The 72,089-nt window shown below is 41.8% G+C and overlaps 2 protein-coding genes across 3 annotated transcripts in view; both read right to left on the reverse strand.

Moving 5' to 3' along the window:
* Nucleotides 1–28,562: 28,562 nt before the first annotated feature.
* Nucleotides 28,563–35,318, reverse strand: tdgf1 (teratocarcinoma-derived growth factor 1). The gene is made up of 6 exons (XM_044174746.1): nucleotides 34,993–35,318; nucleotides 34,817–34,872; nucleotides 33,854–34,045; nucleotides 31,822–31,936; nucleotides 31,535–31,644; nucleotides 28,563–30,331 (listed from the first exon to the last, which is right to left on the reverse strand). Exons 1-6 carry the CDS (start codon nucleotides 35,013–35,015, stop codon nucleotides 30,234–30,236), a joined length of 594 nt encoding a protein of 197 aa, XP_044030681.1. The 5' UTR covers nucleotides 35,016–35,318; the 3' UTR covers nucleotides 28,563–30,233.
* Nucleotides 35,319–49,477: 14,159 nt separating this feature from the next.
* Nucleotides 49,478–72,089, reverse strand: part of nrg1 (neuregulin 1) — a 56,649-nt gene continuing 34,037 nt past the window's right edge. The window contains exons 9-10 of one of the 2 annotated variants that reach the window (XM_044174481.1): nucleotides 60,929–61,129; nucleotides 52,019–52,155 (exon numbers count right to left, since the gene is read on the reverse strand). In XM_044174481.1, the coding sequence (XP_044030416.1) occupies nucleotides 60,937–61,129 (193 nt within the window). In that variant the 3' untranslated portion in view covers nucleotides 52,019–52,155; nucleotides 60,929–60,936. Of the gene's footprint in view, nucleotides 52,156–60,928; nucleotides 61,130–72,089 lie in introns of both variants that reach the window. The other variant, XM_044174480.1, reaches the window with a different exon arrangement.

Raw genomic sequence — 72,089 nt, forward strand, 5'->3', positions numbered from 1 at the left:
TTCTGTTTGTCATGAATCCGAGCTGCATTCATCACCTGACAACAGGAAAACAAACTGCCGTCACACAGGGACGGAAACCCACACTGCAGACACAAAAAGGTTTGCATGTTTGAAGAATGTTACATTCTTCATCCTTAAAAGAAGAATATTCCACAAAAATCAGAGGTCATCATGAACTGTCCCATAAACAGTGATGGACTGAATCTGGTTTGGTTACTTACTGCTGTTTTCCAGCTTATGTGTACTCCTTTTCTATTCTTTCTCCTCTTGTTTTTTCTCTTGTTCTCTCTTTCCTCTCTTCTTCTTCTCTCAGTCTCCTATTTCACTTATCAGTAATTTCTTATTATTCTCCCTCTTCTCTTCTCCCCCTTTCTTTATTTACATCTCTTTGTCTTGTCTCCTCCTGTCATCTTCTCTCTCTTTTCCTTTCTCTTTTATCTCCTCTTTTAACTCCTCCCCTCCGCTGCACCTTTCTGTTTTATCATCTCCCTATTTATTCTTCTTCTCCTTTCTTCTGTTCTTCTATTTATTCATCATCTTTCCTCCTACACTCTCTCCTCTCTTGCCCCTCTTCTTTCCTCTCTTACTTCCTTTCACATTCTCTTTTCTCTCCTCTTTTTATCATTTGTTTCCTTCTCTTACACGTTCTCTCTTTTCTTTTCTCATTTAATGTTGTATTTTCTCTGTCTCTCCACTTTTTCTCTTTCCTCTCATCCTCTCTCCTTTTCTTTTCTGTCCTGATGTCTTCTGATCACTTATAAGCATATGTCCCTGTCTGACACACAAGTATTACTGTGGCTTTGTTCTGTTATTGCACCCTCCCTTTCTCTTCTTCTCCTCTTCTCTTGTTTTGCTCCTGTGTGTCAGCTTTGGGATGGTGAAGTGTTGGTTTGTTAAGTGAGATCAGAATAAGGGTCGAGGAGGATAATTAGCGACCGCTATCTTTTGTTTGTCACATGACCCTCCTCAGTTTCACCCCTGACTTGTCCCTAAAGAGATGTTTTTGATTTGTGATGTAAGTTTTAAAGGGGCATTCCACCGATTTCACACTTGAAGATTAGTTAGTCGTCAGGACAGGTACTATTCAGCTCTGAAGCTCGGCAGTGGTGGATGGCCGCCCACCTTTGAGTCTGGTTCTGTCCAATGTTTCTGCCTGTTAAAAGAAGTTTTTCCTTGCCACTGTCGCCAAATGCTTGCTCATGGTGGGATTTGTTGGGTCTCTGTGATTAACATTATAAAGAGTACGGTCTAGACCTGCTCTATAGGAAAGGTGCAATGAGATAACTTCTGTTAGGAATTGGCGCTATATAAATAAAATTGAATTAAATTGAAAAATTGAAGGGAGCTTTCCAAAGTCTGACAAAAGAACCCTGCTTATGTCATAGTGATGTCATCAGGGTTATCTGAGTTTGACATCTGTGGGCAATTACCAGGCAATGATGTCTAACAATAGATGCTACTGAGTGGCATCATGGGAAATGTAGGATCCAGTGTTTTTGGAGACTGACCCATACAAAGGAATACAATTCAGGATATCTCTACCTCTGCTGCACAGATTCTGACCATTTTTTTTTAATCTGTCTCTCCCAATTCCTCCCAATTTATGGAGTGACATATTAAATTACTGGAATACCCCTTTAAATGTAGCTGGAGAGACCTTTTACAATACTGTTGTAGTGCATCTCCCCCAGAAAGAAGGTAACAAGTTTCTGTGTTTCTTCTTCTCCTGTATGGCTGTTCAAGCTAAGTTTCAAATGGGTATCTCCAGAACAAAGCCCTCACTCTTTGATTCAGATAGTCACACCAATACCTGATGTTTACTGATGAGGTTTTAGATTCATTCACCATTTTCTGAGATGAAACATTATGGCTGCTGAAAGGTTGATGGATCTAACATCCCAACATTACCCCAGCCTGTTTTATAAATCAGCACAAGCAGCATGTTTCTGTCTAAATGAATGTCTCTTCAGGTCACAGAGTACAAGGACATTTTGATTTTTCTGTTTCTATTCATCTGTCCACAGTAGTATTATTACACACGCACACACACACAGAATTGTAGATAAAGACACAGATGTCACATGGATTACCCAAACGGCACCAGGATCTTAACCACAGCTTAGTCGTCTTTACACTTCCAGTGTATTAGAGTGTGTGTGTGTGTGTGTGTGTGTGTGTGTGTGTGTGTGTGTGTGTGTGTGTGTGTGGAAGTTTCAGAGAGCAGCAAACATTTATAATTAACATTTAAAAAAACATCTACATCTGCAATGACTCAATAAATGTGACAGAGTTCATGATGTGAACAGTAACACAAGTCACAGATCAGTACTGACAAAGCTGGAACAAAACAGGTACAATGAATGCCATTGTAGAAAGACCATTTTAATTTAAAAAACTACTTGGTTAGGTTTAGAAAGAAAGACAGAAAGCCTTTCTGCCAGAAAGCCCTGAAGACAAACTTCTCCCATGTGCGTATTTTGTGGTGTTTAGCATTACTGATGTAAAAGCAGCATCTGACAGGATCAGAAAACATGAATAATTCAGATTTAGTTTTTTTAGCTCTGTGTTGGAAGGTATGTCACTCATTTTTCTCCCCATAACATTTTATATTCAAAGTGATAATCCTTAAAGGTGCAGTAGGTAAGATTGAGAAGAGAGTGGACTATGCTTGAAAATCCCTCCCCCTCCCTCTCCGCAGCGCTTCAGTTCTGCCTCCACAGCCCCTCCCCGCAGAGGAGGCTGTCATGCACGTGCACTCACGCAGCCACAGCAACCGGTAAGAATGAAACACAAGCTATAGTTACTCCACGTAGATAGAAATAACATGTTTTACAGTGACTGTGGCCTGGCTATATTTTAACTAGATAATTGGTCATCATTTCATCACCTGTGTATTTAGAAATAAACAAGCTAACTGTGATAACGCTAACGTACTGTGTTCCTGAACGTACAGTAACGTTAGCTTGACTTGTTTACTTAGCTAACCTTAACTAGCACATTAGCTACTATGGCAGGATAAATGGTAAGCCTGTAAATTAGCATCTTATTTACGATTGTCCCTTTGCAAGATGATTGACATTTTTATCTATATTTGTTGATACCGCTAGAGTTTTGAGACCGAGACAATGGACTAAGAAGAGGAATTCACCCTCACAGCTGTTTCTACGAGCAGACAGGCGGGTAGACGAGGAAGCCGTGTACGAGGTGCCTCAGGCAGGGGCCATGGAAGATGGGGTAGAGGGTGTCGTGAGGACATCGGCACTGAGGACATGGTCACAGAGTCATACCAAGGTGCTGTGTCTGCTCAATTCATGACCGATTTCCAGATCCTCACGGACAATATAGGGGTTTCAGTCCTAGGAGGGTACAGCTGCTGTTACCCTTGTTAAATGTAAATAGTTTTAGTACTGTGCAATATACTGTGCATACATTTTGGTTTTTTTAACCAGTTATTTTTATATCTCCAAATTGTTTTATTAAATATTTATGCAACCTCATAAGTCATTAGTTTGTAATTGCATAATTGTAAAAACAAATATAACACTTTACCATTTTGTATTATCACAATACTTATACCAATTTAAAACAATATAAAGACCCTAATTTGGAGCAATGACATTCACTGAGTGAATGTCTAAGAAACCTATCAAAACATAAATAATGACGCTTTAGAAATATTAACTTTATTTTTCATAGGAATAAAATAGTACACAGTAGGTGGGTTGAAGATTAATAATACACAGTTATATTGGTGTTAATTATGTCTGAAAAATATAAAGTTTGAGTAGTGGTGGAGGATTTGATTCTTGATTCTTTTTGATGCAAAGGCAAGCCTTTATCTTTGTGGCGATGTCTGGCCTGTGGAAAGAGCAGAAAGAATTAGATGTGTGATCAGACAGTTTGCTTTATGGATGTTTACATCTTGAGGGAAAAAAGACAATAGTAGTTTTGAAATAAACTTTCAAACATGTGTAAACTGGGGGTTATTATCAGCTTATAAACAGAGGCGTACACAGACTGCTTTTGAAGAAGCTGCACCCAGCATAAGTTTAAAAAAGGCGCAGTGGTGGCGCACTGGATGTATTTTGCCATTTCACGAAGTATCAACATTGTTGGCCAACAACCGCAGCTTTTGCACTGAGAGATACACTATCAAACCAGCGGAAATAAATCTATAAAGTAATAAAGTAATCTACAGCAAATTTGTCAAATTTGTCAAAACAATTAGCACTTATTACAGTGCTTAGGTGTTTGATAACAGAAACTGTGGTAAATAATAGAGATAACTAAGCAGCAAAACACTGATGATTAGAACATTTAACCAAGAGAGCACAACCACACATAAATACCAGGACAAACTCCAAACTGGTAAGACTGCCTGGGCACTTAACAAAGATTTTAACAATAGTAACCAGTAACCTTAGCATTGGGAACAAGCTAACGTTAGCCCGATTGTAACATCACAGTAACATAAGATATGTGCCATGCTACAGTGTAACAGTAACCATAGCCATCTTAGCAAGTTGGTTACATTTTTAAAAAATCAAATCAAACAGATATCGAGCAGGGTAATTTGACCCGTCAAGCAGAAAATTGGCCTCGGTTTTGAATCCTTTCAGGTCCTGTATCTCTCTCTATTCCAGAAAAGGGGCTCCAATGTTGACTCCTGTTTTATCTCAGGCTCTGCTTGCCGTTCGTCATCTGTCTTCTTCTGTTTACTTGTCTTTGCCGTGTACACTGTTGTTGGCAAAGGAGGGATGGGCAGTTTTTTCATTGCTGGTGGTTGTTTCTCTCTTGTGTTTGTGAAGCTCCTCCTGAAGCCGCGCTCTGAAGATATTGAGCTTGACTGAGTGAGCACGCGTGGCGGAGGGGGGCTGCGCAGCATGTGCACGAGCAGTGATTGACACTGCGTTAGAGACTCCCCCTGGATCTGATTGGATGTTTTCATTCAGGCACGGTGGATTTTTACAAATGGCATTAGGAGCACTAGGTGGAGCCAGAGGAACCTGATTTTTCACAGATTATTTGTCTCCTATACTACTGTCAGGATATAGTGACAGTTTCAGCAAATATGCCAAAAAGTTATTTTTATAAAAGGTTACCTACTGAACCTTTAAGATATATTTCCTGGTTGATTTGGTGACACCCGTGGTTTCCATGGTAACAGCAATTGCAGTTTAACACCACAAAAAACACTTCTTGAGCAGCTACTTTTCAGAAATACAACAGAAGAGCAGCTAATATATCTGTTTACAGTGCAGCCAAGCAAACTCATATTGTTTTAATGAAGAAGTCAGTCACTAATTACAACCGATCAACATCGCAATCTGAATTCATGCTGCACGTGATACATGTAGTTTTCCACACAAAAGCAGGAAAGTAAAGATGATCGATCTCAGTTTGTACATGATAACAATGAGTCCTCTGTGCACACCAAGTTAATCATGGAGTTCCACAAGGTTCTGTGCTTGGACCAATTCTATTCACCGTATAAATGCTTCCTTTAGGCAATATTATTAGGAAACACTCCATAAACTTTCATTGTTATGCGGATGATACCCAGTTATATCTATCGATCAAGCCAGATAAAACTAACCAGTTAGCTAAACTTCAAGCATGCCTTAAGGACATAAAAACCTGGATGACCTGCAATTTTCTGATGTTAAACTCAGACAAAACTGAAGTTATTGTGCTTGGCCCCCAAACACCTCCGAGACACATTATCTAAACATATATTTACTCTAGATGGCATTGCCCTGGTCTCCAGCACCACCATAAGGATCCTCAGAGTTATCTTTGATCAGAATTTACACATGAAACAAACTTCAAGGACTGCCTTCTTTCACCTACATAACATTGCAAAAATCAGGCCCATCCTGTCTCAAAATGATGCTGAAAAACTAGTACATGTATTTGTTGCTTCTAGGCTGGACTATTGTAATTCCTTATTATCAGGCTGCCCGAATAAGTCCCGTAAAACTCTCCAGTTGATCCAGAATGCTGCGGCACGTGTCCTGACAAGAACTAGGAAAAGAGATCATATTTCTCCAATATTAGCTTCTCTGCACTGGCTCCCTATAAAATACAGAATAGAATTTAAAATCCTTCTCCTCACCTACAAAGCTCTTAATGGTCAGGCACCATCGTATCTTAAAGAGGTCGTAATACCTTATTACCCGACTAGAACACTGCACTCCCAGAATGCAGGATTACTTGTCCTTCCTAGAGTCTCCAAAAGTAGAACGGGAGCCAGAGCCTTCAGCCATCAAGCTCCTCTCCTGTGGAATCAGGTCCCAATTTGGGTTCGGGAGGCAGACACCATCTCCACATTTAAGAGTAGGCTTAAGACTTTCTCTTTGATAAAGCTTATATTCAGAGCTGGTTTGGGTGAGTCCTGAACCATCCCCTACTTATGCTGCTATAGGTCTAGACTGCTGGGAGACTTCCCATGATGCACCTCTTTCCTCTCTCCTCCTCTCCCTCTCCATCTGTATGCATTTTTATCCCATTACTGCATGTTACTAAGTCGACATCTTCTCTCTCCCGTAGTTCTGTCGCTTTCAGTTGGTATTTCTGCCTCCGGAGCTGCAGAGTCTGGATCTGTGGTTGTGGGCCACCTGCTGCCCCTGTGTTCCTGCTCGACAACTGCTACTACAGTTGTTGTTATTAGCTCTGTCCTTCCTATTATTATTAATTTATTAATATTAACACTACAATTACATTACTACTATTTTAAAAATTTTAGGTGGTATTTGCATTGTGCCAAAAAACTCTCTCTCTCTAAACCTCTCCCCCTCTCTCTCTCTCTCTCTCTCTAACCTAAAACGGCAGCAGCAGATGGCCGCACACCATTGAGTCTGCTTCTGTCTAAGGTTTCTGCCTGTTAAAAGGAAGTTTTTTCTAGCCACTGTCGCCAAGTGCTTGCTCATGGTGGGATCTGTTGGGTCTCTGTAAATAATATTATAAACAGGTGTGCCTAAACAGAAACATCAAAAACATTTACAATTACGGATTGTACCAGTCGTGTCGCTGCAGCTAAGATGACCTATTGAATATCTGTATATAGGCTATATAGCCTAATGCTGGGGTTAGGGGAAAAAAGACCGGCCCTCACAAGACCGGCCCACTGGGAAAATTCCCAAACTTCCTGATGACCAGTCACACACACACACCAACTGCACGTCAGCCAGACAGCCAGCCAGGGAGGCTGGGCTGCCATTGTACGGACGTGCAGACAGAGAAGCCTGAGAACCAGCATCGGAGCTGGGCAAGCGAGGCGTGGTCCGGAGAAACGGCAACTATACAGTGTAGCCATGTGTGTGTAACAAAGGAGGTAAATAAAGAAACATTACCTGTAATCGGTGTCTCAGTGTATGTCTTGGAGCCAGGAGAACTCAAGGTAGCACAAATACGCTACAAATGGAAAAGTCAAAACTGCCTTGAAGCATGAGAGGGCGGGCAATCATCGGTGATGTATTACATCCTATGGTGAATATGAGTAGTTTTTTTAACAATCAGGACAGAGGCACAGTGTGCTGCCTATGTGCTCACAGATCCTTCATACCTTCCAGTATAACTCTGTTAAACAAATCACTGTGATATGATGGTTGTGTCGCTTTCACTCCCATTTAGTTGTACTTAATTTTTGATTGTTGGTGATGTCTTTGTACCACTATTCAATTAAATTTTCCATTAAATTTTATTTATATATGTTATATATTATATATGTTATCTCATTGCACTTTACCTATAGAGCAGGTCTAGACTGTACTCTTTATAATATTATTTAGAGATCCAGCAAATCCCACCATGAGCAAGCACTTGGCGACAGTATGCTTTCTGATATCTGTCCTTAATTGCAATGTCTCTTGTTACTTTTATTCACAGATCTCAGTTCTCTTTCTCTCATTAACACCGCAGCTGCTGGAGTTAAGCTGGAGGTTAATGTCACAGTAGCTTGTGTTCCCAGAGCTACAAATATACTCTAATAGTAATATCATCTAATGTCATAGCAATGACATGATGCACAGTCGTGTTTCCATCACTTCAGAGGACATTACATTGACTTACATTCATTTCCTGGAACCTTACCCTAACCATAACAAGTCTTCACCCTAAAATGTAATGATTTACGTTATTGGCATTTTTGTCACCAAAGGGAAGGTGAGTCCCCACCATTAGACTGTGTAAACAGATTTATGTCCCCACAACATGAGTAATACATGACCACACACGTAGATTGTGTGTGTGTGTGTGTGTGTGTGTGTGTGTGTGTTCTTTTTCAGGCACTAAGAGCACTTGTTTTGTTTCAGGTGATTTTATTTTAATTTGCTTAAAATGCTTATTTTTGTAAATCCATAACTCAGCTACACAGTACATATAAATGTATTTCTCATATCTGTGATCAAAACACCACTGACTAGTCCTTTAACGTGAGAATAATAAAAATGTTTGAAGTATTTTTATATTAGTTCATTGTGTATTCTTGTGTGTGACGTTTTAATGTGCATCTTGTCACTGCTGACAAAATCCCTTGACAGGCCAGTCAGATGGAAGGAATTACAAAACTCGATCATGTTTCACACACACAAATGACTTTTATTAAAATCCATCCAAACAGCTGATCAGCACACAGAGTGAACTTGCCTGCTGGGATTAAAACAGCTGACAGTAGCATGTCTGTGTGTGTGGGTTAATAAACCAGGTTGCTATTAAAGGACCATTCCACTGGTTTTGTATGTTGTACTGGTTAGAGTGATTCTCTGCTGTCACGACCTGGCTCTGAAGTCATGACAAGAGAGGGAGACGCAGGCTGAAGGTAAATGAGTAACTTATTTAAATTAAAGAGTTTAATAGTAAACACAAAATAAACTAAGAATACGATGAGATCTTGAACACTTTATTGTATGGAGAAAATGAAAAACATTTTCTCCATACAAACAAACAGCATTAACAGCAAAAATTACAACACACAAAAAATCAAAAGATAAAACAAACAAACAAAAAAACAACCAAAAAACACAAACAGGGATAAATACAAGAAAGCTAGGCAATTGTGAAAACATAGTCCATTTTAATATTTTAATGACAAAACAAGCCTGTCATACAGCAGTGGACTGTTTCTGTCACACATGCGTAGGTGCATGAGTGCATTGGGGGGGGGACAACAACAGCTGTACAGTACAGGAAATGTATGCAAGTTATTCGCACTCAAGAAAAAAAAAGAAAGAAAAGAAATTAAATTGAAAGATTACAATCAGGTCAGAGTATGAACTCTGACCATGGAAATTTGACATCAAACTGCTGGGAAGGATAGGTTCTCCACATATTCAATAAAAGGAAACCAGGTTCTGTTATACCTTTTAAATGATCCATTCAGAGTGGATCTCAGCTTCTCCATTTGAAGACACATCATGACTTGATCCACCATATAAAAGAGGGGGGACAGCAAGCCTTCCATCTAATTAGGATTAATCGTAGTGCTAGCAGTGAAGTATATATATAGCATTTGACTGATATGAAGTGATGCTGTGTTCTATTGAAGGTACCCCAAATATCATAATATATGGATTAGAATCTGTTGTTTTGCTGCAGATATATGAGTACACTTCAATTATTGGAGGTCCAGAAATTGTTTAATGAGTTACATGACCAGAACATATGGCCCATTGTCACTGGTGACATCGCGGACAGCTGGCATCAGAGACTGAGAACATTTTTGACAATTTAGCTCTAGTAAAGTAAAGACAATGAGTAACTTTGAACTGTAGTAAACATTGACGGATGCAAATGGATGAGGAGTGAATGCGACTGATAAGATCCCAAAAGGTGTCAGGGATAGTTCCCTTAGGTCTTGTTGCGAAGCATTTTTTGTCTTGGTCAGTGTTGGAAGATTGATATGTTGGATTACATCATATAGTCTTTAAAGCGTTGGAACGTAGCTGGCATGTTCCAAAGTTCAAAAAGCATCACAGTGTAGAGACCAGTTGGCATTATAAAAGTGGCTATCTCACGTGCTCGCTGGGACAAGGGAACCTGCCAATTCCCAAATCCTTTTTAGAAGATCAAATTTGCTGACGAATTTTGCCGAGCTCACCTGATCTATACAGTCACCCATCCTGGGTAGCGGAAAGGAGTCAGGCTTAGTGACATTATTCACTTTACGAAAGTCAGAGCAGAAACGTAGCGTATTATCAGACTTTGAAAAACACAAGCATGGTGAGGACAGCAGGAAGAACAGGACTCTGCAATACCGTTTTCCATCATATCACATGGCTGGAATAGTGTTGTGTGGCTCAGTCTGAGCCACTTTGCTTATTGCTCATTCACAGAGCCAGGGTTATGTACAAACACCAGAGTTTTTGTTAATGCAGACACTGAACGGAGAGCTAGCAGACTGTGAAGAGACGATCGCTGAATTTGACAAAAAGACGTGTATTGGATTAGAATCGCATACCCCACTTTTAAGTGGGTGTGGCTAGGTGTACCACCAAATAAACATGGACCAGCTCTGTACGGTACAACTAAGTCAAATGTGCTAAGAGCTTGTCTACATTGCAGAGAGCTTCAGAGTTTTTTAAATGGTGTGCAACAAGGTTTGGTCAGATGTACCTCACTCCCCAACAGGTTGGGACTAGCTACACAAGCAGCATGAGCCTGATCAACATCTGGCTGTGCACAAATGGAGGGTTGCTCAGATGTGCACACACAATATAGCTTAAACTAATTTACATGGCAAAGCTGAGATGGCTTTCCATGACGAGGCATTGAAATAATGTAATTCTGCTCTAATATTTGTTTTACCCCAGGTGTGGATCTGTGAATTTCACCTGAAAAGGTGAACTAACAACAGGGAGCAAGGCAAGGCGTCTCCGTGGCTAAAAATGCAATGCTCGGTATGACGATCATACAAGTGTTTCATTCTGTCCTGACCTGACCCCAGCTTCTCTATAGCCAGTTCCTCAGCTGTATCGAAAACCGTTAATATTGTCAATTAAGTTTGGAGTTTGTGATTCTTTCCAGTTACCAGACAATACAGCTAAGGGACTTACTGTGTGCACAAACACAAGTTCATTTGGGCTAAACTCTGTGCTCTCTTGCATTAGCCAGGGCAAACCCTCTTCCCAGTCTTTACCCAACTCTGTGCAATAAGCACGCAGGATTGGTTTGGTGGAAGTGCTCCAACACCCCCTGACTATGAGCATGATAAGCTAAGCCCTGGTTGTGCTGGACACAAAGCTGCTTCAACACCTGTGAAAACATGTGGGAAGATGAATTTGAACCTTGTTCAGACTGAATGACTTTTGTAATGCCAACTATGGAAATGAACTGGGAGAGTGCTCGCACTACAGACCTAGCGGTTACTGTGTGCAGAGGATATGCAGCAGGATAGCAGGTACTCTGGCACATGACAGTGAGAAGATAATTTGCACCTGACCCTGATTCCTTGGATAAGGGCAGAACTCCAGCCTGAAGGAATTCAAACCTGCGGGACAAGAGTCTTTTTTAAGACTATCAGAAGTGATGACATGAGGAACGGGTGCAGCTAAAACAACCCCTTTTACATGAGAACCAAAGGCAGCATTTTTAGGCATAAGGTTCAACCAATGGCAGTCCCAGTTTGTAACAGTAATTGCAAACCTTTTCTGGATCACGTAGATTACTGCTACCTTTACCTTCAACTTGAAAAGTTTTACCATGCCTGCCAAATGATGCCACACCACCACTGTCCCTGTTACCATTACCAGCCCCTGGCTTTCCAAAACTGCCTCTGTGTGTTAACACATAATCATCAATGAGAGCTGCTGCTGCAGCCGTATGGTTTGCTTTTTGCTCACTATGTACATGGACAGGAACAGAATTTCTGGACCGTGGAACTTTTAATAACATTTAATTTTCTGATCTGAGGGGTCTCGGAGCCAAGTAAGGGGTTTAAAGTTTTGAAATGTAAAATGGAGCCAGATGTTGGGATTTAAAAGTAATCAGTAAAATCTTAAATTGAATTCTGTAACGAATGGGGAGCCAGTGTAATTCAGCCAGGACTGGGGTGATGTGTTCCATACGCTGAGTGTATGTGAGGAGTCTTGCTGCTGCATTCTGCACTAACTGTAGACGGGAAACTGCTGCATCATTTAGGCAAGTGAATAAGGAGTTACAATAGTCTAGGCGAGAGGAAGGGTGTGGTTCATTTGTTCCACTATGTTCTTGGGGAGCACTGGTTTGAGTTTGGCAATATTTCTGATAGCAGGATTGGACTAGACTGATTGGACTATGTGCTGATTGAAGTTTAGGTACTGATCAAAAACAACTCCAAAGATTCTAGCTGAATGTTTTGTGTTAGCTGTTAGTGGTCCAAGGAGGGGGGTGACACTATTAGAAATATGATCAGGACCAGTAACTAGGAGTTCAGTCTTATCTGTGTTCACTTCGCAGGAAGTTGGAAGCAATCCAGTCCTTAATGGCAGCAAGGCAGCAGTGCAGAGAACCCAGATTGTTACGATTTTCAGAGCTAAATTAGACATACAACTGGAAGTCATCGGCATAACAATGGTAGGACACAGGGATGAAATGGCGAATAACATGGCCAAGGGGCAACAGATATAAACTGAAAAAAATAGGGCCAAGGACTGAGCCCTGTGGGACCCCACATGACATGGGAGCAGTTGAAGAACAAAAGTTGATTTTGAAAACTCTGTTTGATAAGTAAGATGAAAACTACTCTAGAACTGTTTCACCTAGGACAATCCAGTTCCTGAGTCTGTTGAGTAGAATTATGTAATCAACTGTATTGAAGGCTGCACTCAAGTCCAGCTAAATGAGAATAGTGTGATTACAAGAGTCCACACTCATCAGGATATTATTTGTTACTCTAAGTAATGCTGTTTCTGTACTGTGGTTATTTCTAAAGCCAGATTGGAATTTGTCAAAATTATTGTTTCCTTCCAATATTTCTAAGAGTTGCTTAGCAACCACCTTTTCAATCATTTTGGAGATCAAGGGTAATCTGGATATGGGACGGTAGTTATGAGAGAATGTTGGATCTAAACCAGGTTTCTTAAGGAGAGGCTAGATACAGGCCTGTTTAAAATAGTCAGGGACCATGCCAGATTTAAGAGACTCATGTTAATAAGCCAGGGGGCGATGACTCCAAAAACCTTGTTAAACAGCTTGGAAGGAAGAATGTCAGAATTACAAGTAGAGAGATTGGTATTAGATACAAATCCCTAATGCTAATGGAACTTATCTAACAGCATGGTGAAGGGCGAGGGCACAGGTGAAGGGAGAAGTGACACATCAGGAGTAATTGAAGCTTGGATGTTTTCTATTTTTTCTATAAAATACTTTAAAAACTTGTCACAGTCCTCAACAGAGCTGGCACATACAATAGCTGGGGCAGGATTTATTAGACTGTTGATGGAACTGAAGAGAAATTTTGAGTTATGCTTTTGAATCAGAATCAGAAATACTTTATTGATCCCCGCAGGGAAACTCTTTTGTTACAGCAGCTCACTATCACGTCAGTGCACACAGGAATAAAAGTACTAAGCAAAAAATATAATACACTATAATACAGGTCAGAAAATAAATTAAGTACCAAGTGGGTATAAGTATAAAATAAGTGTGAAGTAGTGGGTTTACCGGTTGATGATAATAATACAGTATAAGGTAATAGTGCATCAACTGTCAAGCTTGTTGAGAGCAACAAGATTAGAGAAATAAGAGTGTCTCTCACGTTTTACCAGTGAATTAAATGACGATAACTCCCTCATATGCAGTCGATGAACTTGAAGTTTTAACTTTTTCCATTGATGTTCAGCTCTTCTGCATTTTCTTTTTAGTTTTCAAATTTTTTAATTTATCCATGGCCTTGGGTTAGAGAGAAGACATGTCAATTCAGTTCAATTCAATTCAATTTTATTTATATAGCGCCAATTCATAAGTTATCTCATTGCACTTTTCCTATAGAGCAGGTCTAGACCGTACTCTTTATAACATTATTTATACAGACCCAACAAATCCCACCATGAGCAAGCATTTGGTGACAGTGGCAAGAAAAAACTTCCTTTAAGAGGCAGAAACCTTGGACAGGACCAGACTCAAGGGAGAGAGGGAGGCACAATGCAAATACCACCTAGAATTTTTTAAATAGTAGAAATGTAATTGTAGTGTTAATATTAATAAATTAATGATAATAGGAATGACAGCTATTGAAAAAATAATGTCAGTACTAGTAACAGAGCCAATAACTACAACTGTAATAGCAGTTGTCGAGCAGGAACACAGGGGCAGCAAGTGGCCCACAACCACATGTCCAGACTCTGCAGCTCCGGAGGCAGAAACACCTGCTGAAAGTGACAGAAGGAGAGAGGAGAGAAACAAGAAAGCACAAAACTACGGGAGAGAGAAGATGTCGAGTTAGTAACATGCAGTAATGGGATAAAAATGCATACAGATGGAGAGGGAGGGAAGGAGAGAGGAAAGAGGTGCATCATGGGAAGTCTCCCGGCAGTCTAGGCCAGGAGACTTCTATAGCAGCATAACTAAGGGATGGTTCAGGGCTCACCTGAGCCAGCCTATACTATAAGCTTTATCAAAGAGGAAAGTCTTAAATGTGGAGATGGTTTCTGCCTCCCGAACCCAAATTGGGACCTGATTCCACAGGAGAGGAGCTTAATAACTGAAAGCTCTGGCTCCCATTCTACTTTTGGACACTCTAGGAACCACAAGTAATCCTGCATCCAGGGAGTGCAGCGTTCTAGTCGGGTAATAAGGTATTATGAGATCTTTAAGATACGATGGTGCCTGACCATTAAGAGCTTTGTAGGTGAGGAGAGGGATTTTAAATTCTATTCTGGATTTTACAGGGAGCCAGTGCAGAGAAGCTAATATTGGAGAAATATGATCTCTTTTTCTAGTTCTTGTTAGTACACGAGCCACAGCGTTCTGGATCAACTGGAGAGTTTTAAGGGACTTATTCGGGCAGCACTCATCAGAATGACACGTCTCGGCGGTGGTGGTGTCAGTGATGGATCGTCATGCATTAGAGGCAGCAGATTGTACATTCCAGTGGCTGTGGGGTTCAGAGAAACCATTTGGTGGCATCACATCTTTACCGTCATGCCACATGGTAGCTGCACTGACATAGTAGGAAGGTGCTTGAAGAGCTTATACCTGTGGAGGAATGTCAAGATTCTTCATCTTAATGAAAACATGAGGATCAGGCAGACTGCTGGCGACCAACAAGACAAAGCAGATTTTGCCAATTTCCTGTTGGAACTTGGCAAGGGAAAGATTTCTAGTGATTCCAGAGGAGGGTGAATTTCCTGTTGAGCTAAACGAATCGCTCACTCTCGCTCAACATCATTGAGTGTATGAGGACATGCAGACCAACATTGCCAACCCCAAGTGGCTATGTGAGAGTGTCATACTGTGCCTGACCAACTCTGAAGTTGACATGGTGAACAAGTACATGACAAAGATCTTTCCAGGAGAGGAGCATGTTTGCAGTAGCATGGACACAGCAGAGTCTGAGAGTGAACATGTGTACTCACTGTACCCGAGTTTCTACATACACTCTGCCCATTTGGTATGTCTCCCCATTTCATCACTCAAGGTGGGAATGGTGATCATGCTACTTCGAAACTTGGTCCAGCACAACAGACAGCAGGGTTGGCAGATCAAGCAGGCTTCACATTCTTCCTCAAAATGAAGAGACAAAGAAAAAGAAGCGAAAGAAGGGAAGAGAGCGAAAGAGGAGAAGAGTGAAGTGGCGTGATTGAGTTGTGGTCCTGCTCCTGAAACTCTGCTAAATAGCTTCAATTCACTAGCAAGGACCACACCATCAACAGATGTGTTTAAATGATTTATTAACAAAAACAAAAGACTATGAGCAAAGCTTGAACTCTTGTACTTCTTTGGTCTGTTGCTGTGTTGTAGGGAAGCTTCGGTGGGGAATCCGCCATAGCACCCGGGCACAATGGACCCCCAAAAGCCTCCAGTTACTTGAGACAAGATTGAGCGCATCTGAGATCTTTGAGATCTGAACGAATGTAGCAGTGATATGCTTGAGAGGACCAATGGCCCATGATTTGTATCAAGTGCTCTGGGATGCCATTTCATTTCGGGAGCTAAGGAGGCTGCAATTATGAAGTAGCGACCAGAGTACTGGATGGGAGAAATGCCAGACAAGGAGAGTACGTGCCGGAGGTGTTGGTGGAACCAGAATCAAGTAGCAACTTTTCCGGACTCAGAAATTAATAGAGGATCTGTCATGGTTATGCTGGGATTTCCTGAATTGCAAGAAGGATTTAGCAGCGATTGGACTTTGAAGTAAAAGTCGGGTGACTGGATTGATGGGTTTTGGCTACTTTAAGTAAATACCATGGTGTTGTCTGAGAAATCAGATGAGTCGGAAATGCAGGCATGACAGCATGGGTCGAAGTGAAGGGTAGAGGCGTGTGAGGAAACCGAAAAAGCAAGCAAGAACATGGCCTCTACAGTTTGAGCAACATGCGGGTGCTGTATCTGGAGTGGATGGTGTGTACCTACGCCCATTTCAGCGTAGGTAACAAAACAGGTCATGGTTATGAGATCGAAGGACAAGTGGTTATGTTGTACTGGTTGTGAAGGTAGCGAAAAACTCTTCCAAGCTGACAAGTAAGATGAAACGGTTGAGGGTGATATGCTGTTGATTTCCCCGAGATGGGGATGATCCTCTGAACCTCTGAAATGACAAACAGGAAAGAGAGTCAGTGATGGCGTTGGAATGACCGGGAACATGAACTGGCCGGACAACATATAGGTGTGTAATGGATAGGCATGTTAGGCACACATGAACGGTATGATGGATGGGGCATTGGAGCGACCTTTGTTGATTATGTCTACATCTGCGAGGTTGTTGACGTATACGAGGATGGACTTGCGGGACCATTCGTGGCCCCACGGAATAGCGGCGGCTATTATGGGGTGGGTTTTGAAGAGAGCGGAGGAAGTGCCCCAGCATTCACTTGCGAATTCCAGGGTCATTCTACTGCGAACCATCTTCCATTGTAGAAACCCCCAAAACCCGACAGAAGGAGCAGGGTCAGTGTAAATATGGATGTCGTGTGGGTGAGTCAGTTGTACCTCATAGAAGAAGGTGATCCCATTCCTATTAGCGTTAAGGTTGAACCAAACACAATGGTACAGCTTGGACTGTCCCGGTAGATGGAGCGGTTAATTTATTCACTGAAGATGGAAAGTGATTGATAGTAAGCGAGAGATAAAGGCTTGCCCTTGGAGAATGATACGTAGGCGAAGTTGAGGTGACCTAGGACGGAGAGAAGTTGGCATTTGGTGCAGTATGGGGCGAGAAGGAAATTGGCTTAGTGTGGGTGGGAATAAAGCAGGAAGAGGCTGGGTGAGACGGGGCACCACATGTGGAGCATGGTAGGGTGCACGGATGGCAAGGATGCAGCAGAAAGTTTTATTGTCAAGTGTGCCCAAGCATGTGTCCTCATTCACCTGCTGAAGACAGGCTGTAGCTTCAGAGGCAGAGTGGATGTGATACTGGTAGAAACCAGAGGGCCAGATTAAGGATGATGGCCATGTAATTGGTCATTTCCTGCCGACGGGTGGAAAATTGTGAACAAAATATGTCTCTGAAGATATGGAAAGCATAAGCGAACTCTGGGTGTGAGTTCTCTGGAACAGGTGAATTAGAACCGGAGTTAAGTATGGAAGGAACATGGTCCTGTGAGGGCTGTGGAGGAAAGCTGCGTGCCGGCATCCTGGTGCAGAAGGCTCCAGCTGACGTGAACTGCAGGGACTGGAAGACGTAAGAATGCCAGGAGCCCTGGCTAGAGTGCTGGAAGTGGGCGGCAGGGGGCTTTGACACCTCAGCGTTGAATCCCTTGACTAAAGCCTGCTGCTGTGGTTGTTTGATGTTGACCACTAGGGACGGTGCCAGGAGCCCCAGCTAGAGCAAGCTGCTGTGGTTGCTGGACATAGGCGGCAGGGGGTGCTGGCATCCCGGTGCCAGGTTCCCCTGCTAAGGCTGGCTGCTGTGGTTGTTAGAAGTATGCGGTGGGGGCGCCAGTATCCCAGTGCTGAAGGTTCGTGATTGAGGCGTGGTCCAGCTCCTGAAACTCTGCTAAATAGCTCCAATATATGAACTAAGAAACTACCAACTTTAAATACAGGCATTGATCTCTGAGCGACACAGAGAAACAAATGCACACTTATATCTAGCAGACTGGACTACTGTAATGCTCTCCTGTCTGGTCTGCCCAGAAAAGGTAGAAACTGTGCGGCCCGAGTGCTGACCAAGACCAGAAGGAGAGAACACATTACACCTGTTTTAAAGTCCTTACATTGGTTAGTTTCCATACTGATTTTAAAATTCTTTTACTTGTTTTTAAAGCCCTTCACAGTCTGGCACCGGCATATCTGTCTCACATGCTCACAGTATACGAACCAGTACAGCCCCTCAGGTCCTCTGGCACAAGTCTGTTAGTTGTTCCCATGTGCAGAACTAAAACTTTTGGTGAGGCAGTGTTACAGTCGGCCACCCTTATCCTCCCCATCCGTGTATGTCTTTTTGTGCTCTCCTCTCCTTGTGTTTCTTGTGTGTCCTCGGCTCGTCTTTAGATGTGTGTGTGTGTGTGTGTGTAGGTCTTCTGGTCTGGCTCCATGGTTTCCCGCCTGCTGCTGATCACCGGCACAAATGTCTTCAATCGATCATTAGTCTCCACAGCTCAAATACCAGGCTCTCCCACACCACCAGTGCCAGATCGTCTCCGTACACTTGTACGACCACTAAGTCAAGGAGCCCCACTTAAAGAAAGTTAAGTATGTTTTCTAGTGTTACCTGTTACCTCGTTTGTTGATCCTGCTCTTCTTCTGCCTCAGGCTTATCCTGTGCCGTTGATCGTGGCTCCTGTCCCCTTCCAGATTTCTTCCAGCCTGTCTACTTCTATATCCAGCCACTCCGCCTTGCCGCCTGACTCCATATCTCCGCAAGCCACATCTCTGAGCCAGACCTCTGGGACCTACACTACACTGCCTGCTCCTCGCCATGGGGTTTGCTGTCTGTCCGGATCCACACATCACCGCCAATTCCACACCGCAGATCAGCCAGCCCAGGCCAACACTCCACCGCCTGCTCTGCGTCACAGACCCGTCTGCCGGTGCAGATCCACAGGGCACTCGACCGGAGCCAGGCCAGTAACCGCTGTTTCAACTTCCACTCCTGTACCATCGCTGCTTCCCCCGAGCCATTGAGAACAGCGCCGAAGTCAACACTCTGGAGAACAAGCCCCCTTCCCACTGCAATTACTTATATCAAAATAAAGAGTGACTTTGTCAATTACACTTCTCCTTTCGTGTTCTGCATCTGTGGGTTCGTAGATCGTACATTACGACAGAAGGATCTGGCCAACATGAACCCAACAGACACCAACCCTGAAGTAGCGCCTTTCCATCAAGCGTTAACCAGCCAAGGAATCCTTCTTGGACAGCATGAGCAGATTCTCCGGGCTCTGTCTGACAGCAACCAGGCCATGGTCACTCAAATCACGCAGCTAACTCACCAGGTGTCCAGACTAAGCACCCAGCTCTCTGCGACAGTTCCGATGATGTCATCTCCACCAGCCGCTCCAGCTACTTTACTGTCCTTGCCACCGCTCCGAGATTCCTACGCTTCAGACCCAGACCCCTTCACCGGAGAAGTTACCAGATGTTGGGACTGTTTCAACTTCCACTCCTGTACCATCGCTGCTTCCCCGAGCCATTGAGAACAGCGCCGAAGTCAACACTCTGGAGAACAAGCCCCCTTCCCACTGCAATTACTTATATCAAAATAAAGAGTGACTTTGTCAATTACACTTCTCCTTTCGTGTTCTGCATCTGTGGGTTCGTAGATCGTACATTACGACAGAAGGATCTGGCCAACATGAACCCAACAGACACCAACCCTGAAGTAGCGCCTTTCCATCAAGCGTTAACCAGCCAAGGAATCCTTCTTGGACAGCATGAGCAGATTCTCCGGGCTCTGTCTGACAGCAACCAGGCCATGGTCACTCAAATCACGCAGCTAACTCACCAGGTGTCCAGACTAAGCACCCAGCTCTCTGCGACAGTTCCGATGATGTCATCTCCACCAGCCGCTCCAGCTACTTTACTGTCCTTGCCACCGCTCCGAGATTCCTACGCTTCAGACCCAGACCCCTTCACCGGAGAAGTTACCAGATGTTGGGAGTCACAAGAGTCAACCCTTCTCGTCACTTTCCTTGGCAGAATTCCTTGACAAAATAAAGACAGTGTTCGACCATCCCAACGCCAGTGGGACTGCAAGAGGTCGACTATTACAGATCAGCCAGGGTACCCGTAGTATGGTGGATTATTCCGTGGAGTTCCGCACACTAGCCACAGACTCGGGGTGGCGCAGCATTCTGGATCAACTGGAGAGTCTTAAGGGACTTATTCAGGCAGCCGGATAATGAGGAATTGCAGTAGAAGTAACAAATGCATGCACTTATATTTCAGTATCATTTTGAGACACGATGTGCCTGATTTCTGCAATATTACGTAGGTGAAAAAAGGCAGTCCTTGAAGTTTGTTTCATGTGGGAGTCAAAGGACAAATCCTGATCAAAGATAACTCTGAGGTTCCTTACGGTCCTGCTGGAGGCCAGGTCAATGCCATCTAGAGTAACTATATCTTTAGATAATTTGTCTCACACCCTTGGGCTATTTTGAATACTTGGTCATGCCATTCGGACTTACCAACACGGCAGCGGTCTTCCAGGCATTAGTGAATGATGTTCTCAGAGACTTTTTGAAACATTTTGTTTTTACCTTGTTGACATCCTCATCTTCTCCCAAGACCAAGCCAGTCACGTTATCCATGTCCGACAGGTGCTACAGCGACTCCTCGAGAACAGACTCTTTGTTAAAGCGGAGAAATGTGAGTTCCACACTGAGTCAGTGAGCTTTCTATCAGAGTGGCCTACGCCCACTACTCGTAAACAGTTACAGTGCTTCCTGGGATTTGCTAACTTTTACCATGGGTTCATTATGGATTATAGTCGTGTGGCAGCTCCTCTCACCAAACTCACCTCTTCCAAGATTCCCTTCTCCTGGAACGCGGAGGCAGACGCAGCCTTAACCAAACTCAAAGCCCTCTTTACCTCGGCCCCTATCGTTATCCAACCCAACAGCATGACAATTCACAGTGGAGGTGGACGCTTCGGAAGTGGGAGTCGGGGCCGTTCTCTCCCAATACTCCAGCACCGACCAAAGACTCCATCCTTGTGCCTTCTTCTCCCGACGGCTCACCCCCGTAGAACGGAATTACGATGTGGGAAACAGGGAGCTGTTGGCGGATAAAATGGCCTTGGAGGAATGGCGGCACTGGCTGGAAGGAACAGAACTATTCATAGTCTTGACGGACCATAAAAACCTGGAGTACATCCAGTCAGCCAAGAGATTAAACTCCCGAAAGGCACGCCGGGCATTGTTCTTTGTCACCCAGGTATGACTCGGACACTTTCCCTGCTTCGGCGTCACTTTTGGTGGACCACCATAGAGGCAGATACCCGGGCCTTTGTGGCCGCTTATTGCATCTGTGCTCGAGGCAAATCCTCTCATTGACCACCAGCTGGATTGCTACAACCACTCCCAGTCCCCAGTCGCCCATGGTCCCATATTGCGCTGGATTTCGTTACCGGACTGCCCCCATCTCAAGGCAACACCACCATCCTTACCATCGTGGATCAGTTTTCCAAAGAGGTGCACTTCGTTGCCTTACCCAAACTCCCCTCAGCTCTGGAGACGGCAGATGTCCTGACCCAACAAGTCTTCAGGCTCCACGGCATACCGGTGGACATCATTTCTGACCGGGGCCCCCAGTTTATCTCTCAAGTTTGGAAAACCTTCTGTCAAGCCCTGGGAGCAACCATCAGCCTTTCCTCCGGATTCCACCCTCAGTCCAACGGGCAGACGGAGAGGGCCAACCAGGACCTTGAGGCAGCCCTTCGTTGTGTAGCTGCCTCCAATCCATCCTCCTGGAGCTTCCAACTCTCCTGGGTTGAGTATGCACACAACTCACTTACCTGTGCTGCTTCTGGTCTCTCTCCCTTCGAGTCTTCACTAGGGTACCAGCCTTCTCTGTTCCTATCCCAGGATAATGAGCTTGCACCCCCGTCAGTACAACATCATCTTTGCCGTTGCCACAGGGTATGGAGGGAGACCCGAGCAGCACTTCTCCGATCAGCAGAGAAGAACCGCCAGATTGCAGACTGACACCGGATTCCAGCACCCACATACGAACCAGGTCAGAAAGTTTGGTTATCCTCCAAAAATATCCCATTACGGACCGAATCCAAGAAACTGTCCCCCCTTACATTGGTCCGTTATTCATTGATCGCATCATTAATCCCTCTGCCGTCAGACTCAAATTACCACACTCCATGAGAGTTCACCCCACATTTCATGTCTCGCAACTTAAACCAGTCTCTTCCAGCACTTTGTGCTTGATTGATTTGATTAATTGATTGATTTCAACAATTTCAATTGACAAATTATGTGTGAATGTTGTAATTTACTAACATGATAATATAACAGATTAAACTGTTCATCTGACAAAAACATAAATATTGTAAATAACTAAAACCTCATTAGATTTGTCTTGCATTACAATACCATAAATATCAGAAAGTCATAATAAATCAAAAAATAATTCCAACGCAGCAGATTTTTGATAAATTATTTCACATTTTATGGCTACAGCTCAGTCTCTCAAAATAGCATGACATTGACCACAAACTACATGTAATGCAGGTTCTGCTTTTCCTTACATTTTAGACACAAAAAGTAAAAGATAGGGGTGATAGACTCTCAGTCTAAGTAAATATAGGCATTGATTGATTTCAAAAATTTCAAGTGACAAATTATGTGTGAATGTTGTAATTTATTAACATGATATAATAGATTAAACTGTTCATCTGACAAACACATGATGTGTAAACACAACTTTTATAACTTTATTCACTAATTTTGGTGAAACTGGATGATGATGATGATGATGATACTTTGTCAGATCGAGACTAAAATGTTTCTTGCATCACAGCAGCTCCATTTGCAACATCCCAGAGATCATATTTTATGTAGAAAATATTTTCTGGTTTTCCCTACGATGTCCTCCGGCTGCTCTGCCTCAACTTTCGGTGATTTACAGAGTTTCTTGATGGACAGATAGCTTTATTTGTTGCTAAGTAACCACTAACTGCTGCTTAATTAGTTAGCGGTCCTATTAGCTGACTCTGCCCGGACTGGGAGCACAGAGCACTAGCTGAGTGATGTTGTTTACACCATTAGCACAGGAGCTTTGGACTGAACTTTGGAGAAGAGTTTTCAGGGCCGATATGGAATACAGTACCGAAGTGATTTACAGCGGCTCCGACCGGGACTGTGACTCTGACGACAACTACACGGTGGGTTTAGGCGGGGACAGGAGGGGCTGCAAGTGGTAGAAGAGCGAGAGAGAAGTCAGGCATCAGTCAGTGCTCACCTCCGGAGGTCTGAGCAGGAGTAAAACCCAGCTAGACAAGCACCTCGGTAACGTTACCGTGATTTCATCGTAAAATTATAATGCTATTGTGAAATTACATTTTCATTTCCAAGTTTAAATTACAGTTTACATGGTTCAACTCTCTGCAGTGTCCTTCTTTATATTTGTGGCTAATCCTACAGTTTCTATATGAATCATGCCAATACACCGATTGCTGCAAAGATAGGGCTTCACTTCCTGTTTGGAAGCAACACTATGTCATTTAGAACAAAATATCTTGAAAAGACTCACTACATAGCCAAGACATCACAGGTAAAGTTCTTGGCCTGAATAGGCAGGTGCTTCAAATAGACACGCCCTGAACGGGCACTGCACTAGTAATAATAATAATAGATTTGAAAACTTTAGACTTTGGTGACTTCTGGTGGTAGAAGCCAAGATTTTCTCATTTTTTTGACAAACAAAAACTATTTCAAAGATGACATAATTGCACATAAATTCTAACACATGGTGGTTTTAAATTGGATCAAGGCCAGTATGTATGAAACGTCTAAAAATGGTCCTTAACTTTGACTCATGAGTCCAAAACTGCTTAGTAAAAAGTAGGATTTAGAAGCTTTGTATAAAAATAGCCAAAAGTAACATTTAGCAAAGTCTAAGGGTGCTTCTACACCTGTAGTTTGGTTCATTTGGTCCTGGACCAAGGGAAAAAAATGTTACATTCTTGTAGTTCTGGTCCGGTTCCTGTTCACACTTTTTTACAAATGAACCAAGAGGAGTAAACATGAAGTTATACAGATTGAAAGGTAATTCGTTGATTGGACAGTTTTGTTGAATGCCTGCATCATCCGCTCATCATTCAGACCCACGTGGGGAAATCAAATTCCGGGCCCTGGGGTGCATTCAAGTTTTACACTTTAATGCTTCTGATGTGTATATTTATGTTATTTGGTGTCACAAAGAGCTCACGAGGAAATAACTGACCGTCCTTTTCAAGTGGTCTCAGTCCGGTTTGGTCCGCACCAGAGTTCGATTGACAGCTTTCACATCAGCAAACGCACCAGGGTCCATTTTAACCGAACCAAACAGGCAAAAATGCATTCCTCAAGCACTGAGTCAGCCAATAGCAGGCCACCAGAGGTGACATGTCAGAGCTGCACCAACCCATTCTCATTCCCAGGGCGTCAAATACCAACGTTTTGTTATGCCCCTCGGCGATGTATACTGACACCCATGGTACCTTTTAGCGTCTGTAGGAGACACCTTTGTACATGATAACAGTGAGTCCTCCTTGCACGCCAAAGTTAGTCACGGAGTTCCACAAGGTTCTGTGCTTGGACCAATTTTATTCACCTTGTATATGCTTCCTTTAGGCAATATTATTAGGAAACACTCCATAAACTTTAATTGTTATGCAGATGATACCCAATGATATCTATCAATCAAGCCAGATGAAACCAGTTAACTAAACTTCAAGCATGCCTTAAGGACATAAAAACCTGGATGACGTGCAATTTTCTGATGTTAAACTCTAAACTCTTATTTTGAAGTGTTCTCCGCTGTGTCTTGTTTTACTTCCTACTTACTTTTTGTTTGCTTTTCCCTCCAGTTTTGATTGTTTGCCCCGCCCTAATTAGTTGCATCTGTGTCTCGTTGTCTCCCCTACCTAAGTGTATTTAGTCAGAGTTTCTCCTTTGTTCAGTGTTAGATCATCATTGTACCCATGTCAAACATCCTGGTTTGTTGTTCTTTGTTTCCCTGCACCTTGCCTGTCTGTGGATTTTCCTGCTTACCATTGGACTTTTTTTGGTTTTTACTGCTTACCTGCTGCGAGCTACTGTTTACGCATGTGTAAGCCTTTTTTTGTTAATAAATATTGATCATCACCAGCTTTGCTTGCTCGTCTGAGTTTGGGGCCTGTTTGCTGGCATTCCCTGTTTCCCGGTTTGACTAACTACAAAACATATTATCTAAAGATATAGTGGCTCTAGATGGCATTGCCCTGGCCTACAGCACCACCATAAGGAACCTCAGAGTTATCTTTGATCAGGATTTATCCTTTAACTCCCACATGAAACAAACTTCAAGGACTGCCTTCTTTCACCTATGTAACATTGCAAAAATCAGGCACATCCTGTCTCAAAATGAGGTCGAAAAGCTAGTCCATGCATTTGTTACTTCTAGGTTGGATTCCAGAGTCTCCAAAAGTAGAATGGGAGCCAGAGCCTTCTGTTATCAAGCTCCTCGGAATCAGGTCCCAGTTTGGGTTTGGGAGGCAGACACCATCTCCACATTTAAGAGTAGGCTTAAGACTTTCCTCATTGATAAAGCTTATAGTTAGGGCTGGCTTGGGTGAGTCCTGAACCATCCCTTAGTTATGCTGCTATAGGCCTAGACTGCCGGGAGACTTCCCATGATGCACCTCTCTCCTTCTGTCGCTTTCAGCAGGTATTTCTGCCTCCGGAGCTGCAGAGACTGGATCTGTGGTTGTGGGCCACCTGCTGGCCCCATGTTCCTCCTCGACAACTGCTAATACTTATTAGGCCTTGTTACTATTATTGTCATTATTATTCCTATGACTTTATTGTATTATGTATAATTACTATTACTTTTCTGTTCTGTCCAAGGTTTCTACCTGTTAAAAGGAAGTTTTTCCTTGCCACTGTCGCCAACTGCTTGCTCGTGGTGGGATTTGTTGGGTCTCTGTAAATAATATTATAAAGAGTTCTGTCAAGACCTGCTCTATAGGAAAAGTGCAATGAGATAACTTCTGTCATGAATTGGCGCTATATAAATAAAGTTGAATTGAATTTTACTGAATACCATGCGCATCTATATACAACGCAGAGGGTCGTGACAAAATGTCAGTATTAGAAGCCCTGGGAATGAGAACGGGCTGGCAATCAGCTTCATGTGTCAAACCACTGTGTTACTACCCATCATTCATTGTATCCAATCCAATATGCCTCAATATATTCAAGCATACAATACGTGATAAAATGTATATATGTTTAAAATGTGTTTTCTTATTCATTGTTGCTATTTCAAACTCACGAGGATTCTTGTATTTCATATGGCAATAAATATGAATGCACTTTTTACAATGTAAATAAAAAGTACATTCATATTTATATTGCCAGGGATACAAATACATATTTGCTTTGCCCAACACTGAAACTAAAATCTATTTCACTTTTCACAACTGCAGCAGATGGAGTCGGACAGTCTGACATTTTGGTGTTTTGGCAACTGCTTTGTTTTCTCTCTCTGGGTTCATCAGTGGTGACAATAGTTGAGCACTGAAGCATGTAAAGATGAGGATGTTGCTAAAGTCACAAGAGGACGTGGAAACATGGGATAAAACCATTTAACATTTCTCCTCTTATTCAATCCCTTTTAATCCCTTTAAATCTGCTCCGATCTCCTGCTGCTCCTCTTCTGTTCAGACTCCAGAAGCTCCTCCGTCTCCACCTGCTGCTCCTTAAATCTCCGGTAACGTAGCTAATGCTTTGTTTTTTGCCCTTATATAAACTTGACATTTCAGAGAAAAATATTGTACTTTTTACTCCACTACATTTATTTGACAAATACAAAAAAACAGTGTCTACTTGAGACCTGGTTGCTTCAGCTTAATTTAGTTTTGTTGAATTTCCTGGGTTCCATTGTAACATCATCTGCCCTTTATATGAGGTGGCGGTGCTACAAAGACATTTACCATCTAATAATCTCACATGGTTTCATTTAAATAAAAATTTGAATCCAAAAGAGGTCAAATGATTTAATATTTCAAAAATATTAGAGAAAAGTCCAAAAATTAAAACAAATGTGTAGCAGAACTTTTCAATTTTCAGATTTATCTGGTGACCCTTTGGAGGAGCCCGAACGCTGGTTTGGGAACCACTGGAAAAAACTACATAACTGTATGTAAAGAAGTTAAAACTAGCTCCACCTGAAGCAGCTACAATACATAAAAATCCAGTTTATTACAACTTGGGTCTGATTTTTCTAGTTTTGTCGCTCATATTAACCCGTCTGATTGTCTAACTGCCCGTGTTTCTTGACCTGTCAGATTTCGTTTATTTCACCATGTTTCCAGATGCAACAGTACAGTGTTCTTATTACTGATAGAAATACTGGACAAACTATGAACATGAGATAAAAAGATGTTCAATTCAATGCAGTTTTATTTATATAGCACCAATTCATAACAGAAGTTATCTCATTGAGAATTATCCTTTAAGGCTAATTTATTTTAACTTTAAGTTATACATTATTATTATTATTATTGTGCCAGTTAATTTTAGAGCTGTCAGCTGTAGTAGCTGACAGGCCGACAGACTGCAGCAGAACAACAACTGATGTGTTTGTTTAAGATAAGAGAGCAGCTGATAATCAATAACAACCTCACCAATAAACTCTGGAGATAAGAGACAGGGAGCACTCCCACTGATAATACCTACAGATAACAGAGAGAGACAGAAAGGAAGAAAGATTCTGTTTGAAAACTAAAACGTATTTGTTTTTAATACTTTGAAACATTATTTGTTCATGTTTTCATATCCAAAAGTTTAACTGTGTTACTTCCAGTGTTGTTTTAATGATGTAAATATGTGTTTTGTGTGTATGTCATATATATATATATATATATATATATATATATATATATATATATATATATATATATATATATGTCATTTCTCACAACACAAACACAAAATTCTGCAGCAGAACAATTTCATAAACATAATCAATACAGTACGTTTATATTCAAAAGGACAAAATGTCACATGAGCTCACAGTTTGTGCAAACAGACAGAAGACACAAAGTTAAAAACAAACTATATCTTCTTTTACAAAGAAAAAAACATCACATCAAAGGGACAATATGTAAGATTTGGCCAGAATTTTAGTTTAAAACTTCTTTCTTTTTTTTTTTAAAGGAACTAACCTTATCAACAGAATATGAAGAAGTAACAGTTCTGATGTCATGTCAAAGACGTCTATGTATTGTGTTGCAGAAATATCTACTGAAGTTAGCATGCTAACCTGCTAGGTCCGGCCCGTCCTGTGTAATACCACTTGTGCCTCAAGAGACGATAGTGAGTCACTGTACCGTCCAGTCTGCGGTTTGATGCTGAACTTGCAACGTTTTTTTAGATTGGTAAGTAACATTTAACATTGGCTATTTAGAGAAACATATCTTTAGTGCAACTAATAACACAAACTGTACGGAAAAACATTCCAAATGGCGCCGATATATGGTTTTGATGTGACTGTCTACTATGACTGGCTACTATGGTCTTGGTAAAACTGAGCTAAGCAAGCTGTAAAGTATAGGCCGATGCCTATAAGATAGCAGTGTTATTTTGACCGGCTCTCAGACTTTCAGCAGTTTGGTCGAATTTTGCGTATTCTTGCCCTGCTGTAATTTAGTAGTTGGCTTTTTTAAATAACTGATAACTGTAAATTGAGATTGTATGGACCCAGTAGTAGACAGACTGAAAAAATGTTGATCAGTTCACTATATTGTAACCACTTGGCATTGCTGTTATGAGAAGAGGCAAGACTGGAAGTTTGGAAAGTTTGCTATACATTTGAGGACATTGCAAAGTTTATTACGCATGTCTAATTGTACAAAATCTTGTACAAAAACAGTGTCATCACTGCAATTAGTAAATCATGCAATTCTTGCACAATGCTGCCCCCTATTTGTTTGGAGCACGTGGCCAGCAATTACACATTGTACCTTTGAAGCTACACATCCCAAAATTACAAAAACATACTTTTCATAAAAATCTTATGTACAGCTTCCTTCACATACATTTTACTCTTCAAGACATCATAGGCACACAGATGACCTTCCACTGGAAGGAAAAGTTTTAAGAAGCAGAGTTTGGACAAGATGAACTTCAGACGCTGCTGTGCTCACTGCTGATTCGCTTTAGAGGTTTTAAACACAGACTGAACATGATATATATATTGTTATATTTTGGGTCTGTTGACTTCCACGGTTTTTATTACAATTAACACTAATAAGTTCTGTTTTAACCATTCAGTACTGAATCCCAAAATGTTCATTTGTCAGTGATCTAATTAGAAGATATTTACACTCATTTCTAAAAATTTCTTGAAACAAGTGGAACTGCATTGGGCAAAACTGGAATTAATTCAGGTGCACTAGTTGAATTGTTTTCCTTGTTTGAAGAAACTGACTGGTCAACTTAGAGTTAACTAAATTCTTGAAAATTGGTCCAGTAGTATAGCAGTAGGCTCAAGTCCATTCAACCCTGTCCTCAAAAAGATCCCCACACATTTCATACTGTAGGCTCATCCTTCAAAAAAGGAGCCTGAAATAGGATGCAGGAATGAACAGCTCAGCGTGGAAGACCTCTGGTGCGTCCCGATAAACCACAACATCGCAGAAGGTTCCCATAAACCAAAGATACTTGAAAGCGACATGTCCTCACTTATGAAGGAACAACTCCTGATTTCCCCTTTTCAAACAATCTTTTACTCCTCCACTACTGTACCATTTGGACAAAATACAATAAATATTTTCTAAAAGCATATGAAACTCCAATTGGGTTTGGAAACTGAGTTAGTTCTGAAGAAGCAGCTTGAGTCCACAGCTCACTGTTTCACATAAATCCTGGTGTTTGTGTCCAGCATTAAGTTTTTAAAAACCATCAGAGGAGGAGAAGCAGGGGAAGAAACAGCGTCAGATACAGGAGGCAGCCGGTCCGAACAGCTGACGAACGATACCAACGCACCTCTTCTGACTCATCTGGGAAGTAGAGAAAGACAGAAAACTAATTAAGAACTGGATTCATCATTTAGTACAGAACTGATAACTAATATCAATATAAATATCAGAGGAAGGACAGTAGCTGATAGTGTGGACGCAGCTGTGGCAATATTTAACATTGCAGCAAGAAAACCCTATTCAAAAGCTTCACCTTCAAGTAACTGTCCCTTATTCTGAGAGGTTTAACAAATAAAAACAAAACAAAAATGTTATCTAAAACGACAAGTCAACGTGGGATTTGTTGGGTCTCTGTAAATAATATTATATAGAGTTCGGTCTAGACCTGCTCTATAGGAAAAGTGCAATGAGATAATGAGATAACTTCTGTTATGAATTGGTGCTATATAAGTAAAGTTGAATTGAATTAAACGTTTTAACATTTCAGGGGCTAGGGTACTCCATCAGAAGTGCTTGTGGGATGTCGGATTAGGATGATCATCCAACGTTCACACCCACTTCACACTGTGATTGGTCAGCTGTGTGAAGGTGAGAGAGGGCGAACAACCAAGTGCAACATTATGAATGTTTTCCAGGAGAGTGTGCCCTCGTGTCTCCCCCTGACGTGGTCCGACACGTCGAACGAACCCAGCCCTTACCCACTCTATGGAAGTACTCTGTGTCGTTATTGTGGGATGTTTGTGTAGGATTCGGCGGTTGTGAGAATGTTTTGTATTTTGGAATAAAAGCCTTGAACTGCAAATGAGTAGGCAGGGCTTGTGGTCGTTCAGAGGTGCGTTTACACTCAGCGGGAGTTTACTGTGAACACCCGGGGGGTTATTTTGGTGGATGAAGACCGTCTGACTGTCTGCCGTTGATGGCCGTTGATGGCTCGTCTACACCTTTGCTGTTCATTCAACTGAAACTGAACCCCACAGCTGCTGAATGGACAGCATGGAAAACTAGCAACTCACATGGAGATGTTCAAGTGTCACAGGAATGAATGAACAGACTCTGACTCAGTCTGTGCATGTCCACAAACGCACCATGGGGATGAGTTTTAAAAAGCAGAATCTGCTCCATCACCACATGCTGATAACCAAAAACTTGCTAAACCTAAACACTGACTGAAGTTTCAAGTCTCTGCTGTTTGATTTTCATAGAAACAAACTGAAAAGTGGAGGTGAAACTTTATGATTTCAGACATGTGTCTGGTGTGTGTGTGTGTGTGTGTGTGTATCTTACCACAGTCTTTATGGAAGACGTGAGGGAAGCAGTGCAGAACGCCGTAACCACAGCGACAGTAGGAGCATCCTTTCTGAACCCACTCACCATGAGGAATTGAACCACAGCTCCTACAGAAAGACAGAAAAAGTATGAATTACTAAACTAAGGAAACAATAACTGCTGGTTTGAGGAGTGATTAATCAAAGTGATGATTTGTGGATGTGCAGTTAAGACTTATGTCAGCATCATTGGAAAGTGTTAATGCAGCGCAGTAGAGTGTTGCTGATTGCTTTCTTGTTGTTTACCTGATGCGTTGGTCGTACTCGCAGCTCCTCCCGGTGAAGAACGGAGGGCAGGCGCAGAAGCTGCCCAGGATACAGGTTCCTCCGTTCTTACAGCAGCTACGACTCTGCTCAGCACCTACAAGAAAAAGACATTAGACAATAGAGTCGCAACCAACAACACCTCAGACACATCAAATATATATACTGTATGATAGACAGATAGACAAAGAGAGAGATTTATTATTTTGCAAATTAAATATTAATATAAGCTATATCAGAATCAGAAATACTTTATTGTTCCCGAGGGGAAACTCTTTTGTTACAGCTGCTCACTGTCACGTCAGTGCACACAGGAGGAGAAGCACTGAGCAAATCAGAATAATACACTATAATACAGGTCAGATAAATTAAGTACCAAGTGGGTAAAAGTATAAAATCAAAATTAAAATAAGTGTTAAGTACAAAGTGGATTAACCGGTTGATGATAAGTATGTACGGTATAATAATACAATGTGATAATATAAGGAGTCAGTAATAGTGCATGAACTGTCAAGTTAAGTGTAGCCATTAAGATGATTATGAGATGGCGGATATTGCACAGCAGTAATAGAGGTATGAATAAATATCATTAAATAGGGAATAGGGAGTATATATGGGATTTCATTTGTTCATCAGAGGCTCTGTTCCTTTTCAGCGCAGGTTTTGGGACCCTGTGCAACCAGCTGAAGGCCACTGCAGGGCCCTCAGACCTCCAGTTGAGTCTCTCTCTGGCTGTATCTGTATCTGTGAGATAAACCAGAGTCTACATCTGGCAGCACATTCCTGTCGTCCTCTGCTTCACATCAACAAACAAACACTGAGAGTCAGAACAAACATCTGAAAATAACAGAAAGACACCAAAACTAACTGACGACAGTCTGGAACATTCACAACTTTGTTGAGTTTTTTGTTCTATGAGACGGGATACTGGAAGCAAATTGAATTTGAAACTTTTGAAGCCAAAAAAACTGACAATTTACAAAGAATGTGAGTCAAATCAAATTACATTTAAATTTTCAATATAAGACAAATATTTGTTGTTGAAAAAATCTGATTTGTTATAGTTGTGTTATGATGAATGTGACATGAGCAGCTCCTTTCCCTGTGTTTTGGATTTCGTCCTCTTCATTTATCTATTTAATTCTTTTTATCTGAATCACTTATGTTGCAGTTTTTCGGGAAATATCAAGTTTGGTATAATTTTTTAATACTAAAAATTATGCTGTGTAAGCAATTGGAAATGTAACTTCACTTCAACTGCACTCTTGCAATAAAGTATACAAGTTAATTTCCTGCCATTAAATATACTATACTGCAAAGAAATCTCAACTTTAAGTCATTTAGACCGTAAAATTGTATTTTCTTATTAGGGGGAAGCTGCTAGTGCAGTGGAAATATTTCAACTTTTATCCAAAGCAAATCAACTTACTATAGGGTAAGTTTCTAAATTCTAGTTTCATTTTTATTCATTCTCATGTACCTGTTTTACTCTCTTGTTCTGAGAGACGATCCTCGGTCAGGGTTTTATAAACACTGGGGTCATGAGTCCAAATATCCCCCACACCCCTGAGAAATTCAGTAAAAATGTATATTCGTTGACACATTTTTACTCATGTCATTCATTCATGTTCTTGTATATTCTTTTGTAAAGTTCCTCATTTCTTTTAAAACTGTTGTATCTCCCAGAGTTTCTCTACTCTGCCAGGAATAAATTCTGATGGGAAAACTGCTGTATGAAAAATAAATCAATTGCTGTATTTACTTATTTATGAATTCCTTCTTTTTACTTGGCCTAAAACTTGTCGGATTTCATGGGAAACCCACTTACATACATAGCAACAACGTTGATTATTGTTGGAAATATTCTTTACAGCATTTAGTGACAGTGGCTCAGTGACAGAAAGAGAAATGAGTGATACGTTTGATTTTGTGCAGTGTACAAACTGTCTGTGTCGGTCTGTTGTGGGGGCCTACTGCCTCCACCTGTGCTTACAGTGGGGAAGTGTGAACTTACTGCCTGTGAGGCCGATGAAGGGCAGGACCGCGCTGGCGTCGCGGTGTTTATGGTCCCCACTGTTTGGTGAGCTCATTTGGGTAAACTGACCCAGGAAGTCCTGGGAGGGCTGCTGGGATTTCACCACCAAAGAAGAAGATAAAGAGGATGAAGAGGAGGTCTGGCTTCTGCTGCACTTGTCTCCCTCACAGCCTGAGAAATAAAATGGTGACCAAGTCAGATTTTATACAGAAAATTGTGTAATGACACATCTTTCTCAAACTGACTGTACAGAAGACTCGTACCACTAACATCTACATTAAGTCAATGGACTGTAGAAAAGTGGAGCAAAGTGAGATCAGTGAAAACACAGATCAACGGCTGACTGGCAGACCGACTCTTTTTCTCCTCTGTTGGTTAGATCACATGCTGTTGTGTATTAGAAACTCAAATTGATTTTTTATACATTTCCGTTTCTGTACAGCATGTGAATCAATGAGTAGACATTTGCTTGAAGTGTGTAATCCATCAGAGTGAGCATCAAGCCTGCACCAGTTGCTGTCAAAGTTCCATTACTGTTGCGATGTAAAGCAGAGCAAATCGATCTGAACCTGGACCATGTTACCATGCATACTGGAATGCTAAAGTCCAGAGTGATGGCCACTGGAACTGATCACACAGCTTAAGTTTCAACGGTGTTAACTGATTTCCATTCTGTATGGAAATGAATGGAAACCAATGGCTGCCTGGAATGGGCCTCAAAAAACTTTAATCATGTGCATAAACTCAGCAGCAACATGTAGCACCCCCCCACACACACACACACACACACAAAAAAATGTTTTGAAGTTTATCAAGTTCAAATCAAAGACAACATTTGACCCACATGACTGCAAAGTTATTAAAGTGTGTTGAAGCTCTGTACAGCCTCTACAGATTCCCTGGGTCTGTTGAAGCACAGAAGTGTGTGTTGAATATACAGACCTGAAGCAGGCGGCGCAGCAGCACAGCGGACACACATCACCGCACACCACACAAGGCTGAAAACATCCAGAGCAAAAAATACTTATTAACAGCAATACATTTGAAATCAGAAAATATGCACTTCAGAGACTGAAGAACGGCCTCCTCTCTTTCCTCACAGATTCATTTCGTCTCACCTGAGCAGCTGCGTCCGACTCATTTCACGGAGATTGTTCAGTCTCAAAAACACTGGATTCAAAGCGAGCCAACTGCCAAACGGAACCGTGCCCTGGATAAATACAACTACAACACTTTCCCCACACAAATCAGAATATCTGAATGAAAACTAAATAAAAAATATTTCCAAAACAGTAAAAACGGAGATTCGCAAAAGTCACAAGAAGATAAAAGTCCAGAATTAAAGTTCCTGCCCTGAGCGAGTTCACTTTGCTGTTTCTTCGCCCACCACCGATTAACAACAAACGAGAAATGCAAACTCCCCTTGGTCAGTCTTGAAGCAGTACCGCCCCCCCCCGTCCTCCCAAAGCTGCTCCTGCTCCCCAGGTGAGTCTCACAGCCCGGAAGCCCCGCCCACTCCCGATCCTCCAACAGTAATGGAAACTGTCCTAAAACCAGTCAGTGCAATGAAAACCACGTATCTACAAGACGTTTCATGAGCTGAGAAAAGCAGTGACAATCCATTTTCAGACATTGGTTTCTTTTGCTTCAGAAGTAAGAGGATGTTCTCAAACTGTAGGGAACAGCTCATCCTTTGGTTTATCAAAAAAAAGACCACATTTGGAGATGCTTGGTTTTAATGGAAATACATAAATGATACCGTATTATTATCATCAGCTGGTAAACCCACTTTGTACTTCACACTTATTTTATTTTATACTCATACCCACCTGGTACTTCATTTATCTGCCCTGTGTTACAGTGGATTATATTCTGCTCAGTGCTTCTGTTCCTGTGTGACTGACGTGACAGTGAGCTGCTGTAACAAAGAGTTTCTCTGCTGTCTTTTCCTTTACATTTCATGTTCTGTGATTTATGAGTAAATACAGACTTTTGCTCACATGTTTCGTTATACCCCCACACACACACACACACCCATCCAGTCCTGCCTTCACATGTTAATGACCCTGCTGCTAAAAGGAAATCCACCTTTAAGGAACTCCTCCTTCTCCACTGCAGACAACACAAACCTTTATTTTTTATTATTCATTTCTACATACATGCCATCTTCTATCACATATATTTTAACAGTATGCAGGTATAGTATAATGTGACAAAACCTTTACCCTTACAAACAATACATTTGAAAAGTTACATGTCGTGAGTGCTTTATTGCCTGATTTCAATATTTTAGACTCAGTATATTTTAATTTAACTACTTTAACACCAACTACTGTAAATAAATATATCAGTAAATCAATGAAGGATTCAGTACTTTGCCACCAGAATTTTACTTCACGTAACATGAAAAGGGATTTGAAACAGCGATTAGACCTTTATGTTGGGAAATGAAATAATAATGCTTTATTTATGGATCTTTCATTTTCTAATAATTTCCCCAGACGTTTCCTGGAATGTAACCTGGTACTAATTACAAAGAAAATACAGTTATCTCAGTTCAGAGTTGGTTTCAGAATCTCTAGGAGACTGGGTTGCTTATTTGCATGAAAGAACAGCTCTATTCAAATGAAACTAGAAAATGTATTTGAAGACCAACATTAGGAGTATCCTCTTTTAGTTTGTTTTTAATTCAGAGCAATAAGTAACGTTGCTTGTAATAAGATATTTCAATAAATCAAATGGAAACCACGGCACATACCACATGCTTTTGTCATTAAAATTCTATCTCTTTCTTTGCACACTCCATTTATTGAGGGCCCGATCATTACCAGACTGTAGTTTTTGTTTCTTGGATTAAAATGGCACTTATAGCCACATGGTCTGGCATTGCCCGGCATTATTTGTTTCAATACAGAGAGGTAAAAAAAAAAGGTTTTATCCATAATCTTGGGAAGAATTATTCCTTTTTTTAATCTGTTCAGCTTTTGAATGATGAACTACGACCTTCGTTTTTTTGATGCTTTTTGGCAGGGTTAGGGTGTGGTTTGGAATTCATGAATTCAACGTCAGTAAATGTCCAGGAATTTGTAGAGTATGTCGATTCATCTGGAGCTGAGTGAGCAACCGGTTCATCAGTATGTTAAGGATGGATGAGTGAGCAAAAATGATCATTTCTCAGCCAATTGTTTATCTATAATTCCTTTTGGTTATTTCTATACTTCAACTTTGGTTTTTGGAGTAAAACCAGAACTAAACCCCTCCCCCTCCAACCAGCTCTGTTTAATCTGTCTCTGCTTTGACCACAGAGGGACAATCAGAGGTGGAAATGGGTATTTTGTAATCTGTGCAGCATCACAATGCAGTCTGATCTCATGCTAATACACAGCAGGAGAGTCAGCAGCAGGAGGGAAAACCTGATCGGAACACAACAGGGAATCTGCATGTGAAAGCTCTCAGACAGCTGCAAGACACAGAGGGGAAGAGGAAGACAGATATATGAAAGAAAGCACAACCTTATTATATGATGATGCAAAGAGACACAGTGAAAGTCTTTCCCCTGACTGGTGGTGGCAGCGGTCATGGCCACTGAAGCACACACAGCACTGACTTTCAGGTCAGTCTTTTAATTTACTTTTGGCAATATTTCCATAGTAGGGACCTATCTTAGATAATTTACCCTCAAACTGCCTGTAAGCAAACATCTTCTAACATCCATTGATTGATATCTTTAGTAACAGTATCAGAGATTGTTTTATCTATTAGGGGTCATGTAATAATTTTTAGTTGTGTGGTGTTGCAAGATGCAGTGTTAAACTCAGTAAAATGAGACTAGAAACTCTGAATAGCTAAAAAAAGAACAAAAGAAAAGCCCATTATTTGATCCCTCTCCCTCTTTATTGGTATGGGATGTTAAATTTGCCATAGCATGTGTGAAATAAAAACATACATAAACAGAAGAATTGTGATATTAAAATATATACAGATAAGTAAGATAGGAATATAATAATAATAATAATAATAATAATAATAATAACAAACTGTAGACTTGCAGTTAAAATACAAATACAAAAAGTGAAAACTAAACACTGCAGCATTTTTTTTTATGAGTGTGTGTGTGTCATTCACTGTCGCAATATGAGATCACAGAGTTGAACTTGTTAAAGTAAACGTTCCTCATTTCAGTGAATGTTGTACACTGTAGGAGGAAGTGCATCTCTGTCTCACCTCACCTGTCTCACCTCACCTGTCCAACAGCAACCACATGTTCTGTCTGTGTCTACCTGTTTGGATGTCCAGTCTGTGGTCACTGAGCCTGTACTTGGTCAGGATCTGTCTCTGCTTTCTGTCTCTGACAGCAGAGAGACATTCTGCCAGTTTGTTGTCTCTTTTTAGGGCCAGATAACTTTCTGATCTGCTTTGGCTTTTAGTTTCTTCTTTCCAATGTTCCAGATAGGTTTCTTTACGTTGTGTTATAGTTTGGTTTCCTCTGATTGGTGTTTGGAAAGCAGTGCTGTTGTGAGACTGGTCAGAGTGTCTGAGGGGGGGCAGTGAGTCTCAGCACCAGCTGACATGGGGGACTCTTTTCTGGGCTCAGCTCTTGGGTTTGGAGGGCTTTGGGATGGAGGGGGTCTCGGGGGCTGAAGGTTAATTATCAGCGGGTCTCTGCCTGATTCTGCTCTACATGCATCTGTTGGTGTTTTTCTGTGTAAAATGTATCTGCAGAGTTCTGCATGTACAGACTCTGCTGGACGTTTGTCCCGGCGGGTAAAGCTCTGGTGACTGAGTGGACCCCATCCTTCACCACCAGACAGCGCAGTGGGCCGGATGACACTATCAGATATTTTAAGCCAAATTTTAATTGGAATTTGGAAATTGTAAAATGTTCTCTTAATTGCATTTAGAGCTCTTTGAGCTTTTTAATTTAGTGCGTTCACTGCCATGTTGAAACTCCCTGATGCTGTTATGGTTATACCCAGGTAGGTATAACTCATACTGTGTTCAATGATATGTTTATTAATGGTAAACTGGTATTTGTTCTCCTGGCATCTGGGGCATTTTTGAAACATCATGACATTAGTTTTCTTTATATTTCCGGCCAGGGCCCAGTTCTGACAGTACTCTTCTACTATGTCCAGCTGTTGCTGCAGTTCTTGTTCAGTAGGAGACAGTAGAACAAGGTCATCAGCGTAAAACAGAGACTTCACCTCTCTATCTAGGAGGGAGAGGCCAGGAGCAGCACACTGATCCAACTGTACAGCAATTCATTTATATACACATTAAATAAAGTCGGGCTTAAGTTGCAGCCCTGATGAACACCTCTTCTCTGGGTGAAGGATTCAGTTTGTTTGACTCCAATTTTTACAGCACATCTATTTTCCAAATACATTGATTTAACCAGACTTTGTCTGTGTGGTCAATTCTTCCTGAGTAATTGGGAAATCAAGCAGGTTTTGGTTGTTTTTAATTGTTTCTTCTAATGTTTGGAGTTTTTCTCTTATAATACATTGATCTATTAATTCGATTTAGTGGTATGTATTTGTACAGATTTTCAAAATGTGCTCTCCAGATGTCACCATTTTGGATGGGTAGTGCTTGTGATTGCTTTGTGTTAAAGTTGTTCCACATATCCCAGAACTGATTTTGATTGATAGCATTTTCAGTATCTTCAAGCTTTTTGTGGGTATAATTTTGTTTTTTGTTCCTAATTGTACGTTTATATTTGTTTAAAATTTCATTGAACCTAATGCGTAAGGCTGGGTTGTTTGGTTGGCCATGTTATTTTTTCAAGTCTTTTCTGATGGTCTTGCATTATTGATCAAACCATTTGTTGGCATTTTGCTTTTTAACAGGCTTCTGTTTTTGTTTTATAAGGTCAGTTTTAAGAGCTTCCTTATGAAATATCATATTGATCCCCTCTGAACCTTCCGTTAACTATGTACAGGCCTAAGGCCCGACAGACTTGCACTACCTCCCTGCCACTTTGGTTTATTTCAGAGTCACGGTTGTTCCTTAAGTCCCTTAAGACTCTGCAGTTGATCCAGAATGCTGCGACACGTGTACTGACAACGACTAGGAAAAGAGATCATATTTCTCCAATATTAGATTCTCCACACTGGCTCCCTGTAAAATCCAGAATAGAATTTAAAATCCTTCTCCTCACTTACAAAGCTCTTAATGGTCAGGCACCATTGTATCTTAAATTCAATTCAATTTTATTTATATAGTGCCGATTCATAACAGTTATCAGTTATAAAGTTATAAAAGTTAACTCATTGCATTTTTCCTAAAGAGACTCTTTATAATATTATTTACAGAGACCCAACAAATCCCACCATGAGCAAGCACTTGGCGGCAGTGGCAAGAAAAAACTTCCTTTAAGAGGCAGAAACCTTGGACAGAACCAGACTCAATGGGGGGGCGGCCATCCACCGCTGCCGTGTAAAGAGCTCATAATACCACATTATCCGACTAGATCACTGTGCTCCCAGGATGCAGGGTTACTTGTGATTCCTAGAGTCTCCAAAAGTAGAATGAGCTCCTCTCCTGTGGAATCAGATCCCAGTTTGGGTTTGGGAGGCAGACACCATCTCCACATTTAAGAGTAGGCTTAAGACTTTCCTCTTTGATAAAGCTTATAATTAGGGCTGGCGTGGGTGAGTCCTAAATCATCCCTTAGTTATGCTGCTATAGGCCTAGACTGCCAGGAGACTTCCCATGATGCACCTCTCTCCTCTCTCCTTCTCTCTCTCTCCATCTGTATGCATTTTTATACTATTACTGCATGTTACTAACTCAACATCGTCTCTCTCCTCTCTCCTTCTGTCGCTTTCAGCAGGTATTTCTGCCTCCGGAACTGCAGAGTCTGGATCTGTGGTTGTGGGCCACCTGCTGCCCCTGTGTTCCTGCCCAACCACTGCTACTACAGATGTTGCTATTGGCTCTGTTACAAATACTGTTATTATTATTCCTATAGCTGTCATTCTTCTTCTTATTAATTTATTAATATTAACACTACAATTACATTATTACTATTTTAAAATATAAGAAAATTTTCATTTTCCCCCAAAACCTCTCTCTCTCTCTCTAAACCTCTCTTCCGCTCTCTCTCTCTCTCCCTCTCTCTCTCAAAACCTAACACAGCAGCAGCCACCATTGAGTCTGGTTCTGCTCAAGGTTTCTGCCTCTTAAAGGAAGTTTTTCCTTGCCACTGTCGCCAAATGCTTGCTCATGGTGGGATTTGTTGGGTCTCTGTAAATAATATTATAAAGAGTACGGTCTAGACCTGCTCTGTAGGAAAAGTGCAACGAGATAACTTCTGTTATGAATTGGCGCTATATAAATAAAATTGAATTGAATTGAGTTCTGAGGTGTGATGGTTGGTGTGGTAAACAAGGGAGACTGACCAAACGCGGGGTTGTTGCCATGTGGGTTGATGACATCAGGTTAAATTCCTGTTCTTAGAGGGCACCATGACTTCATTATATCCTGGAGGACAGTGAGTAAGCAGATCATTCTGACACCATGTTTCCGTTAACACAATTACATCAACATCTTTGATAGATTTCATGAACTCTTGATGCAGGATTGACCTTCTTCATTGTGCTCATCTGAATGGGTGTGAGTGACCTGCAACAGTGACCTATTTGGTGTACAGAAGAAAACTACAAAAGACAGGATTTGTCTATCACCCCAGAATGAACACTGGTCTCAGCCTGGACACAATTGTTTGGCTCCACTGCCTCTGACATCGTAGGGACCATGTAAAACTCCCCCTAAACTTTTCAAGATTTTAGGCAAATCAGGATACACATGTTTACACACGCAAATATATCCGAATGCTCTTTTAATTATGTGTTTTCACTTTCAGTGTTCAGCACAGAGGGCAATGCACCAAGGTTTCGATGGCGACCTCTTCGGTATGCAACAGTCATTTCACTTTAGGATTTTTAAACCTGTAACCAACAAACCCACTGGTGTGTCAAGTGGCTACCTCCACTAACACAGATGTTTGCAGTTTCCTTATTGAATGACTTCACTTCCTGACAAAATAAGTGGTACAATTAAACAAGACTAAGGCCGCGTTGACTGGCTTTAGCCCTGCTTGAAAAAACAGAGTCTGCTCTCTCATTCAGTACCAACGCAGGGGGCTCTGGAAAAAAAGTTGAACCAGGCTCAACTTTTGCAGCAATGAAACGTGATATCAACCAGCAAAGCACCACATTGGACAATCAAATGCAGGCAAGAGCACATTCCTGGTGGAATACTTTGTAACCTGAATGCTGTACTTCCTCTGTTTACCTCTCGATCATGGCAATGAAAAACGTAATAGTTGCCATCGCGATAATTTTCCAGAGTTGTAAAATCCTGTCTCAGAGTATTGTGCAGTGTTCTGGCATCTGAGAAGCCCTCAAATTCACAGATTTGTTCCTCAAACTGAACTTCCTGGATTGTGTTTCATGTCTCACCGGTTGCGTTGTTTCTGTCTGAACGCATGCTAAGAGACTACAGCCATGCTAGCATCGCTGTGAGGTATTTAGGCACAGCTATGATTTGAGCTAAATGCTAACATGTTCATAAAGGCAATGCTAACATGGAGATGTATATATTGTATAATATATTAACGTTTGTTAATGTGGGTTTTTCTTCTACCTTAATAGACCACAGTGACTTAAATAGCAAATACAAATAAGTGTAGTCACTCACATTTATTACAGCACCTGAACATTGGAGATACACATTTACACATTTAAGTCCTAAATGAAACATATCCCTTCAAAAATATATTATACTTTAATTTAGATTTAAATAACTGCTAGGTGTTTTTGTACTTATGGCTAAAAATGAATAAGACTTTGCAGTAAAATAACTTTATTTTCACTCATTTATTACAATCTTTTTCATTATTTTGATATGTCTTTTCTTTGTTAATGTGATGTATGATTTTAATGTTTGAATCAAACATTTTCATTTTCTTCTTAGAATGAATGTTGTACTGAATTCTAAATAAAGATAAGAAAAAAAGCTTGATCAAACAGTAACTGCAAATTCACTCTTTATTTTTTTTATATACTATATACTATTTCACCAAAGAGACTAAAACCAAACAGCTACAAATATTGCCTGTGTAGCCAAAGTCTGTTGTAGCTTATGTTTCCATGCTGTAAAACTTAATTGTCATACAAAATTGTCACAGGAGAGAAAACAAAGCTGCAGGCTGAGATGGACCGCAGGGAGTCAGTGACTCTGTGTCTCCCTCTGGTGGCTGATTTATAAAACACATTCAATGTAAAACTGTGACTTTGGAAAAGTTAAAGGGTCAGTTCACTGTTTTTCAACCTGGACTTTATTTACCCATTACAAATAAAATTGAGCAATGATCAATTTAACTGATAGTTGTTGTTGTTGATACTTTAGTTTGGAGAAATTAGGGGCCCTGTTCATCACAGCCACAAAATGAAGCACCTGCCACCCCTAATCAACATGTAGTGTCTTGTTTGTTTAAACCATACACATACAAAATAACATTTTGTGGTTATAAGGGGCATTACATGCTAGAACTATTTCTTGACAAACAACAGTATATCCATCCTCCCTTTACTCCTGTGCAGCATCTCCAGCTACAGCGCATGTTCCCCCACCTGCCACTTTGACAGGTGGGGGATGCCGTTGCCGTCACCGCTAATGTTCTGCTGTCTGCTAGCTGCCGGTCACCTCAGCTCAGTGAAATTCTAGTATTTTATTTATATGTTAACAATAATTAGCAGGTATCGGTGTCTGCACTCACCATTCATGGTTTGTTAGCTAATTAGCCAGCTAATGAATTAGCCTTGGGTTAGCCTTCAAGCAAGACGCTAACGATGCTAATGATGCTAACTTAACAGGAGTGTGTTAGCCACACAGGGCATGCACCAATGTCAAAATGTAATAGAGAAGTGTTGGCATCTGTGTCTTCTTCTTCTTCTTCTTTTCCTTTCGGCTGTTCCCTTTCAGGGGTCGCCACAACGAATCATGTGCCTCCATCTAACCCAGTCCTCTGCATCCTCTTCACTCACACCAGTTAACTTCATGTCCTCTCTCACTACATCCATAAATCTCCTCTCTGGTCTTCCTCTAGACCTCCTGCCTGGCAGCTCCAGCCTCAGCATCCTTCTACCAATATATTCACAGTCTCTCCTCTGAACATGTCCAAACCACCTCAATCTGGCCTCTCTGACTTTATCTCCGAAACGTCTAACATGAGCTGTCCCTCTGATGTCCTCGTTCCTGATCCTGTCCGTCCTCGTCTCTCCCAAAGAGAACCTCAACATCTTAAGCTCTGCTACCTCCAGCTCTGCCTCTTGTCTTTTCTTCAGTGCCACTGTCTCTAAGCTGTCCAACATCGCTGGTCTCACCGCCGTCTCGAACACCTTTCCTTTCATTCTTGCTGATACTCTTTTATCACACAACACACCTGACACTTTTCTCCACCCGTTCCAACCTGCCTGCACTCGCCTCTTCACCCCTGTCCCACAGTCTCCATTACTCTGAACCGTTGACCCTAAGTACTTAAAGTCCTGCACCGTCAGACGATGATCAGACGTGTGGAGTAAGTCAGGAGGCTGGCGACGAAAGCAAAACCCCTCTGGAGGCCAGCGGCAGAGGCGGGATCCCTCTGGAGGCCGGCAACGTGGCTGGAGATCAGAACCGGTTCTAACGACTGGAGATCTGAGCTGGAGGCCGGCGATAGGGCAGCAGGACTGGAGGCTGGTGACAGAGAGACTGGCAGAGGAGCCGGTGGAGCCAGTAATGCTAGGAAATCAGGAGGGCTGCACCTCAGGAGGTTCGGGAGACTGCTGCAGCTCAGGAACAGCGGATTGCAGCAGCATCTCCCCAGGAACAGGAGTCTGCTGCAGCTCAGGAAATTGCAGCCCAACTGGAGCAGGAGGCTGCTGCAACTCAAGACCTGGTGATTTCAGCAGCTCAGGGAGATCCAGGAGGCTGCTGCAGCTCAGGAACAGGAGACAGTAGTGGTTCAGCAGAAAGTGGAACAGTAGCAGTGTCTTACCGGATTGCTGCAGTTCATGAACTGGATACAGCTGTAGCTCAGGAAATGAGGACAGCTGCAGGTCAGACTCAGCTGATTGCTGCTGCACAGGAATGGTAGGCTTCTGCAGGACTGATGACGGCTTTGAGGTGCTGGGCAGCGGTGAGGAACGAGCAGCTGGGCAGCGGTGAGGCACGATGTCAGCAGGACCCATGTTTCTTTCTGTGGGACTTCCCAGAGGGCGGCCCCAGGACTGGATCAGGCTGGGGTGCAGAATCGCGTACTCAAATTCAAAAGCAGTGACACTGCCAATTGTAAGCAGTTCACTGCGTTTGGAGGTGGTCTTTAAGGTAATTAGCTACTGTACTTCAAAACATATCATTTCTTCTAGGTGTGAAATGGACTCCGAACGAACAAATGTAGCTATGACACTGTTGACAAATTTCCTGTCCTTGTCAAGATTCACCAGGTTGGCACCAGCCTTCCACCGGTTCCTTTTGGGTCACAGACAAAAACATGATCTTCATGCCAGGGTGCTGGAGGTGAAGCTGGTGCAGGTCCTTCATCATGTTGACCAGCTTGACGCTGCTGACCTCCCCATGTCGTTGCTGCCACAGTGGATGATGAGGACATCCAGTGCTGCTCTTCTTTGCGGGGACTGGAAAAAGAAGGGGAGAAAGTCTTTCCACAGCAATCCACCCCAGCCAAACCAACAGACACAGACACCCAGCAAGCTGAGGTTGCTTTCCAAGGTCTCTGCAGCTCTCTCACCAATGATCCACACTGTGATTATGGGAGGAAAATAAATTAGAGTAATAAATGCTTCAGATAATGAAAAATATAAAGTTAACTATGGCTCAGTTTTTCATGTTTACAATACTATTATGTCACATCTGTCCTTTGAAGACAGACAATGTAAAATCAGCTGTCTAAAGTCAAGTAGCTAAGACTGGTACTTAAAGTTTATACTGTGTGTAGCAGCCGTGGTGGAGGCATCACAGGTGACCATGACCTCAACGAGTACTGAAAGAAATAAACATCTTGTAACAAATATAAAAGTGCCTTTCTTTCTCACCAGTCACAACTCGCACAATGCTGTCAGTAGCAGTACACAAATAAAAATCAAAACAGTGGTGTGGCGAATTACAATCCATCTGTAAGCCATTATGCACCGATGCATCCACACTGAGAATCGAACTGCAGATTTTCGAATTTCATGTTTGGTATAATTCCTTAATAGGCAAAAAAAAAAGCTCCAATAATGATTATGGCTATGCAATCACAAATTATAATCAAGAGACATCCAAATAAATGACTCGCAACTAAAGTTATGTGAAAATCTAAATTCAGGTTAATTGATTTGCTTCAAATTGTTCGTTAGACATGTATTAAGCTGGCCAAATTTCTGCAAGTCTCGACAAAATCTAGTGTTGCAAATTACCATAATTAACATTATATAACGTTAAATTAATGTTAAAAAACATTTTAAAAGGCATTTTAAATCTTGTGCAGTATAATCTCAATAACAGATAAATCATTTATTCATCAAGTTTTGTTGTATAGTTTCAGGTTAACTTACCTTAAGAGTAAACTGGGACGATGACTGGGTACCATCCATAGACTGCCAAACGCATACCACAGGGTTTTAGCCAGCTAGCAATGCAGAGTAGCATATAGCCTAACTTCTTAGCCTTAGCTAGCTTGGTAACTTCAACCCAGGTGGCCGTGTTTCAGCAACCCGGCACCTCAGCTCCAGCCATGGTCCACCTTTTTGCCCATTTTTGGTTATCTCGGAGTTGGGCCGAGTGACGCACTACCAAGATGGTGACAGTAGGCGCCGCCCACTTTGAACTTCAAAACTGCTCTTCAGATACCTGTGGGTGATGTCATGGACACTACGTCCATGTTTTATACAGTCTATGGTCTGAAGTGAAAGTTACAAGGAGAGCTCTGATGTTAAAACTTACAGTGAAACAAAATATTGCACTCAAATCAAGGACAGTCTTTCCATTGAAGATGGAGGTTTGTGGTTGTTTTTCACGGTCAGTTAGTATAAATGTATTTAGGTTTACAGAATTTTTTTCCCAGAATGCATTTAAAAATCTACAGTAACATACTGTACACAGCTTATACAGTAAGAAACTGTTGAGAATTCAGTAATAATACTGTGAAAACAACAAAAATCATTTACGGTGCACCAATATACAAATTGTTAAGACTGATCTCTGCCTCAGCTTCACGTCTACACTACTGAACATGCCATTTTCTACATATTTTGGCAATCTCTTCCTTAATGTCTATCATCTCCCTTAAAGTGCTTCATATTCCCAAACTGATGGATTTTTAAATGCATTTTAAAGGTAGGGTATGTGATTCTAATCCAATACACGTCTTTTTGTCAAATTCAGCAAATATCTCTTCACGGTCCGCTAGCTGTCCGTTCAGTGTGAGCGCTGAAAAACCTCCGGTGTGTGTACTCAGCCCTGGCTCTGTGAATGGGAAACAAACTAAGTGCCTCAGACCGAGCCACACAACACTATTCCAGCCATGATTTGTGTGTCAGGTAACGTTAAACGACTTTCCCACGGACATTCTGCTGACTTTCTAGTTTGCCAAGCTGTGCTGTTGTTGTGATGTTAGCTGTAGCAGCAGGAGAGTTGTGAGCATCGCTGTCTGGAGCGGCTGTGCTGGTTCTGGGAAACCGTCTCCTCCTCTCTGGCTGTTAGCTTTGCAGCAGCAGCTGTAGGGACAGTTTGCTAACCCACAACCCAGCTAAGCTAACACACAACCTAGCTAACATTACATTACTTGCTGTGTCGTTGTTCGCTCTGTATCATGGTATTTGTCATGTATTGGATTTCTCCAGAATCACCAGCCCCTCATTTTCAGCAGCATGTGAGGTCAAACATGTGCAGAGGTTCACATTATTTCCCAGACCCCACCCTTTCCACACAGACGCACCAACCAACCATCCAAGGAGTCACTGATGCAGCTGCACACCCACCAACATTGTCAGGTGTATTTGACACAGCGCTGGCCATGCTGGAAGCATGAAGCTGCCGGGGGACCGAACCCAAGTGTCTGTGGTGGGTGTATGTATTTACCTTTACCTTTGTATTTAATCACTCAAGTGATTAATGATGTATCAACAAATGATTTGTAAATTATTTACTAAAGATTATTTCATCAGTAACCAATGATTTATAGATGGCTTACTACAGATTTGTAATGTATCAATATATCATGAATTAATCATTTATAAATATGTATAAATGTTTTGGTAATGACTAATTCATCATTATCAATTATCCCACAGGAGTGTACTTTTGTGGGTCACTTTGCGGAAAAAGCATTAGTTCTTTAGGCCTTCAGAATAAAAGCATAGGATTTTTTTATGTTTAAGTTTTGAATATAGGAAGTCTGAGCATCAAATCAGACCTTCTTTCTTTGACTTTTGATGTTGTCACTACCTAACCTTAAGTTAGGACAAAGAGGACAGGTGTTGACTAAACATGATGTCTTAAGGTTAACTTTTTTCAAGTTGAGTGATCAAATCTAAACCCAAAACAACTAATGAGCTGACTGAAAAAGTATTCAATAGTTCAGTTAACTTACACTTTTAAGGCATCAAGAAAAGTTGTTTTTAATTTGAATGTTTCAGTGAGTATGGTATTGAGTTCAAAACGAAACAAACGAACAGTACAGTGCCCCATCACCCCATTATGATTGTGTGTACATTGTCTGCAATACAGTGTGACCTATTTATATGCCTGCAAATGGTACACATTCAATCAGAACCTAAAATCCTTATAAAAGAGAGAATCGTTTTTTATAATGTATTGTTCCTTTAAGAAGCGACACATAGCAGCAAACTATTATATACCAGTAAGGAAAATGAAAATTAGAATAAAGGACTACAGTTGTCTTGTCTTCCTGTGTGTCTTTTATGCTTGCTGATATGTACAGAGCCCGACAGGTGTAATGGAGAAAAAAATCATTTGTTCCACAGATCAATATGAATGTGCACACAAATGAACAGAGCATAACATTAAACAATATTTAACAAATGTTTAAGGGTTGTCAGAGATAACACAACGTTCTCTAACAGGCAAAATCTAAAAAAGTCTATCTAGATATCTCCATCCAGAATAACAACAAAATTGCATTACATCCAGCAGCTCATTTAGATTACATTGCACATAACTTTTGTAATTCAAGAGTACAAATTTGTATTAGTATTAATATTTCTTTTAACTATAAAGTACTGTGTGGCTTTCGTTTAAAATGTGTTAATTACATATGCATCATTATTGTTTCTAATATTGTTACTATAATAACTACTTTAATAACCTAATGAATTATATTCATTAGGTTATTTTCTTTTACAAATTTTCACTTATATGATCAAATGTGAAACATAATAAATTGTCTTTATCATTACAGCTGCTCAAGATTAATTTTCATGCTATTCTTCAGTGGTAAGGTAGAAGAGCTGAAAGAATGTTTTAATTAGAAATATTTTGACACTGTGAGGCACAAAACACAGAACTGAGTTAATATTTAATAAGAAACAACAGCGCTGAAGGTTTTCATGGTGTATTTATATCATTTGAAGACACTCCTAGGCCTAAAAGCAATGCATTGTGAGTTATGTTAAGCATACAAGTGACAAAATATGCAAGTAGTTATTTTCTATTTAGCACTAATAATCATGTGGAACATATGGCTATGTATATTTTACATCTTTTAAATCATGTTTGTTAAAATATAAATGTATATACTATATAACAGTAATTAATGCTTGAAATTAGCAAGAATGACCAAATAAATAATAACTAATCTTAATGTAAATACAAAATACAGAAGTATGGCCACCATTAGAACGCTAATTATGGGGCAGCACGTCATCATACTTACTTATGTACTAGGCTGACTGCTGATTCTACATACATACATTTTAAGAAACTATGATTTATTACAGAGCCAAATAATGGTTATTTAAATTTGTTTTTTCTAGAATCTAGAAGTGGCAACAGTCTTTGGCAAATTTTTATAAACAATGTTCATGTTAGCAGACATTGTCAAAACTTTGTTTTTTTTAAATCACACATACAATGAGACTGCACATGTGAACACAAGGTGGAGTAGTTGGAAAAAATAATACTTTGGAAATTGTAAAATGTTGAATTTGAAAAAAAAAATGTTTATCATACCAGATATATGACTGAACAAATTAAAGCAGTTAACCATCATATATATATTTAGCAATTTCTTTAATCCCCAAAATGCATTACTCAAGAACACATGGATGTCTCCACAAAGGACAAAATGAGGCATATATTCGTCCATTCAGTATTTGTAGATATTCTTGCATTTAAAGATGCAATCAGTAATATCATACTGGTGATGGAGGGCACAATTAATTGGAGTGTTCTCTTGAAGAAATAGAGAACTGCTGGTCTTCATGCTAGCAGTTATGTCTTTGGTGGCACCACTTTAACTGTCAGTTTGTACTCATTGAAGCTGTGGATACCTGCCAGCATAGAAAGAAATGAAACTTTTCTTTCAAAAAGAAACGTTCAAGCGTTATGGGAAATGTAGGATCCAGCATTGAGCTTGAACCACATTAGCTACTTAAAGTCAGGATATTTAGGCCTCTGCTGTTTCAATTTTGACCTTTCTTTTTGTTTTTGTATCTGTTCCTTGTGAGTCCCTAAACTTTATGCAAGTGCAATACAACACCAGTGCAGTTCAGCATAGAAATGGTACTACTTGACAAATGTAGTTCAAATCCCAATATAGAATTTACTCAAAAGAAAATCTATGAGGGCATGTTAAGCATATAAGTGACAGTATTAGTAATGTTAAAGAGCCAGACTTTACTGATTGCACCTTTATCTAACACTTATAATATCTGTTTACCAGCAGGATACCAGATTAGGCGGTGACGAATAAAATCATTATGATCTCTAACATCTTCTCCACCTCTCATCAAATGCAGGTAATGAGCTGATTAATCATTTATTTATAAACATCAGTCCAGGCATTGAAGTTCAGTATCGTATTTCAGTGAGACAGCCCAAAATCCATACAAAGGACATCAGATAATCAATTGGTGAGGTCAAATGGCTGGAGAGGAAATGACATAAGCTGCTTATTATTCCATCACAGCATTTAAGGACGCAGCATGCACCTTGTACGCATAAATTTAATATCAAACTGTCGTGTCAGTGAGCACTTCCAACTGCAGGACGCAAAAAGCAGCCAGCAAGTTATTTTTGATTGTTAACTGGAAGATTAAGATGGTGAATATATGGCCCAGTATGCAATGTTGCAGTTCCCTTAAGCATACCAAACAGAAAGGCACCATTGATATTTTTTTCTGCACTGAAATATACTGTGAACCGTTGCTACATACTAGTGTATGGCACTTTACCTACAAGACATGAACACATTTGATCACTTTTTATAAAACTCTTTATTTACTACATCACTAAAATAAAAGTTTCATTTTTCATTTACACAGCAAATAATTTATAGAAAATAAAGGTTTAATAGTGATTATTCCTTTTTTCCCTCAACATAAAGGATTCTCAGCAATCTGTTTTTACTTTACACAGCAACTGGATCTTGTTTGGTGGTGGAACTGGATGACTTAACTTGCAAGTCATCATTTGGTGATGCTGGGTTAGTCCTGCTGCTGTCCATGGCCCTGAGTAACAGGGCTGTAGTGCTATCTGTAGTAAGGAAGGGTGTGTGTACCCCCTGAGGCTCCTCTGTTTCGCTCACTAGCATGCTGTCACCACTGGACTCCACATTATGCAGTAAATGGCCATTGGTGACTCCTGCTGTTTTGGTGCTGCAGTCGTTGATGTTGTTGTTTGTATTAAGTAGCTTCTCGGGTGATGCTGAGAACATATGGCTGGCAGCTGTGATTTCATGGTCACCTATGATTTGGTAGTTGCCATTCTCTTTAGTAAACAGTGGGCTAGGTGGTAAGCTATGTGCGACATGGCCATGGTTGTAGTGGGCAGAGGTCCTCTTCTGTTCTCGGCTTGAGGACTTATGTGGCTGACGTGTGTTCGACAACAGCAGGGGTCGCTCCTCCTCACCGGAGGGGCTTAAAGCCACTGAAGGGACAGAGATGGCCAAGCTGGACAGGGGGGCTGACATCTCTGATGGAGGAGACCCTGGAGTTGCAAGAGAGGCCCGGGACACCAGAGACAGTCGAGTCAGGGTTGTCATGGCAGAATCAAACCTACAACAGAAACACAATTATAACAGAAACACTTTTTACACATTTGTTTGAAAGATGTTCACATGCAATGTTTATGTACCACATTTGAAATAAAAAAGCATCAATTGACATCATTGAGTTATTGAACATAATACTGAGTCTAAAACACAACAAACTACAGGTTCAAATATATTTAGAGTTGAATTGCAATTTATATTTCCGTATGTAAGAGCCAAAACTGGTGAAAATGTTTTAGAATATTTTCAATAACATTATTTTGTATTTTTTGCACAGTCAAAGTATTTTATTAAGGTTTATGGTTTAGGTTTCATGTGGTGATAGTTTTTTGGTTAATATAGATTCTACTGTGCATGTGTAGATGCCTGAAATGAACGTGTTTTTGGTTTTAGTGATTAGACAATGTGCAAGCAATTTGGAAGTACACAGCTTTTGACTGTATCCAAAGAAAAATTATTTGTACTGCCTGCTGGATTCTGTTGGATTTATGAAAGATGAAATAAAACGTCATCAATATTCAACAGGCCTGAGTGAGTTATATGCATCATAGCACATCTGTAGATTGGTTTCTTTGGATAGGAGTCAGAACCTGTCTACTGCCTACTATACCATATTTCCTCAAATAAAGCCATTTCTCAAATAATGGCCAGGGCCATGGTCACCACAAACAAATAAAAGCTGGCCCCAAAGACATGCCTGGGGGAAAAAGTAAGGGTGGGTAAACTCCTGGTGCCTCCTGGTGCATGCCAACGAAGCATAATGTACATTACCATCTCTTTGATTTAATACATTTAACAATATAATTATGCTATTTTCAACACAAAGTGTTATTGTCATATTTCAGTCGCTATGGGTATATTCCTGTATGTGTTAATGTCTCAGTCAAACTGTAGTTTTGTAGTAACTTACAAGTACCACAGGATGGCAATAGCTACATTTGAAGCACTGTATGGGAACCGTGCAAGTCCACTGAAACTCTAGAGAGCTTTTGATTTGAAATAGATACAGGAAATTTTGAGTTAGTGTTAACAGCATAATGCAGTAACAAAACTTTAACAGGGCAAACAGAAGTGGATCAGAGCGCAGGGAGGCTTCATACTAAAATATAACCAAATATACTTATCAAACAGAGGGAATTAGACATAAAGGCCTGTCTCTAATATAAGCCTGCTTCAGATAAAGGCCTGGTATCTTCTGCAGTTGAGGTAAATAAAGGGCCGGCCACTATTATATATATATATAATTTACGGTACACAGTAAAAATGTAAAAGCCCTATTATGAATCCATTCATTCAACCATCAATTTTCTAACCCGCTTATTGAAGGTCAGGGGGCTTGGAGACTATCATAGCATATGATGGGTGAGAGGTAAGGCACAATCTAAAAAGGTTGCCAGTCTACAGTACTACATGGCTAACACACATACTTCACTTCAATGACTACAACACCAGAGATTTTGGAGTTTGTTTTCAGCACAGCATGATAACAAGGCTGAGTTCACAGTGTCAGCAGCACTGCACATAGACATCAATATAACTTAGCACGCAAAATAACTAGGATTACTAGGCAGGCAGAGAAAGATTCAGATTCAGGAGCATGATGCAGCAATCTATTTTTCTCTTCATTCAAGAATTAGGAGGCAGAGTCCTTATTGCAGAAGGAAAAAATATATATTCTTGATCAGAAGATCAGATCAGACAAACATTCAAATCTATGGGCAATTTAGAGTTTCCATTTCACCTAAATCTTAATTTATACTTTATGCGAGGGGATAATGGGACTCCTACTGCGTAGATTTGGATTTATAGTTCAGCATATGATTTCACCAGTTGATAGCACCACCACCACAACACAAGACAGATGTATGTTCCAATATCTTGGATGGATAGTAATGGACTGCATTTATATAGCGCTTTCCTCCTTTAATGGACAAAGCGCTTTACAATTTTGCCTGTTATTCACCAATTCACACACACACTCGCACACCATGCAAGGCGCTGGCCTGCCCATCGGGAGCAACTTGGGGTTCAGTTTCTTGCTCAAGCACTTCGACACATGGACAGGGGTTTCATTCACATGATATTGCAGTGTTTACATTCTTTTATTTGTTGTGATAGAGAGTGGTGATCCCGGTGAGCAGAAGGTGTGCAGTGAAGATGGCCTTGCTAGATGTGTGATACCGAAAACAAGACAATTACTGCATTTTAAAACTTGCTTCATGTTGTCTTGACTTCACAACAATCTCACATCTCAATAGCCGCCATAGCCCCGACATGTAGTTACACTTTTAATGAGGCGCACGTCAGCTATGGTGCAGCTATGACGACTACGTGCGTAGACTCCATAGCACACAACTTTAAATTCAGATTAACCTGCATGCCTTTGAACTGTGGGAGAAAACCAGAGCACCCAGAGGAAACCTATGCAGCAAGGAGAAAACGCCATACAGAAAGGCCCAAGCAAGTTGACAGATTTGCCGATTGGCAGTAGCACAGCGTAGTGGACGGGCTGGGCTGTATGGTTTGACCATGTCCTGGATGTAGGATGGGCCTGAGCCATACACAGCATGGTAGGCAAGTACCAGTGTCTTGAATTGGATTTGTGCATCCACCGGTAGCCAGTGCAGGGTGCGGAGGAGCGGTGTAGTGGGGGAGAACTTGGGTATGTTGAAGACCAGCCGAGCTGCTGCATTCTGGGTGAGCTGCAGAGGTTGGATGGCACATGCAGGCACACCAGCCAGGATGAGGTGCAGTAGTCTAGGCGCGATACAGACGTATCCTCCTGATGTTGTGGAGGATGAATCTGCAGGAGTGTGTTGTTGCAACGATGTTAGCAGCGAAGGACAGCTGGTCATCCAGTGTCACACCCAGGTTCCTTTCAGTCCGAGCCAGGAACTCCACAGAGTTCTCAGTGATAATGGAGAGGTAATGGACAGGAGATGCTTTCCCTGGAAGGAAGAGCAGCTCAGTCTTGTCAAGGTTCAGTTGGGGTACAGACAACCACTGAGAGATGTCAGCCAGACATGCAGAGAAGCCAGCACTTGGGCAAACGCATTATGCAATTTTCATCAGTTGCAAGTCTTTTTTATTTTTTTTTGCCCTTGCTCCTCTTTGGTAATTTCCTGACACCAAACAAACATGTTTGCACCAAGGTGGGAGGAAAGGCACAACTGAGGCTGTGTTTATTCTGATTAGAAGGCAAAGTGCGAAAATTTGCATTCATGTTAAAACCTGCTCAGGCAATTTTTATGGCTTTAGTTGGAAGAGGAGCATGCACACAGACCTCTAGCACGGGTCCCTTTTGAGTCTAGCACGGGTCCCGTTTGCAAACCCGCACTTGCCCTGCACCCACAAAGCTCAACACAAACCGATCTGTTAACCCTAAATTATCTCTAAATCAATTCCTATCAGTTCCATTAATATAAGACCTGACTTATAAAAAATTAAAAATGCACTGATACATGCAGATTGTGGAGGGGATGAGAGGAGCTCATGTGATTGGTCATTAATGAAACTCGCCCCAATTCCACCTGCTGATTCTGTATTCCTCCTACTAACAATGTATTCAGCCTCTCCTCCATGTTGCATCCAGTTGTGCCTGCCAAAAGGCTGTTATCTGTTTACAGAGAGAATATAGTCAAAAAAGTTTTACCAAGTATCTCGCGCTGATCTTTTTGTTATTGTAGCGTTTGCTGGACTGCTTAAAAGATATCAAAATTTGGATGGATTTAAATTTTCTCAATCTTAATGAAAATAAGACTGAGATCATTATGTTTTGACAATCTGACCTATCGGATGACCCTGATGGTACTCCAGCTCTTCACAATCGATCTTCTGTTAAGAATCTTGGTGTGATTTTTGACAGCTCCTTCAAAATTGATAAACAGATTAGTTCAGCTGTTAAAACTAGCTTTTTTCAGTTAGGACTTTTGGCCAAGGCCTATCTCTCTCCCAAAGATTTCGAGGTATTCATGCTTTCATTACCCTCGGTTAGACTATTGTATTGTATTGTACTTGGGTGTAGGACAGTAGTCTCTTCATCGTCTGCAGTTAGTACAAAATGCACTGGAAAAATAAAGCGTGATCCCATAACACCAGTATTTGCCTCCCTCCACTGGATTCCTGTCCGCTTCAGGATTGATTTTTTTATTGCTTTTTTATTTTATTGCTTGCTGTTAAGGTTTTAAATGGGCTGGCACCACTTTATCTAGCAGAACGCTTGCATCATCATACTCCAATTAGAGCACTGAGTTCGACCAACCAGGTGCTCTTGGATGTTCTGAGATCCAGGAACAAAAATAGAGGTGGCCGAGCGTTTGCGGTGGCTGTCCCTAATCTCTGGAACAGCTTATCTCTTCATATAAGAGCTGCTCAGTGCCTAGAAACTTTTAAGTTGCTGCTAAAGACCCACCTCTTCTTGTTGGCATTCAGTTCGAGTTGAGCAACTTGACAACTTGACTTAATCTTCTGTTGTGCCGCAATTCTTTTATTATTATTATGTTTATTGTTTTTGTACATTCTTATTTATTTACTTTTATATTTGTTTATTTGGTATTTTAATCCTGTTCAGCACTTTGGTCAACTGTGGTTCTTTTAAATGTGTTATATAAAAAAACTTTGACCATGACCTTGTTAAACTGACAACATTAGGCTAATAGTCAATATATAACATTCAACATCACTAATATTTCCTCACATATAGCCTTCTTCTTGGGGGATGAATACACGCTTTCAGCTCCAAAAGTGTCTTCTCTTCAACCAATATTCCAAGTTCAGCAGCAGAAAACTCTTTCTTTTGCGCTTTATTGTTCTCCAGGCATGCGCAATACGCGTCAAAACAGCCTGGCATCAGGATTATTTAGCAGCATGATGAACTGTGAATGTCAAATAGGTGTTGTGCTGGTTTTGAATACAGGATGTTCTTGTCGGTCTGGCTCAGTTAATAAATGTTTAGAGTAACTTAACACCAGGCTTTATTATTAATTTATTAATATTAACTAACTATTAATTACTATTCTACTATTTAAAAAAAAAATTCTAGGTGGTATTTGCATTGTTCATTGGTCAGAAATGTGCTCTTTTGTACCTGTAACCACACCTAACAGTGATGTCATGGAGGACAGCAAAAAGGTTTTCAGGGGGTTTTTAAAGTTCCTCTTTAAAAGTCAGTTTTTATAACACAAACTTTATTGAACAAAATAATAATGAAAGCATTAAGATTTGCTTCATTAAGGTCTTACATTTAACTCATCCATACAAACGCAATGCCAAGGAGTTGGCCTGCAGATGTTGCGATTTTGACTATATCAGATGCTTTGAAACAACCATTTTCAACAAAATTGCTTCATAATGATTCAGTGCTTCACAAAGCTTTGGGTCCCCCATCACCAGCTATGCCAGAGGTAGGCTTCCTTGTTGTGAGTCACCATTATCTCCTTGGGCTGCACAGTACTTGTGTGGAGCACTGTGGCAGACCCGTGTCAGTGTGGGTGTATGGATGTTACTTATTGGCAGACTTTATAGGTGGGTATGGGTAGAACTGGGTGCATTCTGAGCCTTCAGTGGGAAATATTATCATTGACATTAAAGTGGCAGATCGTCACATTTTATATGCAATCATGAAACCTCTAAAATGTGCTTCACTTTCAGTCTGAAACCATCTTGAGAGAAACATCTTCTCCTGTTAATTATAGTGAATTTATTTTACTCAAGTGAAAGCATTGGATTAGTGATGGGAATGACAGCTCTTTGAAGGGAGCTGGATCTTATGGCTCCGTTCTTTTTTCTTTCTTTTTTTTTAGGGGACGGGGTTACTAGGTTTGTCTGCAAATAATCACTAGAATAATGATAGGGGTAAGATTTGGATCAGATTCAAACTTAGACATCCCAACAATATACTTTGATTTTGCATGTGTGGACTAGGTTTAGCACCACTAAATTACTTGTATTCCAAGACCTATCTGCAATGTAAACATTACATAAGGTGAAGCCATTTCTCTCTGCTTTGTCAATTAATTTACTACTTAGAATTTTCCTTTTGTATGAAATGTGTTATGTTAATAAAGTTGCCTTGCCTTGAATGCAATTCATGCAACACATTAGAAAACTTTTTAACTTCGCCCAGCTGATGCAACACCGGCGTACTCAAGTAATAGTAATCAAGTGGACCCACTATCGCGCTGTGAGTCGCAGACAGTTTGTGTAAGAGTGGTAACATTACTGGGACACTGTTCATGTAAATGGGAGTGGATTTAGGGCAAGCAGTGAAATTTGGGCACAACGATAAGAAGAATGGCTGTCACCAGTAAGGTTCGGTTCCCTTCATTCGTACCAAAGAGTCATTGAAAAGAATTGGATCATTCGCAAACGTAACATCACTACATTGTATTAGACAAGGGTTGCCTGTATATAGTGTTGGTGTACTTATGGGCTTATCACCACTAGAAGGCTGGAGGCACTGGGAAGTGTGGTGTTACAGGTGATAGGTAAACGGTAGGCCCCAGGGTGCTTGTGCTTGGGTGGACCATTCATAAACCATTTTGTTGATTCTCTTTCAAAAGCCCCTCTATTTGTTCCAGAGAGATCTTCCTGTGATGTAACCTAACCTGCTGCCATGGCCAATATCTGCTCCTTTAAGCCATCCACCTGACCACTCTCAGAATTTTATTCTCTGGCAAAATTATTGTTGAACAAAAGATTATGACTCACATTTTAGGGTCCTTTTCTCCTCTGTTTCAAATTGGGATTGACTCTGTACAGTTTAACTGCTAATGCATTTCATGGCTTTATCATAAGGACAAAGAAATTTAGAGTATGCAAGTATGCAAAATAAGTCTGACAAGTGTACTGACAAGAACTAGGAAAAAAGATCATATTTCTCCAATATTAGCTTCTCTTATTTATGCTGCTAAAGGCCTAGACTGTCAGGAGACTTCCCATGATGCACTGAGCTCCTCTCCCTCTCCATCTGTATGCATTTTTATCCCATTGCTGCATGTTACTAACTCCCGTAGTTCTGTGCTTTCTCGTTTCTCTCCTCTCTCCTTCTGTCGCTTTCAGCAGGTATTTCTGCCTCCGAAGCTGCAGAGTCTGGATCTGTGGTTGTGGGCCACCTGCTGCCCCTGTGTTCCTGCTCAACAACTGCTACTGCAATTGTTATTATTAGTCTTATTACTAGTATCATTATTATTTCTATCATTATTATTGCTATTATTATTTTATTAATATTAATATTACTACTACAATTACATTATTATCATCTTAAAATTCTATGTGAAATTTGCATTGTGCTACTGTATGCTCTCTTACCTCTTTCTCTCTCTCTCTCTCTCTCTCTCTCTCTCTCTCGTACTGCTGAAGGTTTCTGCCTCTTAAAGGAAGTTTTTCCTTGCCACTGTCGCCAAGTGCTTGCGCTTGGTGGTAATTGTTGGGTCTCTGTAAATAATATTATAAAGAGTACGGTCTAGACCTGCTCTAAGTTCCCAGAGATAACTTCTGTTATGATTTGGTGCTATATAAATAAAATTGAAATTGAAATTGGTGTGTCCAACGTAAGTGGTTGTTCATTCAAGTTTAGTTAGAAAAGAGTTTATGCCATCTATGCTGGGATTGTAATCTGAAGTGTATAATATACTGTAAAAGTCTTAGAAAACATCATTTTGTAGGGTCGTAGAAGGTGCTGTAGAGTACTTAATGGCAGATATTATTTTCTCTTCGTTCTGCTTTAGCTTGTTAGCTAGAAAGGTTACTGTATTCAGTTGGAATCTGTATTTTTGCAGCTTAGTTTCACTTTCCTGTGTGGGATTGGCGGCCTGAGCATTTTCTAGATCTTTGATTATTTGTTGTAAATGTTTTTCTTTTTCCATTATCCTTTTCTTGTGGGAAGAGTAAGAGATTATTTAACCTCTGATTACCTCTTTCCTGGTCCCAGAGCAGTGCAGGTGAGGTTCCTGGGGAATCACTTAGGGTGTCCACACTTGCTTGATGAATGTATTGAACTCAAGCAGTGTTGAAGTGTCATCTACTGACTGTTTGATGGAGGTAACAGTTATATAATGTTCTCTGGATGTTTTACCATAACGCCCAAGTCACTCATATGATATCTGACTGCATTTGAAGACTGTGACAGCATTTGATTTGTCTTGGCTGGGATTAATGACTGTTTTAAAGTCGCCGCCTATTGTTATTGTGGAATCTGAAAAGGTAGACAAGGTAGTCAAAAATTGAGAAAAGAAATAGGGATTGTTGGTGTTAAATATTGTTCATTGTCACATTAAGAATGATATACCACCCTTCTGGGTCTATGATGAATGTGTGGAGGATTAATGGGATCCTGTTGTTAACTGTAATTGAAACACCTCTGTTTTGAGTTATAAACAGCTGAGAAAATGTGTCTGAATTGAGGGGAATGTAATTTATGGAGATATGGTTCTGCTAGATGTATTTCCTGAAAGGTATTCGTGTAATATTAATTTACTGTACACATTGTTTATTAACACACTATTTGTCTACGTATTTATTTATTTATTCATTCAGTCCCCATAATGTTTGGGCCCCAGTAGTGTAGCATTTTGGGTAGACAGTATAATTGTGAGCCAAACAACAGTGGCATCATATTTCATTAAATATTTAGTTTACATGTAACTGTTTTTAGATAGGTTGTTAAGGGTGATTTGCTGTATGTGTGTCTTCTGAAAGTTTTTGTTGTCTTGTCGTCAGTTTCATGTGCTTCTTGGTTTCAGTTTGAGACGCAAAGTTAAAATTAATCAGTCAATTACCTTGTACTTTAAGGCAAGTCCCTGTCGGAGTTGGGTGTGTCACGGCACTTCTTTGAATGAGCACTTAAGTCTTTGGTGCCACCAGTGGCATTCAGACGACCCCGGCCGCCCTGTGTGACACGTTGGCTATTCTCCACCAATGACATCACCGAGACAGACTCAGTGTCAGACAGAACACTGCTGCTCCAGTCATTACTCCAGCTGCAGAGACAGGGAGGGGGTCGTTTACATGAGCAGGTTTCAGACAGGCCTCTAGAGCATGACATAAATATATTGTGGGTCAAATTTGTGGTGCTGAGCATTTCACTGTATTTCATTCCAGTTTGCTCACAGCCTGCATGAATTAAAAGTCTGATTTACTGAGGCAGCAGTTAATTATATAATCAGCAACTGGAACTGCTTTCACATTTGCAAGTATATGTTCAGCCAATCAGGATTGAGCCAGCCACAATGTAGTCAAGTGGACCCAATAAAAATGTTTGATCCATTCTGTTTTCACTTCATTGTTTCGTCTTCATCAATGGATGAGACAGCATAGTAATCATTTTAAATTCTACAGTTAAGGATGATTTGGTGCACAGAAGGCACAGCAATGCAGGGTTAGATTCCTGGTACGGTACCTCCTGGTGAACCGCGCAGACAATTCTGTGTCCTTTGGGGCAATAGAGCATGTTTGAGTTTTCATGTTGCTATCACTCTGTTTCCAGCAAATGTCTCATTGGAGTTTTGCGGTGACAGAACTAAGATCTACAGCTTGACCAAATGGAGGCTGAAAATGGTCCAATGTATTTTCTTCAATTAAGGCTTCAGCTTGTAGTCCAGCTGATGAAAACAATGAAATGGCAGTGTTGCAGCTGGGTGACCTTACCCAAATGAGCATATTCCATTCTAACACTAACTTCCATCTGCCCGTCAGATTGCAAATAAGGCTCATAAGTGGCAGAATAGATATTTCTTGCAGATATGAACAATGTCCTGACAGAGGGCCGTTTCTGGACATTGTGGTTCACTAGCAAGACATTTACTGGTGCCCCTGAGGGGATAGATCTTTTCATTATATTTTATGACAGTTATAATAATTGTATCATATTTTATTGTTTTAAATTCAACTTCAAGCAACTTCTGTTCTGTGTCATGTCATAAACATCATCCTTTTACATGCACACTATAGTCCCTTTTATGTCTTATCCTGGTATTAATCATATTCAGGATATGATATGGAGCATAAAACCTGGTTATTAATATCCCTGTATGATTCTTAATTATCCAGGTTCTTGATCCTCTGTGCAGAGTCTTTGTCTTTGACTCCTCAACATCCCACTGTCTGTCATTTCTGTATTTAGGTGCAGGTAGGCCTAAGTATGAGACTTATAGCTGTCCTAACAAAGTTTTATGATTCAATATTTATTTTAGGTGTGTGGGGAGGGGGGGGTCAACAGCGTTCAGTGCAGGAGCAAACATCTGGATTCATAGCCAATACCTATTAATCAAAATGCCTTACTTTAATTTCAGTGTGTAGATCATTGTTTATCATTATAGGCTGTATTTTGTTAAACCTACAAACTTACTACATGACTCGTGTTGAGGGCGCACCTGCATAGTATCCGTATCCCCTGTATGCACCTGTGGCGCACTTGGATACAGGGTGTCATCAGAAAGAATACATTATCTTACATTATAGGTGGGCATGTTAGAGACTGTGACAATCTTGGCCAATCATTTCCACTACTTCATCCTTTTCAAACACAGGGCCCTCTCCGTCATGACACACTGACAGTTGGAAAACTTTCCACAGGATTCTGGTTTCAGGATTCAGGATTCAGGATGCTGGTTTTCCACCAGCGTCCTGGTACTACCCCCGCTGCCCACCTCCAGTCTCTCTCTAAGTGGTGAAGTTCCCGCAGGTGAAGCACACGCTGAACTTGTCGAAGTAGCACTGCAAGAGCTTCTAGAATCGCTCTGGGACATGCTGGGCTACCACTAGCTTGTGGGGTATTGTTCCGCAGGCATTGGTTTGATCAAGCCACAGTACTGTCAGGTCACCATGGTTCCTCTTCCCATCCTCAATGATCTTAGTACAATGCAATTGAAAACATACATTCTGTAGTCATGGAAACGCGCTATACCACCCCCATGAGGACTGATGTTTGTTGCGTAGGAGCGCATGTTGAGTATGTTCACTGGGGTTGCGCGTTTGTGTTAGCTGGGCCAGGCGTTGACATTTGCATTCACATACTTTTGTGGACCATGTTTGTGCCATAAGACCCATTTTCCACCAAAATAACAACAACTCTCTTTGCGCTGCCTCATTTCAATGAACCTCACACCTGTTTGTTCCTCTCCTCCCGCCTGTGCGCTGTGCATTCTGCGCTGGACACCAAAACATCACACAGACGGGCAAAGAGAATTTCAAGGTCAGGGAAATGCCAAACGTTCAGAGCGCTGCTTGTGCTGGTCGTTGCACCGCCATGGAAATAGGACCCCAACCGTGATTAGGTGATAAGAGGCACCTGTTGGTGAGCTGCGGGTTCTTTTTCTGGGCTGTGTCTCCTCTGTGAAAAGCTAGCGTGCCGTGTGTAGCACATTGAACAAGCTGCTAATGAGAATAAACAGAGTTTTGCAGAACGCAGATCCTCATCCTGTCCCACTACAACCAGTCCACTCAGCCTCTCTGTCCCACTACAACCAGTCCACTCAGCCTCTCTGCCCCACTATAACCAGTCCACTCAGCCTCTCTGCCCCACTGTAACCAGTTCACTCAGCCTATCTGTCCCACTATAACCAGTCCACTTAGCCTCTCTGTCCCACTGCAACCAGTCCACTCAGCCTCTCTGTCCCACTGTAACCAGTCCACTCAACCTCTCTGTCCCACTGTAACCAGTCCACTCAGCCTCTCTGCCCCACTGTAACCAGTTCACTCAGCCTATCTGTCCCACTATAACCAGTCCACTTAGCCTCTCTGTCCCACTGCAACCAGTCCACTCAGCCTCTCCTCTCTGTCCCACTATAACCAGTCCACTCAGCCTCTCCTCTCTGTCCCACTGTAACCAGTCCACTCAACCTCTCTGTCCCACTGTAACCAGTCCACTCAGCCTCTCTGTCCCACTGTAACCAGTCCACTCAGCCTCTCCTCTCTGTCCCACTATAACCAGTCCACTCAGCCTCTCCTCTCTGTCCCACTGTAACCAGTCCACTCAGCCTTTTCTCTCTGTCCCACTATAACCAGTCCACTCAGCCTCTCTGTCCCACTATAACCAGTCCACTCAACCTCTCTGTCCCACTGTAACCAGTCCACTCAGCCTTTTCTCTCTGTCCCACTGTAACCAGTCCACTCAGCCTCTCTGTCCCACTATAAGCAGTCCACTCAGCCTCTCCTCTCTGTCCCACTATAACCAGTCCACTCAGCCTCTCTGTCCCACTATAAGCAGTCCACTCAGCCTCTCCTCTCTGTCCCACTATAACCAGTCCACTCAGCCTCTCTGTCCCACTATAAGCAGTCCACTCAGCCTCTCCTCTCTGTCCCACTATAACCAGTCCACTCAGCCTCTCTGTCCCACTATAACCAGTCCACTCAACCTCTCTGTCCCACTGTAACCAGTCCACTCAGCCTTTTCTCTCTGTCCCACTGTAACCAGTCCACTCAGCCTCTCTGTCCCACTATAACCAATCCACTCAGCCTCTCTGTCCCACTGTAACCAGTCCACTCAGCCTCTCTGTCCCACTGCAACCAGTCCACTCAGCCTCTCTGTCCAACTGTAACCAGTCCACTCAGCCTCTCTGTCCCACTATAACCAGTCCACTCAGCCTCTCCTTTCTGTCCCACTGTAACCAGTCCACTCAGCCTCTCTGTCCCACTAAAACCAGTCCACTCATCCTCTCTGTCCCACTATAACCAGTCCACTCAGCCTCTCTGTCCCACTGCAACCAGTCCACTCAGCCTCTCTGTCCCACTATAACCAGTCCACTCAGCCTCTCTGTCCCACTGCAACCTGTCCACTCAGCCTCTCTGTCCCACTATAACCAGTTCACTCAGCCTCTCCTCTCTGTCCCACTATAACCAGTTCACTCAGCCTCTCTCTCTGTCCCACTATAACCAGTTCACTCAGCCTCTCTCTCCCACTGTAACCAGTTCACTCAGCCTCTCTGTCCCACTATAACCAGTCCACTCAGCCTCTCTGTCCCACTGTAACCAGTCCACTTAGTCTCTCCTCTCTGTCCCACTGTAACCAGTCCACTCAACCTCTCTGTCCCACTGTAACCAGTCCACTCAGCCTCTCTGTCCCACTATAACCAGTCCACTCAGGCTCTCCCCTTTTCCCACTATAACCAGTCCACTCAGCCTCTCCGTCCCACTATAACCAGTCCACTCAGCCTCTCCTCTCTGTCCCACTGTAACCAGTCCACTCAGCCTTTTCACTCTGTCCCACTGTAACCAGTCCACTCAGCCTCTCTGTCCCACTGTAACCAGTCCACTAAGCCTTTTCTCTCTGTCCCACTATAACTAGTCCACTCAGCCTCTCTGTCCCACTGTAACCAGTCCACTCAGCCTCTCTGTCCCACTATAACCAGTCCACTCAACCTCTCTGTCCCACTATAACCAGTCCACTCAGCCTTTTCTCTCTGTCCCACTGTAACCAGTCCACTCAGCCTCTCTGTCCCACTATAAGCAGTCCACTCAGCCTCTCTGTCCCACTGCAACCAGTCCACTCAGCCTCTCTGTCCCACTGCAACCAGTCCACTCAGCCTCTCTGTCCAACTGTAACCAGTCCACTCAGCCTCTCTGTCCCACTGCAACCTGTCCACTCAGCCTCTGAGCTTCAATTCAAAACGTTTTGAGCTGAATGAGCGCTCTGCATGTAGCGAAGTACAATACTCATGGTAAAAAGTACTTAAGTAAATGTAAAATTACAATTTTAAGTTTTTAAAAGTACAAATACATAAACTAACGCCATTGTTACAGTACAAAGAGTAAATGTAATTTGTTACTTCCAGCCCTGGTGGTAATAGACCGCATTTATGAAACAATATTTTTGCATAATAAAGGTAATACTTTACATTACGGCCCGCAATGTACAACGTAATTCCTCCCAATTTACAGATGGTGTACCAGTACAGTACAAATGATACATACATGTATTCAATGAAATTTTATTTATACAGCGCCAGTTCATAACAGAAGTTATCTCATTGCACTTTACCTTTAGAGCCCGTCTAGACTGTACTCTTTATAATATTATAAACAAGACGAGACCCAACAAATCCCATGTAGGTACAAGGGAACAAGATTTCAAGTTAGAAAATAAGGGGATAACAATGTGGGAACCTAAAAAGAATGTACAGTACCTATTCTGTAATTGCAAGGTACAGTATGACCATTACTGAGCAACAAAGCTAGACGTTTGGGGGAAGATTGGGAAATGAGTTCTATGTAGCATTTTATAAATCTGCTGTGATTTATTTCAGAATTACCATATACTACTTACCTACACTGGAGAGGTACATTTGTGTTTTTACTTTGGAACAAACAGAGGTCCAGGGAAAAGAAGGAACATACTGTAGGCCTACTTACAGTATGGTGTACAACATTATACTTACAGGGGACTTCAGAAGTCTGAGGTGGTTCAGGTTTATGTGGATTGGTACTGTTGTGACACAGAGTTGTTGTTACGGAGTACAGTGAGTAGAAAAACTTTTTTATGATGAGGCAGTTATAGAAGATGATGGATTTTAACAGAACAGTAAAGGATCCAAACACTACAGTCATTGAAAAACTTTGAGAGTCATTGCACAAAATCAAAGTTAAAATTTTATATGATGAGCTATGAGTCATTTCATAACTTTCAAACTCAGCATGTCTCTTCTAAAGGTAAGAACTAATTCAAGCAATTTCAATGTGCAACCAAGACCGAGCGCATCTGATGCCAAACTACAGGCAATATTTATACAAAGCAACTCTACAGCATCCCTTAACAACAGCTCCATGGAAGACAGTCTCAGCCGCCACACACTTGTGACCTGTGTGCGGCTCTAGAGGATGGTCAGCATATTAGAATGGGTACCGAATAGTTAAAAATACTTACTGTATTTACGTTCTCTTTAAATTCTTCCCAAATGCCAGTTTGTTGCTCAGTAATGGTCATACGGTACCCCGTAATAAAAGATAAAAAAATACCTACAGTATAAATTATTTTTAAGTTCCCACATTGTTACTCCTTTATTCTCTTACTTCACATTTTGTTCCCTTATAGCTACATGTATGTATCGGTGCATACTATACTGGTACACCATTAGTACAAAAAATGACACTATAAATTTGGGTGAATTACACTGTACATTGTGGGCTGTAATCTAATTTATTTTTAATGTAATGTTCTCTGCGTTTGGAACCTGCTCTCTGTGGCTACTGAGTGGTGGGTACTGTTGGGACCTCACCACATGTGGGGAAAAAAAGGAGGGCCTGCATGTAAAAACAAAAGCCTGAACTATGAAAAACCTGTATTCCTACTGAACCAATCGCCACAGCAGCGCAGGAAACTCCGGCCATGACATCATCAAGCCTATAAAAGTGCACAGTGCACCATTTGCTCATTACCGTTCCACTGCAACACCGGTTGCTACAGGGTGGCAACCTGACTCAACGTTGAACTTTAATCCCTAAGTGAAAGTCTTAACTCGCTGAATGAGAATGATCTTGAAAGAGATCGTTATACACCACATAACGATCTCATATTTGCAGAAGGAAGATATGGATTTCCCATTTTCTTCACAGAGGAAAGGATAACTACTGCGCCCCGCTTCCTCCACACCAAGTCGACTCCGCTGCCTCCCTCCGCTGCTGCCTGAGGATCAGCTGAAACCGCTCACAAAGCTGCACCCTGGCCACCGTCAGTATCGGCGCCTGAGAAGACTCAGCCGGATATCCCAAATGGACTGACGCATTAAATCGCTACCAAGAGTGATCTCAAGTAAGAGGCTTGTGTCTGGGCAGAAATAGAGTTTATAACTGTGTGTTATTGTAAACTGCGCTTCATTGTTGTGATTTTGTTGTTTTACTGTTGGAAATAACGGACCACCGTGTCCTCTTTACTGCTATGTGTTTCTGTGCTTACCATATTTAATTGTTTGTATCAGTACCATGCCGCTGGGCCTTTACTTGTGTTTTTGCCGCTGCGCGCAGTCAGTAACATTAGTTACGTACTGTAAATCCAGAGTCTATGAGTATAGGTGCCTATTTCACAGATGAAATAAAAAGCGTTCCATGCCCAGCCAGTGCATCATGCGCAATGGTGCATCACAGAACCCCATATATGCCTCGAAGGCACAGCATAGTAGAATATAAAATATTCTCCATGAGGAGATGGGGCTGGGAATAAATAAAGCCTACTGATGTGACAAAGCAGAGACAATGGTTACGCACAGTAACAGTCCAGCGAGGAGCAGAGTAGGGACAGAAGGGCAGCTCTCTGTGCACCGACAGGCAGGAGGAAGAACGCACAACCTAATCCCTGGAGAACTTGAGAACAGTCACTCTGATAAAATACTCAGCACAGAGTGAGTCATAGAGAAGCTTCTATCTACATCCTGTAGATAGAAGTGAAGCTGCAGTGCAAATGTCTTCCACTGTCATTCCTCCATGCAAAGCCGTGGAGAATGAAATCCCTCTGGTGGAGTGTGCTCTGATGCTCTCCGGAGGATCCATCCCAGAGGAGAGATACGCCTGTGAAACAGCCTCACACAGCCAGTGAGACAGGCGCTGTGCAGACAGAGGCAGACCTTGAGATTGCTGTCTAGGGGTGCACAAACAGACACTGAGAACAGCGTAAGGCAGCCATGTGTGCAATGTAACAAGACAGCACACGCACCGGGCAGAGGAGATGAGACGTGGCGTCCTCCTCTGAGTTGTGAGGTTATCACTCTTGATCTGAAGGAGCTTGTGATGCTTTTAGACGTAAAGGCCAGATTAGGGCGCAAAACAGCCGAGCTGCCATCTCCTTGGATCCTGAGACACGATGGAGCCACAGAGAGAACAGATAGGTCACTAACTCTTTTTGCAGACATCAGAGCCAGAAGCAAAGCTGTCTGGACTGACAGACACTTGAGTGGAACCTGATCCAAAGGTTCAAAGGGGGCTTTGGTCAGCGCGTGTAAAACCACTGCCAAATCCCACTGAGGAGCTGGGGAATGTGACACTGGCCTGTGTCTCCATACACCCCTCAGGAAGCTTTCACTAGAAGGTGGCTAAATACCAATCTGTCACTGAAAGGCAGGATGAAATGGCAGCAGCATAAGTTTTAACCATGCTGAAAGCCAAATTCCTATCCACTAGTAGTTGGAGGAATGACAGCACATGAGACAGGGAACACACAGTGGGATCCGGGCTCCTGTCCACACACCAACGCTGGAAAGCTCTGGTAGACGCGGCTCTCGCACTCTGGATAGTGCGCACAATGTCCTGAGAGAGACCTAGCCTCTCTAAACATTCCTGTTCAGCAGCCAAACCCGCAGGTGCTGGCCTATCACTGGGTAATTCCTGATCGTCCCCCCCACTTGAGAGAGAGCATCTCCGTGCAACAGGAGGCTCCACGGCCAGCCTGACAGCAGCCACTGCAGGCACGGAAACCACAATGCACCCTCGCGCTCCGGCACTATCAGGATTGCTGATAGCCGCTCTTCTTGCGCTCGGTCTAGGAAACGAGGGCTCAGTGGGACTGGTGGGAAGGCGTACAGGAGCATCCTGGGCCACGGCTGATGTGCGAACACATCCACTCCCAGTGGAGGGTTGTCTCGCATGCTCAGAGAGAACCAGAGAGCGCAAGATATCCACCTTTGCTCTGCCGAACCTGTTCCAAATCTGGGTGATCAGGTCAGGATGGAGGCACCAGTCTACCTGACGAGGGCCTCCACCCGATATTCAGCTCACCAGGAATATACACTGCTCTGATGGAGAGTAAGTGTGTGTGTTCAGGAGCTGCACTGAAAGCACGCCTCCCTGGCAATTTATGTAGGTTGCTGCCTAAGTGCTAGATTACTCTCCACACAGTGAGGAGTTCCAGCACGTTTATATGGAGAGACAGGTGAGCTGGCCACTGTCCTCCCACTGGCCACTGTCCTCTCACCACCAGGTGGTGGGGATCGATGCGCAGGCGAATGAACCACTTCTGTTGCCATCTCATGTGGAGGAGGCCCAAGGGAAAGGTAGGGTTGTGAACAGTGACAAATTGAGAATAGGCCTCATTCCATTCATCTTTTTTGGGGAACCAGAAAATAGCAGGAGTAATGGCTGTGAGGTTGGGCTCCAGATTGGGAACGGGAGGGAAACCATGCTCCATTAAACCCTCTACCTCACTGATGGGGGAGTAGGTAGATACTGGAGTTTTCAGGTTTCGGATGATATCCTTAGAAGACATTTCTTCTTGCTCTTAGATTTCTAGTGCTTGTGGTGGTGCTGAAGAAAAATGGGAGCCGGTTATCCGGTCTCAGTCCAATTTATACACAAGGTGAGACTGACGTGGGGCCCACACAGCAGGTGGGCATAGACTAAAGTTTTTTCAGTGCTGCACATGCACGCAAGGGATAAACCCACTAGCGATAGCCTTAGAGGGCAAAGCCCATACAAAATAGAACTGCTACTTTATCAAGACCAAAGTCCAGCAACACAGCTGCCGAATACAAGTTCGCTGCGTGATAAAAGGACAGTTATTGTGTCTTGCCTTGCTTTGTGTGCCTTTTTCCTCTCTCTCTCTCTCTCTCTTCCTTTACTACACGCCTTACGCACATACACATCTCAAACAACCCAGATAGCGTGGTAGCCACTCTTGAGGACAAGTAGAGTGCATCCTCCATTTTGGTTCTTCCCCTTTGTTTTAATTTCGCGGGCCTGCCCGCCATTTTGGATCATTGCGTGACGAGCCACCCACATGGTCACTTCCACATTTTCCTCACTTCCCCCTCTCTATTGTCCCACACACACACACACCGACACACAAAAACACACACACACACACACACCTGCATCACATGCTTGCTGATTGTTATATGTTTTATTGTGCTCAGAGTAGATAATAGTGGTTTATTGGCTGATGTTATTGATTATTGATCGGTGCTAAAGTTAAATAAACTCTATTGTAAGAGCAGCTGCCTGGGATGGTTGTGGATTACAGGAAGAAACCAGCCCTACCCACCCCCATCACCCTATGTAACTCCCCTGTCGACACTGTGGAGTCCTTCCGCTTCCTGGGCACCATCATCACCCAGGACCTCAAGTGGGATCTGAACATCAGCTTCCTCATCAAGAAAGCCCAGCAGAGAATGTATTTCCTGCAGCAGTTGAAGAAATTCAACTTGCCAAAGACAATGATGGTGCACTTCTACACCGCCATCATTGAGTCATCATATCTTAAAGATCCCATAAAATCATATTACCCCACTAGAACACTGCACTACCAGGATACAGGGTTACTTGTGGTTCCTAGAGTCTCCAAAAGTAGAACGGGAGCCAGAGCCTTCAGTTATCAAGCTCCTCTTCTGTGGAATCAGGTCCCAGTTTGGGTTCGGGAGGCAGACACCATCTCTACATTTAAGAGTAGGCTAAAGACTTTCCTCTTTGATAAAGCTTATAGTTAGGGCTGGCTTGGGTGAGCCCTGAATCATCCCTTACTTATGCTGCTATAGGCCTAGACTGCCGGGAGACTTCCCATGATGTGCCTCTCTCCTCTCTCCTTCTCTCCCTCTCCATCTGTATGCATTTTTATCCCATTACTGCATGTTACTAACTCAACATCTTCTCTCTCCCGTAGTTCTGTGCTTTCTCGTTTCTCTCCTCTCTCCTTCTGTTGCTTTCAGCAGGTATTTCTGCCTCCGGAGCTGCAGAGTCTGGATCTGTGGTTGTGGGCCACCTGCTGCTCCCGTGTTCCTGCTCGACAACTGCTACTACAGTTGTTGTTATTGGCTCTGTTACTGATGCTGACATTATTCTTCCTATAGCTGTCATTCCTATTATTACTAATTTATTAATATTAACGCTATAATTACTATTCTACTATATAAAAAAATTCTAGGTGGTCTTTGCATTGTGCCTCCCTAACCCTATCCAATTCCCCCAACCACACACACTGTTGCTAACGGCAAAAGCGGTAATGATTCTGAATGTGTCGGAAACAAC

Source organism: Siniperca chuatsi, linkage group LG18 (genome assembly GCF_020085105.1).
Source record: "Siniperca chuatsi isolate FFG_IHB_CAS linkage group LG18, ASM2008510v1, whole genome shotgun sequence".
In the NCBI taxonomy this organism is placed as follows: Eukaryota; Metazoa; Chordata; class Actinopteri; order Centrarchiformes; family Sinipercidae; genus Siniperca; species Siniperca chuatsi.

What these genes read in the sequence shown, in the direction of transcription:
- tdgf1 (XM_044174746.1), bottom strand. Translation starts at nt 35,015, where the DNA reads ATGAGTCGGACGCAGCTGCTCAG. An exon ending in AGTCGGACGCAGCTGCTCAG is followed by an intron (nt 34,873 to 34,992) that starts GTGAGACGAAAT and finishes GGATGTTTTCAG; the next exon opens with CCTTGTGTGGTGTGCGGTGA. An exon ending in CTTCATCGGCCTCACAGGCA is followed by an intron (nt 31,937 to 33,853) that starts GTAAGTTCACAC and finishes TTTTTCTTGTAG; the next exon opens with GTGCTGAGCAGAGTCGTAGC.